The sequence below is a fragment of the Brassica rapa genome, chromosome A09 (genome assembly GCF_000309985.2).
Source record: "Brassica rapa cultivar Chiifu-401-42 chromosome A09, CAAS_Brap_v3.01, whole genome shotgun sequence".
Lineage (NCBI taxonomy): Eukaryota > Viridiplantae > Streptophyta > Magnoliopsida > Brassicales > Brassicaceae > Brassica > Brassica rapa.
Genome location: NC_024803.2, coordinates 40752712 through 40819348, shown reverse-complemented (window position 1 = coordinate 40819348; position 66637 = coordinate 40752712). Strand labels below are relative to the sequence as shown.

General features: G+C 36.0%; 11 protein-coding genes, 1 long non-coding RNA gene and 1 other non-coding gene across 18 annotated transcripts; 9 read left to right on the top strand and 4 right to left on the bottom strand.

Moving 5' to 3' along the window:
- Positions 1-2907: 2907 nt before the first annotated feature.
- TRNAD-GUC lies at positions 2908-2979 on the top strand. Its single transcript has one exon. It is a non-coding gene; the product is annotated as a tRNA-Asp (tRNA).
- A 1714-nt stretch (positions 2980-4693) lies between these two features.
- LOC103842701 lies at positions 4694-8031 on the top strand. Its single transcript, XM_009119365.2, has 9 exons — positions 4694-4978; positions 5367-5540; positions 5609-5996; positions 6079-6353; positions 6417-6485; positions 6561-6617; positions 6696-6748; positions 6831-6906; positions 6993-8031. The coding sequence occupies exons 1-9, from the start codon at positions 4938-4940 to the stop codon at positions 7933-7935; spliced, it is 2076 nt and encodes a 691-aa protein (XP_009117613.1). The 5' UTR covers positions 4694-4937; the 3' UTR covers positions 7936-8031.
- Positions 8032-8071: 40 nt separating this feature from the next.
- On the bottom strand, positions 8072-11972 carry LOC103842699. Its single transcript, XM_009119364.3, has 14 exons — positions 11590-11972; positions 11162-11252; positions 10996-11080; positions 10655-10739; positions 10468-10537; positions 10147-10216; positions 9959-10004; positions 9604-9856; positions 9322-9527; positions 9167-9241; positions 8998-9067; positions 8780-8860; positions 8561-8640; positions 8072-8403 (listed from the first exon to the last, which is right to left on the bottom strand). The coding sequence occupies exons 1-14, from the start codon at positions 11703-11705 to the stop codon at positions 8325-8327; spliced, it is 1407 nt and encodes a 468-aa protein (XP_009117612.1). The 5' UTR covers positions 11706-11972; the 3' UTR covers positions 8072-8324.
- Positions 11973-13745: 1773 nt separating this feature from the next.
- On the top strand, positions 13746-17206 carry LOC103842698 (2-isopropylmalate synthase 1, chloroplastic). The gene is made up of 12 exons (XM_009119363.3): positions 13746-14569; positions 14676-14889; positions 14954-15034; positions 15150-15242; positions 15305-15391; positions 15698-15798; positions 16003-16036; positions 16131-16205; positions 16301-16384; positions 16465-16599; positions 16680-16825; positions 16905-17206. The coding sequence occupies exons 1-12, from the start codon at positions 13869-13871 to the stop codon at positions 17035-17037; spliced, it is 1884 nt and encodes a 627-aa protein (XP_009117611.1). The 5' UTR covers positions 13746-13868; the 3' UTR covers positions 17038-17206.
- A 136-nt stretch (positions 17207-17342) lies between these two features.
- Positions 17343-20255, top strand: LOC103842697 (tetraspanin-11-like). Its single transcript, XM_033281052.1, has 3 exons — positions 17343-18325; positions 18396-18701; positions 19521-20255. Exons 1-3 carry the CDS (start codon positions 17819-17821, stop codon positions 20001-20003), a joined length of 1296 nt encoding a protein of 431 aa, XP_033136943.1. The 5' UTR covers positions 17343-17818; the 3' UTR covers positions 20004-20255.
- On the bottom strand, positions 20044-21446 carry LOC103842696 (60S ribosomal protein L6-1). The gene is made up of 4 exons (XM_009119362.3): positions 21118-21446; positions 20676-20782; positions 20411-20592; positions 20044-20315 (listed from the first exon to the last, which is right to left on the bottom strand). The coding sequence occupies exons 1-4, from the start codon at positions 21375-21377 to the stop codon at positions 20160-20162; spliced, it is 705 nt and encodes a 234-aa protein (XP_009117610.1). The 5' UTR covers positions 21378-21446; the 3' UTR covers positions 20044-20159.
- A 1908-nt stretch (positions 21447-23354) lies between these two features.
- On the top strand, positions 23355-26404 carry LOC103842695 (zinc finger BED domain-containing protein DAYSLEEPER). Of its 2 annotated transcripts, XM_009119361.2 has the most exons (4): positions 23356-23741; positions 23844-23928; positions 24032-24274; positions 24357-26404. In XM_009119361.2, the coding sequence occupies exons 2-4, from the start codon at positions 23889-23891 to the stop codon at positions 26162-26164; spliced, it is 2091 nt and encodes a 696-aa protein (XP_009117609.1). In that variant the 5' UTR covers positions 23356-23741; positions 23844-23888; the 3' UTR covers positions 26165-26404. The 2 variants fall into 2 exon arrangements, with proteins under 2 accessions (XP_033136617.1, XP_009117609.1); XM_033280726.1 differs by having other exon boundaries at positions 23355-23926; positions 24029-24274.
- Positions 26405-26632: 228 nt separating this feature from the next.
- LOC103842694 (transcription factor MYB51) lies at positions 26633-29698 on the top strand. Its single transcript, XM_009119359.3, has 3 exons — positions 26633-28336; positions 28452-28581; positions 28756-29698. The coding sequence occupies exons 1-3, from the start codon at positions 28201-28203 to the stop codon at positions 29450-29452; spliced, it is 963 nt and encodes a 320-aa protein (XP_009117607.1). The 5' UTR covers positions 26633-28200; the 3' UTR covers positions 29453-29698.
- Positions 29699-38500: 8802 nt separating this feature from the next.
- On the top strand, positions 38501-47550 carry LOC103842692 (protein LONGIFOLIA 1). 3 transcript variants are annotated; one of them, XM_033280724.1, is made up of 5 exons: positions 38501-42710; positions 42813-42871; positions 43036-44085; positions 44210-44618; positions 45026-47550. In XM_033280724.1, the coding sequence occupies exons 4-5, from the start codon at positions 44483-44485 to the stop codon at positions 47395-47397; spliced, it is 2508 nt and encodes an 835-aa protein (XP_033136615.1). In that variant the 5' UTR covers positions 38501-42710; positions 42813-42871; positions 43036-44085; positions 44210-44482; the 3' UTR covers positions 47398-47550. The 3 variants fall into 3 exon arrangements, with proteins under 3 accessions (XP_033136615.1, XP_018510538.1, XP_009117603.1); XM_018655022.2 differs by having other exon boundaries at positions 38501-43869; positions 43998-44085; XM_009119355.3 differs by having other exon boundaries at positions 38501-44085.
- A 591-nt stretch (positions 47551-48141) lies between these two features.
- Positions 48142-52036, top strand: LOC103842693 (LON peptidase N-terminal domain and RING finger protein 1). 2 transcript variants are annotated; one of them, XM_009119357.3, is made up of 18 exons: positions 48142-48403; positions 48485-48589; positions 48842-48924; positions 49055-49139; positions 49234-49320; positions 49417-49478; positions 49576-49769; positions 49856-49916; positions 50006-50183; positions 50496-50534; positions 50631-50692; positions 50802-50838; positions 50921-50970; positions 51079-51145; positions 51239-51317; positions 51415-51494; positions 51585-51653; positions 51744-52036. In XM_009119357.3, the coding sequence occupies exons 1-18, from the start codon at positions 48386-48388 to the stop codon at positions 51801-51803; spliced, it is 1416 nt and encodes a 471-aa protein (XP_009117605.1). In that variant the 5' UTR covers positions 48142-48385; the 3' UTR covers positions 51804-52036. The 2 variants fall into 2 exon arrangements, with proteins under 2 accessions (XP_009117605.1, XP_009117604.1); XM_009119356.3 differs by having other exon boundaries at positions 48340-48408.
- LOC117128416 lies at positions 48172-49036 on the bottom strand. The gene is made up of 2 exons (XR_004451713.1): positions 48776-49036; positions 48172-48642 (listed from the first exon to the last, which is right to left on the bottom strand). It is a non-coding gene; the product is annotated as an uncharacterized LOC117128416 (long non-coding RNA).
- A 5577-nt stretch (positions 52037-57613) lies between the features above and the next one.
- LOC103842690 lies at positions 57614-59193 on the bottom strand. The gene is made up of 3 exons (XM_009119354.3): positions 58849-59193; positions 58653-58775; positions 57614-58146 (listed from the first exon to the last, which is right to left on the bottom strand). The coding sequence occupies exons 1-3, from the start codon at positions 59144-59146 to the stop codon at positions 58004-58006; spliced, it is 564 nt and encodes a 187-aa protein (XP_009117602.1). The 5' UTR covers positions 59147-59193; the 3' UTR covers positions 57614-58003.
- A 124-nt stretch (positions 59194-59317) lies between these two features.
- Positions 59318-64836, top strand: LOC103842689 (dnaJ homolog subfamily C member 16). Of its 2 annotated transcripts, XM_009119352.3 has the most exons (20): positions 59318-59567; positions 59670-59739; positions 60100-60142; positions 60216-60293; positions 60401-60485; positions 60580-60662; positions 60753-60810; positions 61154-61264; positions 61644-61701; positions 61836-61932; positions 62397-62432; positions 62611-62747; positions 62886-62956; positions 63042-63095; positions 63228-63370; positions 63464-63604; positions 63729-63968; positions 64044-64103; positions 64182-64439; positions 64523-64836. In XM_009119352.3, the coding sequence occupies exons 1-20, from the start codon at positions 59426-59428 to the stop codon at positions 64664-64666; spliced, it is 2109 nt and encodes a 702-aa protein (XP_009117600.1). In that variant the 5' UTR covers positions 59318-59425; the 3' UTR covers positions 64667-64836. The 2 variants fall into 2 exon arrangements, with proteins under 2 accessions (XP_009117600.1, XP_033136616.1); XM_033280725.1 differs by having other exon boundaries at positions 59349-59739.
- Positions 64837-66637: the final 1801 nt, after the last annotated feature.

Sequence of the window (66637 nt, the reverse complement as noted above, 5' to 3'; positions counted from 1 at the left end):
CAGTTCATCAAGTCCCGTTAACAGTATGAGGTTCTTATGCATCATGATTCACTCATCTATCATCCTAGCAGTTATCCTGTTCTATCATCCTAACTCTCAAACAGGGTCTAAACAACCTAACTCCAACATAAAGGAGTATACAGAATCATGAGAGAAAGTTGGGTTCGAGACACTCCACCTTAGCCTAGATCTGGATCTGGATCTGGAAACAAGGATGAGGAGATCTGAACAGATCTGGAACAACTAAACAAGAGAGAGACGAGATCTGGTCACCACCACCACGGCTGCAACCACCACCACCACCACCACACGGCACCAGCGAGGAGGAGGGAGAGAGGAGAGAGATCACGGAGAGAGAGAGAGAGAGAGAGAGGCGTGAAAGAAGAAGAGAAAAAAGGAAAAGAGAAGCTTGACGGCTAGGGTTTCCTAGTCTCTCTAAATCTCTGCAGAGCTTCGCTCAAGTTTCAGAAATGAGAGTAAAGTGAGAGGAGGCAGCTTCATTTATAGGAAAAAGAGGGAACCCTAGGTCATTTACCCTAATGGGCTGCAGTCTTAACGGGCTCTCCTTAAGAAATTTTTGGGCCAGGAACCGGGCCGTTACAACTCGGACCTGTTAATCGGAATTCGTCCCCGAATTCCAAGCCCTAGACTTCCGAACTTAACATCCGATAACAAAAGGAACTCACACAATCACACATCATACAAGGGAGGCACACAAGGCGAGAACAACTTTGCTCGGAAATCTTTTAAAAACCAATGAATGAATTAAGCTCAAAAAGAAATTTTGCAAGTACAATGGATCTGATCAAAATCATAATAACGTATAGATATAGTGGGTGGTTTTGAAATCATTTTCAGGAGTGTTAGAAGATACAAAACTTTTACAAACTCTTTTCTTTTAATGAAAACAAGTTTTTTTTTGAAAACGTCGGAAATGCTGATCCCTTAGGACAGAACTAAGGGATCTTAACCCGCTCTGATACCAATTGTAACAGCCCGATCCCCCGGCGTCCGACCGGGGTTATCGAAGGGGCGTTACGGACACTGTCTACTCATTTAGACAACCCTACGTGTCCTGTTACTGGTCCCGAGAGACAAGCGCATAACCTTCTTTGAAATACCGTCACACCCACATCCATATACTTCTACTTACAGTCCTGCGCACAGGAAAAAAATGGAAATGGAGGGGTGAGCAACAAGTTACTCAGTGAAGTAGTTCTAGACCAGCCTGCCCGCATGACACTCTATACTACTCTATGCGGGAACTAGGACTGACTAGCCACTACAATCAGTTAAAGCATTTTATCATTTCCTAACATCATCTATAATTTTCCACCTTCACTTCCATTCATTTCTAACCACCTAATGATCAATCAATACAATGATCTCACTCATTGCCACACACGTCAAACCCTAGACTTTAACCGACTCGTCTTCCCATTCCAACTCAATCCTATGACACCTTTAACTCCCTGTTACCCGACCATGATCTAAAAACCCTACAATGCACATCCTTTCATCTTTTCATCATTTTCATCTTTTCATCCTTTTCATCTTTTCATCAGTGGGTAGCCCCAACTAGACTACTACCCCATATTCATGTGGATTGGCCACATCTCCTATGGGTAGCTTAGCGTGGACTACTACCCCACCTACTTTCCTTAGACTCTCTATATGATCCCACCCATGCTTAACCTTAACGTTATTCTTCTATACTTTCACTTATCCTTTCACATCCTTATCATTTACACTTATTCCTTCCCATTTTTCATTTACTTTCCCTTTTCACTTAGACTTGTACTTGGACTCAATCACTAGACGCCACCCGTTATCGGTGTCACACACAATACACATTGCACTCAAGTTTCACTTATCATATCAATAGCAATTAGTAGTCATCTATCATCTTAGCATTCATTCTTTCTAGCACCCTAGCTTTATTCACAAACCATACATGGGACTAAACATCCAAACATACAAGCATCACTCATCAACCACAACATAGATCAGTTCATCAAGTCCCGTTAACAGTATGAGGTTCTTATGCATCATGATTCACTCATCTATCATCCTAGCAGTTATCCTGTTCTATCATCCTAACTCTCAAACAGGGTCTAAACAACCTAACTCCAACATAAAGGAGTATACAGAATCATGAGAGAAAGTTGGGTTCGAGACACTCCACCTTAGCCTAGATCTGGATCTGGAAACAAGGATGAGGAGATCTGAACAGATCTGGAACAACTAAACAAGAGAGAGACGAGATCTGGTCACCACCACCACGGCTGCAACCACCACCACCACCACCACACGGCACCAGCGAGGAGGAGGGAGAGAGGAGAGAGATCACGGAGAGAGAGAGAGAGAGAGAGAGGCGTGAGAGAAGAAGAGAAAAAAGGAAAAGAGAAGCTTGACGGCTAGGGTTTCCTAGTCTCTCTAAATCTCTGCAGAGCTTCGCTCAAGTTTCAGAAATGAGAGAAAAGTGAGAGGAGGCAGCTTCATTTATAGGAAAAAGAGGGAACCCTAGGTCATTTACCCTAATGGGCTGCAGTCTTAACGGGCTCTTCTTAAGAAATTTTTGGGCCAGGAACCGGGCCGTTACAACTCGGACCTTGGGCGAGAGCTGACTAGCTGAATGGAGCAAGAGTGGAACCAAGAAGATTAAGACAGCGATAAAGAGACTTTAATATGCCATTTCTTTGTATATTGTATTGTCAATTACTTAGAAAGTAAGTTTCAAAGTGTAACCTTTTTTTTATTTCAGTAAATTTTGATTCGCTTCGCTACTGATGGAGTTGGTTGCGAGGCTGGAGAATCTCGTGAGTGCGTACGTTGAGCTCTGTCTCCCATTTCAAAGCGTAAACTTTTTTATTTCAGTATATTTTGATTGAATCTTTAATCAACTGAGTCGTTGTAGTATAGTGGTAAGTATTCACGCCTGTCACGCGGGTGACCCGGGTTCGATCCCCGGCAACGGCGTTTTATTTTGTTTTCCCTCTTTTTCGTTTTAATCCCTTCAAGAGAACAAATCCAATCCAATTGGAGATATAAACCTAAATCTCCAGGAAGAAGATGAAAGCTGCAGTTTTCCGTCAAAATTTTGTATATGAAGATTTAGTCAATTATTTTTGCAATATTTTAATAAACAAAAATGGGAACATGCATTCAGGTAAACTGTATAAAGCTTTAGTTTTTTCTCATAAATTATTGTTTGATGTCATCTCTAATATGTTTTTTTATGTCTGAAGGAGTTGTTTGATGATTGATCCTAAGGAGCAGCCCATGCTGCTAGCTGAGCCTCCTTTAAACACTCAACAGCATAGAGAGAAGTCTGATTTATCTGCTTATAGATATTTACTTTTGTCTTATGTTAGTTCATCTTTGAGTGTGTTACTGATGTTCTCAAATTGTATGCTTGACAGGGCGGCAGAGCTAATGTTTGAAAAATACAAAGTTCCAGGCATTGTTCATGGCTAAGAATCCTGTATATTCCCTTTTCTTTTGTTTTCTACCTGCTCTTGTGAAAGCAGCATGACTTTGGCGTTTTTTCGTGTTAGGTGCTCACTTCTTTTGCTACTACTGGGCATGCTACCTCGTTGGTCGTTGACTGGTAAGAATCTTTCTACTTTCAAAATTATTGAACTTATCTCTAATACGTGGAAGCTACTAATGTTCTACTTCTGTTATGTATGCTCTGAAAGGGCACTGATGCATGAGGGTTATGTGCTTCAAAATGTATATGAACAGGTCATGGAGAGCATCAACAAATGTGATGTGGATATCCGGAGAGAGTTATATAGTAGCATGCAGTGGTGGTAACATAACAATCAATTTCAACTCTTAAATCTTTAGTTTAAATTGGTAAAACTATGTATCAACAATTCCTTTAGTTTTCTTGGATGTGGATGATGTTCAAACTTTTTTTGGCTTTATGCCAGCTTGCCGGTGGCACATCATCAATGCAACAGTTGAAAGAACGTCTCGAGAAGGACTTGATAAAGGTATTGTGCCATTTGTCTCTTTATTCTCTCATTTGTAAACTTTCCTCGGTTGTTGTTAAGATGACAAAAATCTGTTCATCATCTGCTATTCTTTCGTTTCAGGAGTCTCCGCACTCGGCTAGAGTTGATAGTGTTGGCGAGCAATAGGAGGGATCAATAGGCTCATTCCAACAGATAGGCTGATTGTTTAGTTTCTCTGCTGAATTCATGAAGGTACGAGGAACATCAAGAGAAAGTGCCCTTGAAAGCAGGCTTCAAGAATCAAGATCCTGTGGAATCTGAGAGGACAAAACTTGAAAACTAGCTAAATGTGTTGATTTCTTTGTTCAGCATGTTGTTCTTGATACCTCCTTAGTCCTTACCTTAATTGCGAGTTAGACATGAACCAACATTTTAAGATAATCAAAACCGTTCTAACTTATCAGGATTCAGCTGAATCTAACCAGCTTTGTCGTGTTACCATAGAGCTAACTAATACTAGTATACTTAAAAGAGAGATAAAATAATGTTATTAATATTCGAAAGGTCACGACATTATTAAAAGCTATTGTCAGAAAGAAAGAAAGGACAAATGGGAGTAGCTTATCCGCCACTACAGACTTACGTGTCATGTCTCCGAATCCGCATGCAAAATCCAACAGATGACACATTAATGAATCATCCAACACTAGATGTCCACGTGTCACTCTTTGTCACTCTCTGTCACGTCTCTCTCGAATAAATAACGTTGACCGACCTTCTTCTTGTGGACACGGCAAGAATCGCCGACGTGCCACTGATTCATTTATCCGATTTTAATCCACTCACACTAGAAAAGATTGCGGCTTTTCGATTCGTGGGGTCACCCCATTCTGCGTTTTTTTTTCTGATTGATTCATACCAACAAGAGAAAACACCTGTTTTGTCTGAAATTTCGAGTTCTTTTTGGGTTTAATCATGCAGAGGATTGTCGACAATGCTCTTGCTGTCACAAAAGAGTGAGCTCCTCTCTCTCTCTTATCTCTCTGTTCGATTCTTGCTGCATTTTTCATTGCATGTTTAGTGATTTTTGTGATCTCTGAGTTGATTTAGTAGTTAGTACTCATCTCTGATTCAGAAAAGATTTCGAATTTATAGTTTCCTTGTGTGTAAATCTTGTGGGCTAAATGTGATTATGACTATGTTGAATGTGGTTATGTTGTTGAGCTAGTCTGTATCCTCCAGCTTTTGATAATTGGGAATAATGACAGTTTGATAACAGCTTTAGATTTATTCCAATTGACTCAGTCCTATTACTTGTACAGTAATTGTCTTTTTTGTATTGGTGGTTAGTCCATTTTAGCCAACTATGAACTCCGGCTAATGTGTTGGGTCTTCTTAGTGCAGGTCAGTGAAAACTTTGACTTATGAGTCTTTGAACAACATTGCAAGATCCATAAACGGAGTCTCTGCACTTCTCTTGACTCTTCTTCCTGGCAAAGCCAGTGTTCTCGAAGGTCTTCATGGTTGGGAACTAAGGCCTACCTTACGTGCACCTCGTTTCCCACGCTGGATGCACAAGTATAACTAACTTCCTCTTTCAATAACACTAGTAATGTAATAATGCTTACTCTACTATCATTTTGCAGTGGAGTCTCTTCTTTCAACCACTTCATCCACGAGCTCTCTGTGGATTCCGACGCTTCTAGCTCATCTGGAGAAGATAGTGATGATGCTATGTCCACTCCTCCTCCATCACCGTTATCTCAAACCTCACTACGCTCTTGGGCTAGTGTTCCAGCGAATTACGAAAGCCATTGGACAGAATGGATAACGCTCATACTCTGGTGGGTTTTGCTACCCACCCGGATCTTTCTATGGGTGCCGTTACATCTCTTACGCCTCTTTAGCAGACGAGACTCAAGACTGTCTCCTATGAGCCGACATTCTTCTAGGCCTTACTTTAGCAAAGCTATCCCAGGGAAAGAGCACCATGTCCCTAACAGAACTACTGATAGAAGACGCGGAGTCATTGAGGTTTGTGTTGCATGAAACATACTGTACTAATTCACTGTTCTTGCACACACTCATATGTTTTTTTTTTTTTTTTTTTTTGCAGGATCTTCAGCTTGGTATTGAGATCTTTATAGACGCTATATTTGATTTCTTTCACAAGGCGGCACATCTTCTTCTTTCTCCATCAGAAGCTTTTGGAATAGTTTTGTCATGGTTCTCTTCCTCCAATCACAGTCACAGCCCTGAAGGAAACTATGACTATGTTCTGGATGATGAAACTCTAGGAGACAATGATTCATCATCCCCTACCGAAAGAACCATGACGAGCTTGTACAATACTGATACTCGGACTTGTCAAGATGTTATAACAGAGCTTGGGTATGTGCTCCATTGTTACTCATAACAATATCTTCCATTTGATTAAACTTCTAATCTTGATAGGTATCCATATGAAGCTATTCGTGTTGTTACATCTGATGGATATGGTCTTCTCTTGGAAAGGATACCAAGGTATATAGTCTTAGCATGGTTTAGTAAGTTCCTTTAAGATGTAATCAATAACACTCCCTCTTATGGCTTTTCCAGACGAGATGCTAGGAAAGCTGTTTTCTTGCAGCATGGTGTTTTGGATTCTTCAATGGGGTGAGTGAGTTTCACATTCAATCTCTTTGATGACTTATTTTGTTGCTTCTCTATCTCATATGTTCCTTCTATCTTCAGATGGGTATCAAATGGAGTTGTTGGTTCTCCTGCTTTTGCTGCTTATGATCAAGGTCTGCGCCAAAACATACTTACTTCTCAAGTCTCTTTGTGATAACTGTGTAGTAAAGATTTAACTCTGTTTCTTCTTGTCAGGCTACGATGTTTACCTAGGGAACTTCCGCGGTTTAGTTTCAAGAGATCATGTGAACAAAAACATTTCCTCAAAAGAGTGAGTTGTCTATAGAAACAAACTGATTCTTCATGGATTTGATTTCTTGTATAGTTATATACTGATGGATCCTGAACAAAATGCAGTTTCTGGAGCTACTCCATCAATGAGCATGCAAGAGAGGACATCCCCGCGATGATAGAGAAGATTCACGAAATCAAGACTTCGGAACTGAAACTCTACGAGCCTAACACAGAAGAGGTAGCGAACGAGGAGCAGCCTTACAAGCTCTGCGTTCTCTCACACAGTCTAGGCGGTGCTGCTGTTCTGATGTATGTAATCACGAGTAGAATCGAAGAGAAACCTCACAGACTCTCTAGACTGATCCTGCTTTCACCAGCCGGGTTTCACGAAGACTCCAACCTTTGTTTTACGTTAATAGAGCACACGTTCCTTCTCTTGGGACCGCTACTATCCAAGATTGTTCCTGCTTTCTACATCCCCACTAGATTCTTCCGGATGCTTCTCAACAAGTTAGCTAGAGACTTCCACAACTATCCTGCCGTTGGTGGACTGGTCCAGACGTTGATGAGTTATGTAGTTGGTGGAGATAGCTCGAACTGGCTTGGAGTCATGGGTTTGCCTCACTACAACATGAACGATATGCCGGCTGTTTCCTTCCGTGTGGCTCTGCATCTTGCTCAGATTAAACGTAGCAGTAAGTTCAGAATGTTTGATTACGGTAGCGTGAAAGCTAATATGGAGGTTTATGGTTCTCCTGAGCCGCTGGATCTTGGAGAGTTCTATGGTTTGATTGATGTCCCTGTGGATTTAGTAGCTGGGAAGAAAGATAAAGTGATTAGACCTTCAATGGTTAGGAAACATTACAGGGTGATGAGAGAAACAGGTGTTGTTGATGCTTCTTACAATGAGTTTGAGTATGCTCATTTGGATTTTACCTTCTCTCACCGTGAAGAGCTTTTGGCTTATGTGATGTCGAGGTTGCTGTTGGTGGAGCCGACACAGACTCAGCCGGTTCATAAGAAGGGGATGAAGCTGAAGAAGAAAATGGAAACAGCTAGGCTTTGATAAAGTTACATGTGGCTTGTTTGTATTTTGTTCTTGAGACTGTGGCTTAGAACAGTGTATATATGGTTATGTATTCTATTTAAGTCAAGTACTGAAGTCATCTACACAAAATGGAATACACAAAATGGAATACAAAAAGGGAGAAGCATATTATTATACAAACTTTGTATGAGGTTTGTTGTTACAAATGTAAGGATAAGGTTTCTACAAAAGGCCATATGTATACAACTATATTTTTATACTTAATGCTGATCCGACAAATAAAAAGATTCAGCAAAAAACACACATCAAAAGTTTAGGAAAAACTGTATATGGTGAAAAAGGAATATGATCGTTTGGGGCATCAACCTCAAAACCTACTGTCCAACATGGGTCAAAGTCAGACACAGTCATACGTCGTATACAGGTAGTCGTTCTTCAATTGCTATACGACATATTGGGCACTTTGTACACTTGTCAGAACAGATTCTGCAGCAACAAGAATGGCACATGAACATGACAACTAAATCGGCTATCAGATCTAATAATAGAGATAACCTCACAGGCTCCTAGTTTCTTTATAAAAAGTATATCAGTTGAGTGATAAATTCAAACTTGATTATGTATGATATGGATTAGGTTATACCTGCAGAGAACACGGTGTCTGCATGGAAGCAATACCAAACTGATTTCTTTCTCAAAGCAGACCCTACACAGCACTTTCTCCTGGTGCAAAGACACATTTTGGAATAGGATTAAGCCAAAGACAAGAAAAAACCAATAGAGAAAATAATGAAAAGGTTCAATAAACCACCACGGCTAATAATAGATACATAGGAGAGCAAAGAGGAAACAGAAATTTTACATTTTGCAGTCTTTCATATTCTTGTTGGCTGAATTTTGTGATCTCGGTTTGTTCACCAAGAGCAGCTTGAAGTCTCCATACCTAGAGGGCATCAAATTAGACCAAACACTTAGCAATATTGCAACTACAAGGCACAAGACCCGACAAGAAAGAAAAGCTGAAGATAAAATCAGCATTGAGTTGGAAAACAAAAATGCAAGAAAAGGAAGCGAAGTAACCTCTTCAGCGAGATCTTCCTTTGGCATTTTCTTGACTATCTCAGGCGGATGACCACTGAAGGTATTGTAACTGCACAAGCATATTATCACCAATCTTCATCAGAGGCTCAACAGCAGTTTTGGTTAGACCATATAGAAGATTGGATTGGATTATATTAAGCTAACTAACCCAGATTCTCCATCCATGTACAGTCGAGCTTGTTCCTCTCGGCTTCCTTCATCAATCGACCACCAACCTAATAGCCTAAACAAGTAAAGCAAATTCTGTTAGTATACAATCTTGTAAATCTAATCCTATGGGAAAAACAGAAACGTGTTTGTAACCTGGAACCATGGTGCAAGAACCCCAAGCAATCATGGGCTCTTGATGAAAATCTAAAATACAACCCAGGACCAGCTTCCCCGCGTAGCAAGACGACGATCTTCTCTGTTAGTTTAGATGCAGCAAAGAGAACACCGAGGCCTTGCAATAGGAATAGTGGAGAAAACAGGATTGGAATAGATATATCCTTTGCTCTTTCAGGTGTCCCCTACAAAGTCCCAAACCATCAGCTCTCTTTTAGCAATGTCAAAATGGTAAGATAGAGAGACATGATGTGGTATTACCTCTAGATGCATGCAAAGGACGACTTGAAATACAATGACGGGAATTTTTAACATGTGACCGCCGATATCTTGTAGACCACAACACATTCCATCTTGGAGCCTATCCTCTTCTGGAGTAACTACGAAGCCACTGTTCCAGTCAAGATATCTAACAGCGGTAGAAGATGACCCTGTTTCTCGGGCCCGTGAGTTTCTGTGGATAACTGGGTTGGACCATTTTGTACTAACAAGGAAAGCAAAGCACTCGGCGATTCTACAGGCAAGACATTTTCACATATATCACTTTCATGCTCACTTCCACCAACCACAAAAAAAAAAGACTGAGTACTTCTTAAACAAGAAGGACAAAGCATACCCAATATTTATAAATAAATCCCACCAGCTGAGTGCATCTACATCGCCTGAGTATTAAAAAATAAAACAAGGAGGGCCGATAAGAAGGAAGGGAACGCAATAACATTATCTATGAAGATAAGACTTCAGAAGGCAGAGAAATCAAGTAAGAAAACTATGTAGGCAAGCATTCAAGAGATACAACATTACCAGTAAGCTTCAGGAGGATAAAGATTGTAGCAGCCAACGTGAACACCATCGAAATAGCAACCCAGAAATGCTGCAGGCAACAAGGAACAATCATCTAAAATGTTCATTTTAAGTTCAGACCATCAACAGAAGAGAAAACAGATCCCAATCCTAAGTTCATGAATTGATAATTTCAATCCTAAGTTGTGTTATTTGAAAATTAGAGACCGTTTGTCATTCATGTGTAACAGATAGATGTTGCCTAAATGCTTAAGCAAATTGCAAAATCAAAGAATAACAAGCCTAAAGCAGATAATTAACGTGACACACACGTGGACTTACAGGAAGTGCCTCCCATATTGCATCATCATTTATGCTGTCTTCGTCTCCTGGCATCAATGCTCGACACATCCTGAAATAAATCTTGCTGTAATTAGGAGCTCCAAGCTTATATGGTTAAGTTTGGTATGTGTTCAAAAGACAAATAAAAGGAATGAAGTAGAGTAGTAAACATTTAATGTTTCAATACCTCAAATTGTCAATCAGTATGGTTACTTCAAATGCCAATAACGGTAGGGATGCAATCTTCAAACTCACAGCTGGTGGCCAGCTACCTGCCATTTGAAATAGAATAGGTCACAATCCAATGATTGTGAGAAAATGAAAAACAGTTCTTTCATACAAGTTCAAACTACTTCTGTGATGTCCTCCAAACTTAACCATACACATTCTCCAAAATCAAACCGTAGCAAGACAAAACTTTGAGAATCAGAGCCATCATTTTTATAATAATATCAATATGTTGCCATGCCAAGAAACTAGATTACTAGGGGCTTTAAATTCTCTCTCTGAAGGTAAGAGGTTATTTACCATAAGAACTCTCGAGGTATATACAGAGGAGCAGTTCGAACGCTACAAGTAACGGTGTTGCGACAACAGCATGACATGGAGCCCACTGTAGAAACAAAAAAGTAATCATAAACATATCGCTTGCTAAAAGAGGTAAGCATATAAAAAGAAAAAGAAAGGAGCATACATGACGGTTACGAGGAGCAACAGGAGCAGGAAGGGAGAACCTTCCTCTCGCAACAACTGCATGAAAAGCCCACAGCGGCAAAAACACCGTCCTACATAAACAGAAATATAACTTCTCAAGTTAAGGGGAAAAGGAACTGACTTTCAATCCTCTCAAAGAAACTACGTCTGTGAACAAACCAAAAAAAAAAACTGAAACTTTATATTCGAGAGAGGGTACAATCTCTAGCTTCTTCGAAATTCAACGGGTAAACAACTCAAAAGGGTCTCCAGAATTTCAATCGCGTAAGCGATTGTTGCCCATCCAAAATGAAAATCGAAATCGAACACATGTTTAAATTGATTCATGCACCAAATTTCAGACAATTTAGAGATTCGAGAGCGTGTTGGATAAGAAGATTAGAGAGACAGAGAGGGGTAGAGACGAACCACCATGAGGAGGAGACGGTGTGATCGAGCTTAAGAACAAGCAATAGCGTGAAAGAGAAGAGTAAAGTGTGAGCCGCCAAGGCTTGTATCGACTTGAGCACTCTCCTCCAACTCATCTATTAATCCTTTGTATCTCTCTTTTGTCTCTCTATCGAACAAGAACAAACTCTGTCTTTGTATTCATCTCTCTCTCTGTCTGAAACAACAGAAATAATCTCAAAGCTCTCTCCTTTCGAGAAATGTTGCAGCAAATGTTATTAATAATGGACCCCTCTCTCTCTCTGATTCTTCTTCTTCCTTTTCGTCTCTCTCTCTGTTCCTCGTTGTTTTTTCTTTTATTTTTATTTGCAAATTAAAATCTTTTTTTCCCCTTCGGATTCCTTTTACTTTCTCTCTCTATATTTATATTTGTTTAAGCTTTGCTTGCACGCCATATTTGAAACGCAAACGCGCTTAGCGTCATTTTCCTTAAACTAAACACTATTAAATTTGATTAGACCGCTCGGATAAATAGGACAACAAGTGCTTATTGTCATGTTAGGTAACCTCATTTTCGTATTTAATGGATTTTTTTTGACAAATCTCATGTAAACTATTTTTTAGGAAAAATCTAATGTAAACCAAACTATAAAAATTGTGGATTTCTGACCACATGTAATCAATTTAACCTTTCTTTTATAAATTGTGAGATTTCATTTTTATTTTTAAAGAAACGTAAATATATAACTAAAAATAAAATCCGGTAGTATTTAAAGGTTTTAATTGGACACGATCTCTCACGCTCCTCTTTCAATTTTATTTCTTTGGCAAATAAACATAACATACCACTCATTGACCAATGAGAAAAACAAAAAAACATACCAAACACTTGGCTTATTTAAAACTAAGTATTTTAAATACTTTATACTTAATTAGCAAGTCGTGACTTATCACAATCTATATGTTTACGATCATGACTTTCATGAAACAAAAATATTTAATACAGATATTAAACTTCAAGCCATCTTAATTTTCTACATGTGTGGGTAAATAAATTTCACTGAACCTCACGTCACTTTGTAGAAGAAAATCTCGACAAAACATTTAAACCTTAGGACCATAACCAATGATTTGAAAGTCGAGAATAAAGTAATACAGCCAACCACCTTCATAACTGGAAATTAACAATAGATAACGGCATAGCGTTGACAGTCCTTGAAAAGGACTACTATTAAAATGGTTGCAATAATACCCACCCAAAATTTTATAAAAAAGAAATAACACTGGCCTTTCAGCGGACACTCACCGTGAATACTTTTATTTTGTTGTTCTCTGGTTAATGATCTATTTATAATTCCAAATTTCATTTATCATTATATAAAATAATAATTAAGTCTTATTATTTTCTTTATCAATATGTTGAGACAGTTAAAAAAAAAAAATATGTTGAGACTTTATTTACATCAGAAATAAAAGTTTGCTGTTTTTGGGCTTTAACTGGATAAATATCTTCTCATCCAAAAAAGTTATCGAATACAATGACAAAAATATACATACCCAACCCAAGTAGTAACAAAATAAGAAAACAAAAAAGCCCAAATTATTTTGGCAGAGCTAAAGCCTAATCCGAAAATTGCCTTGGGCTTATTGCTCTGATTTTATACTTATCATTATTCAAGTTCAACTGTGTTAGGCAAAAGATTAGGAAAACATATGCATCTGGGACCATATGCGGGCCCAAGTTCCAACTATTATAGTCTAGATTTGTGCAGATGGTTTTGTAGCTAAGTAGGGTACAACACCTCATGTATCATCATCATTCCAAGATAAACTTTTTTTGAGGATATATCAGTAATATTCCGGATCTAAAGATGAAATACTTGATAAGTCAATGTCCGCTTCACAATATTGACCAACAATGTGACATGTTAAGTTCATTTAAAAAATGTTTTAACAACTTTCCATCTCCATGTCTTCTTGTTCAATGCTTATTGGTGAATCTCATGGTTCTACGTCCTTTCTAAACTGTTCAATCGACTCATCGTCCTTATCGTTGCCGGTCGACTTTTTCTATTGTATCCTATAACGACGCCGTTTAAAGTATAACACAGTTGTCGTACTCATTTTTTTAAGTGGAGAATATTCAAGTGGGACCAAAAAAAAAGATTTGTTTTTGTCAAATAAAGAGAAGAGTGACACGAACGAACAGATAGAGCTTAACCAAGTAGCTGCCGCCGCCACGTTCAAACCTTCATCTCTCTCTCTCTTTAGGTTTACCATTCTTCTCACAATCGTCTCCAATGGCGTCTTCCCTTCTCAGAAACCCTTCACTCTCATCATCAACAACAACACCTTCTCTCCCCACCTTCTCCACAACAATCACCACACCACTCTCCTTCCGTTTCCCACCATCCCACCACCGCCGCCGCTCCTCCTCCGCCTCCCTCCGCCTCTCCTGCTCCATCTCAGATCCACCGCCCCCTCTCCCTCCCCACCCCCTCCGCCGCCGCCGCCCGGACTACATCCCCAACCGCATTTCCGACCCCAACTACGTCCGCATCTTCGACACCACGCTCCGCGACGGCGAGCAGTCCCCCGGCGCCACCCTCACCTCCAAGGAGAAGCTCGACATCGCGCGGCAGCTCGCGAAGCTCGGCGTCGACATCATCGAGGCCGGGTTCCCCGCCGCGTCCAAAGACGACTTCGAGGCGGTCAAGACCATTTCCGAAACCGTCGGAAACGCCGTCGACGAGAACGGTTACGTCCCCGTCATCTGCGGTCTCTCGAGGTGCAACGAGAGAGATATCCAGACGGCTTGGGAGGCTGTGAGATACGCCAAAAGGCCTAGGATCCATACGTTCATCGCCACGAGTGATATTCACTTGGAGTATAAGCTCAAGAAGAGTAAACAAGAAGTCATCGAGATCGCGAGGAGCATGGTTAGGTTCGCTAGGAGCTTGGGGTGTGATGACGTGGAGTTTAGTCCTGAAGATGCAGGAAGGTGGGGGGTTTAATTATCTTTTATTTATTTTAATTAGTTCTAATCTTGATTACCAAGCTTTCACTTTCTCTGTAACTGTTTATATTTATTTTAATTTGTTTAACAGGTCGGAGAGAGAGTTTTTGTATGAGATTCTTGGAGAAGTGATAAAAGCTGGAGCGACGACACTTAATATTCCTGATACTGTTGGTATCACTTTGCCTAGTGAGTTTGGTCAGTTGATTGCTGATATAAAGGCTAATACCCCTGGGATTGAGAACGTTGTCATCTCGACTCATTGTCAGAATGATCTTGGACTCTCTACCGCCAACACTTTATCTGTATGTCTTCTTTTTCTTATCTTTATGGTTGTGTGTAGATATGTAAACCTGTTTTTGGATTCAGGGAGCACATGCAGGTGCTAGGCAGGTTGAAGTGACGATTAATGGAATTGGTGAAAGAGCTGGAAACGCGTCACTGGAAGAGGTCAGAGTTTCTTTAATTTGATTAAAAAAAGAGCATTTAGAGTTTCAGTTTATGTTCTGCTTGTGCTGCAATTGGATGCTTAATCTAGACCTGCTGTTTTTTCGTGTAAGTGTAGGTTGTGATGGCAATAAAATGCCGAGGAGATCACGTGTTAGGAGGTCTGTATACTGGAATAGATACTCGCCACATTGTTATGACAAGCAAGATGGTAACACTTCTGAACTTCGTTTTTTACATTTGTGAAAACATGTATTAATTTTGATTTATCAGGTGGAAGATTACACTGGAATGCAAACGCAGCCCCATAAGGCTATTGTAGGAGCGAATGCCTTTGCTCATGAAAGTGGTATTCATCAGGTAAGTTGAAATAAATTCTTTGACGAGAGTAATTACTCTTTTTGAGAAACATCAAAGGCTGCTCTCTTTGCAAAGTATAGTTTTTCTTGTAGCCTTGTATACTTTTACTCAGGGTGCTTTTGTTTCCCATCCCTCGACATCAATTGCCTGATTCTATATAATTTAAGCCAGGATTGATATAGAATTTAAGTTCTATACTCTTTTGACTTCATGATATATATGACTCTTTCAGTCTGCTGCATACTGTACTATTTTCTTCATGATTTCGCTACAGTTGTGTATAATGATTGTTCATGCTTCTCGTAGGATGGAATGCTGAAACACAAGGGTACCTATGAAATTATATGCCCGGAAGAAATTGGACTTGAGCGATCGAATGATGCTGGCATTGTCTTAGGGAAACTTAGGTATGAATTTTTTTTCCCGTTTCGCTTGTAAAGCAGTGTGCAACCAGCCTGTAATTGGTGTTTATACTCTACAGTTAAGATCATTCGCCTCTGGCGTTGAATATTATAGGCATTTTTTGGCAATTTACTAGTTTCATATGTGTGTTTGAAACCTTGAAGTCTAACTTCTGGTTTCTACTTTTGCTTGGATATAATCTTGTGCAGTGGGCGCCATGCGTTGAAAGACCGTTTGACTGAGGTACACATCATTCTCACCCATACACATGCTCTCTCTGTTGCTATCTTTGTGGGAGGGAGACATTAATGTCCTCTCACTTTTTCTACTTTTCCAGCTTGGTTATGTATTGGATGATGAACAGCTAAGCACCATTTTCTGGCGCTTCAAATCCGTGGCTGAGCAGAAAAAGGTAATTGGCCCTGGTTATTGTATTATTTTTATTCAAATGTTCAGCTTGTGTTTTCAAGGTCCAGCTGATCGTTTTATGTTCGCTTGTTGATCCAGAGAGTTACTGATGCGGATATAATAGCGTTGGTATCTGATGAGGTGTTCCAGCCAGAAGCTGTGTGGAAACTCCTGGACATTCAGGTGAAACTGGGATCAAGATGGTTTTTATTTACCCCTGTAGTTTTGTTCATTGTCTCATTTTACATGGAAGTGGAATGCAGATAACTTGTGGAACTCTGGGGCTTTCAACAGCAACAGTGAAACTTGCAGATGCTGATGGCAAAGAGCATTGCGCTTGTTCAATGGGAACTGGCCCTGTTGATTCAGCTTATAAGGCAGTTGACCTTATCGTCAAGGTACTTTTCACACACTCTCTCATACATATAACTTCTCCTGTGGATACTCAAATATTTAAAACTTTGTTACCTCTTTGTAGGAGCCGACAACTCTGCTTGAGTATTCGATGAATGCAGTAACAGAAGGCATTGATGCCATAGCAACTACACGAGTTCTTGTCCGTGGAAGCAACACTTACACATCTACAAATGCAATAACTGGCGAAGAAGTATTAAGAACCTTCAGGTAAAGAGAATCTTTTTTTCCCCTTGTTCATTAAAAAAAAAAATCTTTATAACATGGAAGGAGTTTATGTCTTTGGCAGTGGAACCGGAGCGGGAATGGACATTGTGGTGTCAAGCGTCAAGGCTTATGTAGGAGCTCTTAACAAAATGCTCGATTTCAAAGAGAAGTCTCCGAAAAAAGTTCCTTCTCGAAACATCAAAGTCACTGCCTGAATGAAAATCTTTGTGTGAGACCAAAGTTAGTTTTCTTTCAAGGTATATAGTGCTTGGTAATAACTGGAGTTCCAAGTTTGCATGTCGTTTATTTCAAAGATTCTTGTCAAAAGAGTTTGTCTTCTACGAATCTATGTTCAGATTAATCATGCTCTTGACTTTAGCAAAAGGAATAACTAGTAAGACATATTTGATTAATAATGGATATATAACTTGAAGAAACATAATTTGGGATCTGACATGTTTGCTCAAAAAACAGTTTCACACCAAAATTAGAAATCATATCAGATCCTCTGATTTTATACACCGGCTTTTATAACATTTTTATTTTTACTTGTCCTTAACAAAACGACTTGAGAGAAAATCAAAGGACATTTGAGTCGATAAATCCTTATAAACTTCATATTTTAAAACTTTTGAGTGACCTTTGAATGGGGTATGATGTGGCAATTAGACAAAGTCAAAATCTGATTTAACTACTCTATCTAAACTAAAGGATCTTCTGAACCCCACATGTTCTCTAACTATAGTGGCATAAACAAGTAATTAGACACTAAGCAAGTGATTAATAATATCCACTAATATCCCCCCACTACCTAAGAAATAACCGTTCCCTTTTGTCCCAATAACCACGACGCCACACTCACTAAAACGTTACAAAACAAAACCCATCAAACCTCCTCTCTTTGTCTCTCTCTCTCTCTCTCTCTCTCTCTCTCTCTATTTAATATCCGATTTGCTTATTTGATATCAGAGTGAAAAAAGAAAAAGGGATCACGAAATGTTTCGAGTAAGCAACTTCGTTGTGGGTCTAGCCAACTCGTTAATAATGTTAGTGGGCGTGTCAGCCATTGGTTATTCGATATACATGTTCGTTCACCAAGACGTGACCAATTGTGAAACAGCGATTCGGGCACCACTTCTCACAACCGGTGTCGTCCTATTCGTGGTGTCGTTACTAGGAGTGATCGGTTCTTGCTTCAAGGAGAATCTCGCCATGGTCTTGTACTTGATCATACTCATTGCAGGCATTGTTGCCTTAATCGGTTTCTCGGTATTTCTCTTCTTTGTCACGAACAAAGGAGCCGGTCGTGTGGTCTCTGGTCGAGGGTATAGAGAGTACCAGACGGTTGATTTCTCGACATGGCTTAACAGTTTCGTCGGTGGGAAGAGATGGGTTGGTATAAGATCCTGTCTGGCTGAAGCTAGCGTTTGTGATGATTTGAGTGGTGGTCCTGTTAGTCAGATCGCCGATGAGTTTTATCACAAGACCTTGTCTCCACTCCAGGTATAAAATTAACGTACATGTTATGTAACCGTTTATTACATAAATCTAATTTTTATGTTGTGTTACGTAGTCTGGTTGTTGTAAGCCACCGTCAGATTGCAACTTCGAGTTCAAAAACGCGACGTTTTGGATACCACCAGCGAAAAACGAAACGGTTATTGCGGCCAATAACGGTGACTGCGGTGCATGGAGTAACGTGCAAACGGAGTTATGTTTTAACTGCAACGCATGCAAAGCTGGAGTGTTGGCGAATATTAGAGAGAAGTGGAGGAACCTTTTGATATTCAACGTTTGTCTCATAATCCTACTCATCACCGTCTATTCTTGCGGTTGTTGTGCTCGTCGTAACAATCGTACGGCTAGGAAAAGTGGTTTTGCATGATCATCCACTACATTTTCATTTTATTTGTAGCTTTTTTTAGTGTTATTTTTTGTTTGTTGGTTTGTTTTAGTTAATTATCTTTTGCTTTCTTAGGACAATGTCATGTTTGTTTCCTACCAATCATCATGAAATTATCACTTTTCACTTTTATTTCGTATATTAATCCTTTGTTTTATAAGTATCCCAACACTTACTACTAAGAGTTTTTTTTCTTTTTTGACCAGTAACTACTAGAGTTTCTCTCCCTATATTTTTCCATTTGTGGCTTTTTCTTAGTTTTTTTTATTTCATTTTAGTTAATTATCTTTTGGTTTCTTAGGACAATGTCATGTTTGTTTCCAACCATTCATCATGAATATATCACATTTCACTTTATTTAAGTATCCAAACATTTATTACTAGGATTTTCCTCCCTCTATATTTTCATTTGTGGCTATTTCTTAGTTTTTTATGTTGTTTGTTGGTTCGTTTTATTTAATTATCTTTTCATTTCTTAGGACAAGGTCATGTGTTGTTCAGGAAAAAAGAGACAAGGTCATGTTTGTTTCCAACTATTCATCATGATTTTTATCATATTTCACTTTTATTCGTATATAATTACTTTATTATATAAGTATCCAAACTTTTATGAGACTAGAAGCTTTTTCCTATTTTTAACCGTAACAATTAACAAACCCCACAAAGAAAACATGAGAGATTACAACATACAAACAAGAAAAAAATCTGAATTTCAACTCTAAAATTCACCATTAAAAAATCTCTTCTCGTTATTCAATGCTTAATCTCTCATCTTTGAGGTTTGTGTTTCCATAGAAAAGAAAAACAATGGAGGATCAGCTAAGACAATTAAAAGACATATTCGATCGGTTCGACATGGACGCAGATGGAAGCTTAACCATCTTAGAACTCGCGGCCCTGCTCCGGTCCCTCGGTCTCAAACCATCAGGGGACCAAATCCATGTTTTGTTAGCAAACATGGACGCAAACGGCAACGGTTTTGTCGAGTTTGATGAGCTCGTAGGCAATCTTCCCGACCTTAACGAAGAGATCGGTAACAATACCGAACATTTACTCGACATTTTCAACTCGTTCGATAGAGATGGTAATGGATTCATCAGCGCGGCGGAGTTGGCTGGAGCCATGGCCAAGATGGGGCAACCGTTGACGTATAAGGAACTAACGGAGATGATCAAAGAAGCTGATACAAACGGTGATGGTGTCATAAGCTTCGGTGAATTTGCTTCTATTATGGCTAAATCTGCTGTTGATTATTTTGGTTTAAAAATAAATTCATGATTATTCATTCCATTTATGAATTTTTTTAAATTTCATTTTCTTAGAATTGATGATTGATATATAAAAGAGAAATAACGTTTTCATAAGATTCAAAGATGACAAAATCTCAGGGGGCAAACAAGATATTCTTGAAACAAAAAAACGATATGATGAAATCTAGAAAACAAGCTCATGGGGTTTCATTCCTTGAGACAATGAGAACCTGGCGCCGAGGTAAGTCTTGAGCTCTGGCACTGACTCAATGGCTTTGATCAGAGCTGCGTCAACGGTCTTCTGGTCTTCTTTCTTCTCCTGTGGGATCTCTTTCTTCACCTGCAGATACCAATCATTGATTTTAAAGTTACAGCAAGTTAAGCTAACCAAACTCATAAAGATGAAAGTGTTTGATAAGCTGTGATGTTATATACCTCTTTCTCTGCTTCAAAGAACTCGCCTTCTCCTTTCTTGTTCTTCTTCTCAGCAACCTTCCCGAAGTACTTGTCATCGAACTTCTCAACGCTGACTCCGGAAATGTCAACCTTTGTGGATGTTCCAATCACGTAGGACTGGTTAACACGTCTCAGTGGAACACCATTGATCTTGAACGGTCCTGGAAACAGAACATATGGATAAAGTTTACAAAACATAACATAACCGTAACACTACAAGCACAAGAGATTAACAAGAACTCACCAGTGACCAAGAGCAGACCAGAAGCAAGTTGCTTGAGGAAGACAACTCTCTTTCCCTTGAATCTACCAGCGAGAATGATCAACACAGTTCCTGGAGTAATGCTTGATCTGCAATAACAAACAGAATAAAGTATCAAACTTTGCAATCACAATCACACTTACATTTCAACAAATAACTGACTCAAACCATATCACACATTCCCGACAAATCTATTCTAAACTCGCATCCTGTCGGAACAAACCAAGCAGATGCATTTAGCTTGAAATTAATAAAAAAAAACACCAATTGAAGAAGATGGACTACATTTCAACACAACACTGGTTACAACTGATTCAAACCATATCTCATATTTCCCGACAAATCTATTCTAAACTCGTAAAGCTGTCGGAACCAACAAAGCTTGAAATTAACTAAAACAACAATCGAAGAAGATGGGATTTACTTGAGCTTGGTAGGCTTAGGCTTGCGTCTGTTGGCGAGGGGCTTCTTAACGTCTTCAGCCGGATAAAACTTGGCGGGCTTCTCAACGGGAGCATCGACCTTGGACTTAGCGTCGTGACGAGGGAAAACGCCGCCGTTTTTGGCCTTGATTGCCCACAAGCCTCTCTTGTGGTACATTTGGGAACGAGAGTATTTGCCAACGCCCCTGATGAGATCGGGGTTTCGGCTAACTTTAGGGGTCCTTTGCTTCGCCGCCGGCATCTTGTATGTTTCTTCTTCTTTCTCTCTTGTTACAAACTCTCAGTGGCGGAAGTAGACCCTTGCTTGGAGTTAGCTGCTCTTTAAATATGAGGACGATAAAAGCAGCAAGGTAAACCTAATGGACCTGATATGTGTTGAGAAATGTGATGGGCCTTTTATGGCCCATATAAGTTAAGTGGAAAACGTATCTTTAACAATCATAAGTCCGAGGTGACGTACACTCGTATTTAGTTCGTGTTATATTAAATGTAAATATTGTTAATTTATTATTTGACTGTTACCGCATTTGGTAGTTAACCAGTCATAAGTTATCCGTAAATGCATTAATTTTTAATCGCAGTACCAGTCGTACAAATCTCTTAAAACCGCTAGAAACCACAACCGTCTGCATTCACAAACTCCCGCAACCGTAACCGCTGCGTTTGAACCAGTCAGACTCTTAGTTTGTGTTATGTTTTTACCTCCCATAATCACCGAGGTACATGAGTATTACATGTAGCAACCACTCCATTTTCTATTTCAGAATAAAATTTAAAATTTTCTTCAATTTTAGTTTTTTTTAAAAAAATTCTTCAATTTTTCATCTTATAACATAATTAAAAGTGATTATTTCCATTATTTTTGTATACTTTTTTAATATTTTTATTTTAGAAAATAAAATAAAATTAGAACTTCGTCTATCTTATATATTAAAACAGAAGTCACAACCTTGATTCATGTGTGATTTTTTTAGAAATGAACCTAATGGACCTATTCATAGAAATTCAGACTATATTTTAATTCAGACTAATAATAAATATAATTTTAAAAATATTTTAATCATAGTATCTTTTGATATCTTTTCATTTTAAATATAAATATATTTATTTTAAAATTCTAACAAATCTGTTTAAGAAGATTTTTGCAAGATCTTCATTTTTGAAATTATATTTAAATATTTTCACTAATTTCGAAATTAGTTTAAAATATTATTATACATTAATATATTCAGTTATATAAAATGAAAAATAAAAAAATCTATAATATTTTAGTTATTATATAATCATAATCAATCATATTAAATTAAAATTGTTATGTTGAGATAAATATAATAAAATTGTATTAAATTTATATATTTATATAATTTATTTTCGTAATTATAAAATATTTATGTTCAAAAATAAAATCTAATATGTTGGTAAGATGGGTTAACATTATCAAACTATATAATACATGTATAAAAATTAACATGTATTTTTTTAAAAGTTAATAATATAAAATCTTTGTAACTCCTTTAATCATAATATATTTTAATTTTAAATATAATATATATGTATATATTATATTTTAAAAATTCTAATAAATCTGTGTAATATTTAAACAATAACTTAATGTATTTTAAGTTATCGTTTAGAAATGAAAATAAATAAATTATATCCTATTTTATCTACTTTTATAGTCATGATCCTGTTAAAATATAATTATTATACTAAAATAAATATGATAAAATTATATTCAATTGATAAATTTATAAATTTTATTTTCATAAATATAAAACTATTTATTTAAAATATAATATGATGATAGAACGACTTAAAATTAACAAACTATATAATACATATCTAAAAATTAACATATCTTACACTTTTATATATACAATAATAAATTACCTAAAATGAATAAGCATAAAAATATTGGTAAAAAGAAATCCAGTTTTAAAATACGGGTCATAATTTAGCATAAATTAAATACAAAATATTTTTTAAATATATTTTCTCATGAATATATTAATTTGCTTAATAACTAAATGCAAATACAATAAGATAAATATATAATAAGAAGCGGCAAATACATAAGGTTTAAACAATTAATTACTTATAACATGTAAATTATAAAATTATTGTATTTGAAATAGTTATATAAATATTTAAGTACATGATTAACTTTAAAAATATATACCACTTATGTTTTAAAACAATAATTTATGTATAGAAAAGTGAAAACAAACACCCGTGCGGTTGCACGGATCAAAATCTAGTTCAATTTTAAAGTGAACTAATAAAATAAAAATTAAAAAATAAACCAGACAAAAAAGAAAAAAAAGAAGGGAAAACCAGAAGAAAGCCGAAAGAAAACCAGACCGAGCCAATCAACGGAGTCATTTTAGCTGAGCCTGACGAACGAGAGAGCCAGCCTCTTCTCTCCTCCTCCCCTCCGTCGTATTCGTCGACGAGATCCGCCGCCGGAAGGGATCTATCTCTAATAATAGCTGGGCTTCATACAAGTAGTTCTCCCTAAAGCTCATACAGCTTCTCTCTCCCCCCTTGAATCGGCTCAGATCTGTGGCGCAGAGATCCAGCGCCGATCCTCTCTTCCTCTTCTGCCGTTAGTTACTGTTTTCCCTCCAAAAATAAAATTAACCATTTCTCTCTTGCAACGGCTCTTTCTTCGGCTGCTCACATGTTGCTCATCCTTTGCAATCCCTAGAATCTCAAACTGGAGCTTGAAAGGGGCAAAGGAGCTTGGAATCAGATGGAGTGGAACGTTAACAACGCTTTCAAAACCTACAAAGGTAATTTGCATTTTTGTGAGAAAAGTTTTGAACTTGATCATGTTTTGTCGAGAGAGAGAGAGACTACTTATTGATCAGTTCGTTTTGTTTTTGATGATTGAAGAAATGGAACCAAAAGCAATGATGGATATGTCACTCCTTCCACACTCTTCTGATCCCACTGACATCGCCTTAGGCTCTTCTTCTGACAACAACAACAACAATGCCGTTCCCAATACTACTGCTCCTCCTAAACGCAAGAAGACTATGACTTCTGTCTTCCTTAAATACTTCGAGACCTCACCTGACACCAAGACTCGCAAATGCAAACTCTGTGGTCAAAGCTACTCCATTGCAACCGCCACAGGTATCGTTACATCGTAACAACAACGGTTTAATGTGTTAAAGTCTTCCTTCAAGGAGGTCTTGATGTGTTTCCTTCTTTTAAGGTAATCTTGGAAGGCATCTGAACAATCGACATCCAGGATATGATAAGGCAACAGATGTTGCAACCACCTCAGTACCACAGAAACCCCAAGTCGCTGTCAAGCCCTCACTGTCCCAGTCCAAAGCACCGCAGATCGATTACGATCATCTCAACTGGTTGGTTCTCAAGTGGCTCTCTCTCTCATCGCTCCCTCCCTCTACCGTAGACGAAACATGGCTGGGAAACTCCTTCAAGTTTCTTAACCCATCCGTCCAGCTATGGCCTGCTGAAAAGTATAAAGCTGTGCTCAAGGAGGTTTTCAGAAGCATGCAGGGAGATGTCAAGACAACACTGGAGCATGTCCAGTCCAGAGTTTCGCTCACCTTGAGTTTCTGGAGTTCGTACGAGAATATTTTTTATATGAGCGTGACGGGAAATTGGATTGATGAGAACTGGTCCTCTCATAGATTGCTTCTCGATATTTGCAGGATTCCTTATCCCTCTGGAGGTTCTGAGATCTATGCATCTCTTTTAAAAGTCTTTAAGATGTATAGCATTGAAGATAGAGTTCTGTGTTGTACACATGACAACAGTGAGAACGCTATCCACGCTTGTCATAGTCTGAAGGAGTACTTAGATGGTCAGAAGGTCTTGCCTTTCTGCTACATTCCCTGCGCTGCTCAGACTTTGAATGATATTATTGACGAGGGGTTAGCAACTATAAAGCCTATAATCTCAAAGATCAGAGAGTTCACACAAGAGTTAAACGCCTCCATGGAGCTGTCAGATGATTTCGTTCAGCTGACAACAACTTATCAGGAAGGAAACTGGAAGCTTCCCATAGATGCTTCTTCTCGTTGGAGTGGTAACTACCAAATGGTCAACATCTTGTGCAAGGCTGGCAAGTCCTTGGACTCGGTGATAAGGAAAAACGAGGAAAGTCTAGAGAACAGAATGGTGTTGAGCTCTGCAGAGAAGAACGCTGTGAGCATTGTCCACAGTTACTTGGATTTGGATTCGTTTCGCAAAACGACTGACGATATGTGCACAAACAAGGATCTCACCGTCGGTCTAGCTCTCCTCTTCATGGATAACATCTCTGAGATGATCACAACTTGCCAAAAGTCTTGCCACAACCCTGACTGGCTAAGAACTTGCGCTGAGAACATGTCGCAGAAGGCGAGAAGCTACAACACACAAGTCTGCAACGTGCTCACTTACATTACAGCCGTTCTTGACCCGCGCATCAAAACGGAGTACATCCCAGAGACGCTGAACCTAGAGAGCTATATAGATGAAGCAAGAGGGCATTTTATTCGGAACTATGCTTCTCCTCATCATTTCACGTCTTCTCTAGCCAGCGGGTACCGTCCACATCAGGAGATAGACGAAGGAGGAGGAGGGAACATCTCATTTGCAGAGGAGATCGCTAGAAGGAAGAGAAGAGGAAGCATGAGTAACAACAATGCTGTTGATGAACTGACTCAGTACTTATCAGAGTCTATTGTCCCGATGCAGACCGATGTGTTGGACTGGTGGAAGGGGAACAGCGGAAGGTACCCGCGGCTTTCTAACATGGCTCGAGACTTCCTTGCTGTTCAGGCGACTTCAGCTGCGCCGGAAGAGATATTTTGCGTTAAAGGAGAGGAGATTGATAAGCAAAGGTATTGCATGCCACATGATAGCACACAGTCTGTGCTTTGTATCAGGTCATGGATTGAAGCTGGGATGAAACTTAAGTTCAAGTCAACTGAGATTGACTATGAGCGGTTAATGGAGTTAGCTGCCACCGTGGCTGCTGATAACTCTGACAAGATTCAACATAAATGAGATTATTCTTAGTGTTTGTAATAAAAAGATAAATTGTGATTTAGTTGTCTTCTTTTAGCATGATTATCTGTATGTATGTAGTTTTGCTTAGTGTTGGAGGATTTGTAGAGACCATTTATGTATCAGTTCTTAGGACGATTCATCATTGTTAAGAGTTGGTTTAGTGTAACCAATCTGGTTAATATTTTAAGTATGTTCACTTGTGCTAATGTAAAGGTTCGGTCGATTAAGTGGAACCAATTTATACCGTTAAATTGCGATAAACCGGACCAAATCATTTACAAATGCTAATGGATAAAGTAGTCTTGGTTCTTAACTTTATAAAACTCCGGTCATCTGAATTCGCTGGAAGACAAAAACACACAATGTTGACTAGTTTGTGGTTTTTGTCTAAATAAAAGAGTGGAACTAATTGAGTAATTGTAGGAAGTCTAAAAGATATTATCTATAATTAGTTCCTTAAAGTTTGTCTTGGTATATGATCGTCCAAGTTCAGTGTTTGAGTGACCAAGTTGTTGCTAAGTTTTTTTTAAAAAAAATTGTGCTTAATTTATTTAATTCAAATACGACTACTATCACTCACTACCTTCCTCGAATTTTCATTCATGTGTTTCGTTTGCGTATTGTTTCTTATAAATTTGTCGTCTAACGATTCTTAAAATATTTTGAATTTAACAAAATAAAAATGTGGAGATTTCAGTCCTATTTAGAAAAGTCTCGCACTCCATCTTTTACAGTTGAATACATTCTGACAAAGACACGTACATATTTTGTTCTTTGGTTGTTTGTAATACATTTTATAAATTATCTGTTCTGAAGTTTACTGGATATTCAATTGCTACAAATTTTGTATTTGTTGGTTCCATTTAAATGTAGTTATCAGTAACAAAAAGAACAAAAAAATGAAATTTAAATTAATTTATATACGGAAATTATTGTTCTTTTTGTTCCCAGTGACCCAATTCGCAGAATTTTCTTAACTTAAGATTATTTTTTTATTACTCTTCATATAGGATATAAAGTTATATTGTTTATTTTCTTGGACCGGCTTATTTAGTCAAGACAAATGTCTCCAAATATCTATAAGAAAATTCAACGGAACTATAATATAATTGGTGTTCCAAATGTTTCGGCGCTGTATAATATAATTCTTGAATAAAATTTTGATATTAGCATGCAAAACATATTAACTAAGCAACACAAATTTCAGTTAAAAAAATAATTGGGTAACTAGTTTTTTTAAGCCATTACTTAAGTTAATGTTACATTCATGTCTTTCTTTTACTTTATATACTAATTCACTATATATACTCTAATGGCGGTCTTATGCATGGAATAAATATTATAAAGAAGCTGTCTGAGTGTGTTACCAAAAAAAAACTGTCCGAGTACTATTATTTGTTGTGCACCAAAAGATTAAAAAAAAAAGATAATAGAAAAATGAAATTGAATTATCTTATAGAAAAGATTAGACGTCCATCTCGAAAAATTCCACTAAAAAAGTTAGCAGTTTTTAAATGAAACATCATGCGTAATGAATCAAAATGAGCCATGTGTCAATCACATACAAAAATGACGTCGCTGTAGGCAGCCACACGTACTGCAAGCACCGCATAAATAAAGATGGTGCCTCTTCCTCAAACTTCCTCACTTTGCAAGTGAAACAAACAACTCTTATAAATAATATTAAAGGTTCTCTCTCTCTCTATTTCTCTTGTGGTAAGAAACAAAACAAGTAGAGATCTCTTTCTGTCTATCTATCTTTGTGTTCTTCTTGTTCTATGATAAAACGATCTCGAGTATCCCAAAGAGCAAGATGTCTATAAGAAAAATCTACCGATGTCTAAATTCTTTAATCAAAAGATCATGTGCTCAGTCTCTATGATCATATATATAAGTCCCATTTCACACTTTTTTCAACTCTCAGGTTTTCAATATTTTATCATTGTTCTCTACACAACCCCTTTGTTTTCGATCGAATCACTAGCTCAAAAAAGCTGAGATTCTTTGAACAATCAAGAAATCAAGAATCAAGAATGGTGCGGACACCATGTTGCAGAGCTGAGTTAGGGTTAAAGAAAGGAGCATGGACTCCCGAGGAAGATCAGAAGCTTACCTCCTACGTTAACCGTCACGGTGAAGGTGGCTGGCGAACTCTCCCCGAAAAAGCTGGTATTTATTTTTATTTTTTATCCCACCATTTTTGAATATTCAATGTTTGGACTTTTTTGGTCATATTATTGATCAATAATTTTATTTTAATAAAATAATTCTTTAAATGGAATAGGACTCAAGAGATGTGGCAAAAGCTGCAGATTGAGATGGGCCAATTATCTAAGACCTGACATCAAAAGAGGAGAGTTCACTGAAGACGAGGAACTTTCAATCATCTCTCTTCACGCTCTTCACGGCAACAAGTAAGTCTCTTGTCCATTTTCCTTATAGTATATCTTATCTATCAAAATAACATATTTAACTTCCAGCAAACCAAAAACTGAACTATATAAAAATGTATAGGGTTTGAAAATTCAAATGTTATATATTATGTGATCATGACTAATATATTTGTATAATGTTATGTTTTTAATCAGATGGGCTGCAATAGCTCGTGGATTACCAGGAAGAACCGATAACGAAATCAAGAACTACTGGAACACTCATATCAAAAAACGTTTGATCAAGAAAGGTGTTGATCCGGTTACTCACAAGAACATATCAGAAAATTTGCAGGATATTCTGGAGAAACGAAACATTAATCAGACAATTATAACGAGTGATGATGATCTTGATCATAACAAGAAGATGGAGAAGTCGGCTAGGTTCTTGAACAGAGTAGCTAATAGGTTCGGAAAGAGAATCAACCAGAGTGTTTTGTCTGAAATTATCGGTAGTGGTGGCCCACATGCTACTATTACTAATAACACTACTACTATTACTACAAGTGTCACCGTTGACTCCAAATCTGATAAGTCAACGAGCTCTTCCTTCACACCAACCTCGAATCTTCTCATGACCGCTAACGGTAACGCTACGTCGTCTCCGTCCACATTTTCTGAGTCATCCATTAACGATCGATTAATGTACTGGGATAAGGAAGATGATATCGGATTCTCAACATTTCTGAATGATGAAGATTTCATGGTGTTGGAAGAGTCTTGTGTTGAGAACACTGAGTTCATGAAAGAGCTTACGAGGTTTCTTGGGGAGGATGAGACGGACAACGTAGAAATGATGCCCGTCTATGAGCATCAAGACAGTTTTGAAGATATTGATAACTATTTTGCATGAGTGAATCTTCTGATAAACCCAACATGATCATTTCAATATGATCCTGTGATAGATGATGATGATGATAAGTGATGTTGAACCATGCATGGAGCTTGTGTTGTCATATGTACGTGTCTTTTTGGTGTGTTTTTCCTTCTTTTTTTTGTTTTGTTTTACTCTTCTGTAAGTTTGGCCTCAAGTGTGTTTCGTTTATGTAGTGGTTAAATATAGTGATGTTAATAATATTACATTATTTTACCGAGTGTATTATATGAGTATTCGTAATTAGTTGCGAACATGCAGAACAAGTACCAATAAAATATAGAATATCTAATTGTAACAATCCGAACATGAGATATATTCTAAGTTATTATAATAAAAATACTATTATTTTACTTCTTGTGTGTTAAAACAATTTAAATAATCTAGCGACCATTCTTTGAACGTTCCAAGACTAAAGATAAGAAGAAATAATGCATTATCATTATTCATTACATTCTTTCTGAAAGCACCATGCAGAAACAAAAAGTAAAAGCTGAGATTTGATTCAATAATATTATCTTAAAAAACAAGTTGACTGATTTCCTTTTCCAAGATAGTGTTTTCTCTATATACAAACTATTACAAAATGAGACTAGAAATTAAAACACTAATAGCATCTTCCCGAACAGTTTTTGTTACAAGAACTACAGCAAATTCTTTTATTATAATTATATGGGGATGATTGGGTAAGTTACAAAAAAAACTAGAGCAAATTCTGATTTAAATATCCATATTTATTTTTGGTTAGAACAAATAGAATTAATATGTCTATAAACAAGCTAGATGGAAATGTTAGCTTTTGGCTTTGCTGCTTTGAGCCCAATGTTAGTTTTATAATTAGTTTCAGCTGCAATAAAAGTTATTATGACTTAGGAGTGCTAATTTGTGATTGGAAACATTACATATTGATCTTGAAACCCTACATCTTTCATTGTTTTTGATTCTTTTTTCTCATCAACCTGCCAAACAAAAAAGGTGTTTTGATAATTTTGACCCACTTTCCACTATTCTTAATTCCTAAGTCCAGTGGAAACTATTAGGATTTAGGATGAACTTAACAAACGATAATTTGTCAAAAAAGTATATTATAAATATCTAGGAACTTTTTAATATTTCTATACGTAGAATTATCTAACGTTTATTTCATTATTGATCATAAGCACAAATCTTCTATAAAACGGATTTATTTGAAAAAAATAGTTATCAGCTATTTCATAAATCATAATGTGTAGATCTGGATAGAGCTAAACTAAACCCAACTTAGAATATGTTTTTTTTTTCGTTTTCTTTTCCGTTTCTAAGCCTTATAACGCGTGTTGTCTCATTTTCTGATTTGCACGCAGGGCCGTGACCACAACCTGATCAAGCATTTGAAGCCAATGTATTTATAAATATTTTAGTGACTAATTTGACAATAATCATTGTTAGTTCAGTGGTTTAGTATGTTTATCCAGTGGTCACGGTCATGTGTGCGAAGAACCATAATATTATTTTTGGGGCCAAAACTTTTTCCTCGTTTCTAATTTTTAAAAAGTCAGGCACGGCCCTGCTTGCATGTCCGATTATTTCTAAACATATACCACATTTAACATTTTATTGGAATTATTTCAAGTAATAATTCGCATATTCGTTTGTTTCTTGACGTAGACTCATTCCTCTTAAAATAACCAAAAAACTTTTGGACGCAGATTACTGGAACGCTACACAAACAATTAATTAATATATGAAAAAAATAATACTACTTTTCTCGTCCAAAATCTAATCGTAACGAGGTTTGCTTCCGCGAATGAACGATATTAGTAAATATATTCATCAAGTTGTATTTTATGATCATGTACACTACGTAATCAACCGGCCCATCTAATTTTCTTATTTCTTCTTTAATTCTCAACTTTTATCTGATAATTGGATTTTAATTAGAAAATGCAAGTATATATGTGGTGGACTGGTGGGTCGTCACAAGTCATTACCGGTTGTGGATGTTGCCTGTTGGCACTCTATGTTAGTGACACATTCTTGCGTCCGACTCTTGACATTTCAAAGGACTGATCATATGTAACAGTGATAATGCCACCAAACAAGTTATAATTAGTATGCAAGTTAGTCTATTTACCAAACCATAGAAACTTTCAAGGTTGGCTCCTTTCACTTGATATTATTTATTCCTTTGTTCAAACTTCAAAGCATAAAAAAAACTTCAAAGCATATAGAGGTTAAAAACAATAATTAAATAAAGAATGCTAGAGATATTGAAATATGCTCCCAAGAGATGCTCGTGATGTATACATTATATATGTTAATTGAATGGCAAACTGTCTTTAACGTTTTCTCGTCCTTGGTTTGGGAATCGCTTGCAGTTTCTAGTTTTTTTTTTCCTTCTGTTTTTCTTTGATTTCTATGTATTTAATGTAGTAGTCACTTTCCAGGAGGAGTTAGCGTTTGCTTCCCCTATTAAGATTAGGGTTTCCTTCTCTCAACCTTTTTTGTTTCCTTCTCTCATCATGAACGGTATAATTTTATTGTATTACATATGTACATCAGTATTCATTACAAGTTAAAGTTTGTTTGTATTTTATCACTTATATCTTTCTTTTTTCTCAACTTATGATTTATAGTAGCTTTTTTTCTCCAAAAAAGGTATGATTTATATAAGAAAAACATCCAGTTTAACAATTACTGCTTTTAATAATGTTTTTTTTATAAAGGGCATTGCTTTTAATAATGATTGCTGTTTTTATGACGTTACACCAATTAAGAATTTGAAACAGTTGATATGGTATATATTTTTCATGTCTAAGAAATACTATTTTTAATGAATTAAAATATATGTCAAAGATGATTAAGAAATCTCGCAATGCAATTGCTGTTTTATCTGCTAAGTACCAAATTTTATATTTATCTCCTAAACAAAGATTGGCTTAAAAAATGTGTTTACAAAAAAAAATTCTAAACAAAGCATTTCCATGTTTAAACTTTTAAAAAGCTAATAAAGTTTTTAATATGTAACAAATTTTTATTGGACGGATTAAATTCCATGCAGACGCTTTAGTATGCACACACTGATAGTGTCGTTGCTGGTAGATTCACTTCGCACCTTTAAAATGATTCATCTCCCCTGCATGAGGTGAAAATATCATCATATATAAGACAATCCACGTACGTAATAAACATTATAAAAAGATAGCAAATGTTTTTTTTTTTGCTAAATTTTGATGCAAGATAGCAAATGACAATAGGATATTCAGGTACGTATTATGCAGCATATTGTCGGACATCTAACGTCCGAATGATTTTCTACAAACCTGAGTGGCTGATACTTAAATCACGTACTCACTCTATTTTCGTTTTATAATTGTGCACATAGATAAAAAATCATTAATTTTTTATATTTTTTAAATAAAAATATTATTAATTGTTTACCTAACCACAAATCAATCAATAATAAAATTAAAAATATATTATCATTGGTCATATAACATTAAATGTTAATAAATTTTACATAAAAAAACTAAAAACGTTATATAATTTGAAACATAAAAAAAAATCTAAAACGACTTACAATTAAAAAACAGAAGGAATATGTTATATCTTCTTTCAAATTTCCAATAATCTATGATTTCGACGATAAAGAGAGCACAATCTATACTATTAAAAGGGAAGCAGTCTTTAAAAATCTACTTATAAAAGGTTGTTGGACCCTTTATTTTTTTTTTTGGTCTTCTTATATATTATATGTTATCCCTATTTAATATCACTTTGTTATCAGCAAAATAAATATTATTAATTGGGCTTTGGGCATTTAACTTAAAAAGATAATTTAACTGATACAACTCATCCAATTAACTTTTGTTATAGAAAAAAAAAATTAACCAAATTAACTTTAGATCCATTTTTTTTACAAAATCCCAAATTATGAAGACCATTTTATACATAAATACATATAAATGTAACATTATTTAAATTGTATGGATTTCTAATAATAAAATATCTCTCACAAACTGATTTTTTTTTAAAAAAAATTGATAATAGTTTGATAGAAAATTAAAAAAGGAAAAATAATAATACTTGCTTCACTATTTTGGTAGATTGATAATTAATATATTTATAAATAAACTTAACAATATTTGTTAAAAAAAATTTCTTATACAAGTCAAATGTATATTGATATATCAAAAATTTATAAAACAAAAAACAAATTATATTTTTTTCAGTGGGTTAATAACGGTCTTTTTGATTTTCAGATACTTTTACTATATTCATTTTATTATATTCTATTCCATTATATATGAGTTAATAGATCTTACGGTTCGACCACAAGTCTGATTCAGATATGAAAACTCAATGAAAACATTGTACCGGTCTGAAATAATAATAATAGAACAGCTTTTAAATATTTTAGATATCTAATAATAAATATAAATTCATTTAATATTTGAGTTTACGGTCACCAAAAAAATATCCGCGCTTAAGAAGCGCGGATCAAAATCTAGTATAAAGTTAAATTACGATAATTCTATTTCAGATTGCATTGAAAAGTCGTCGCTGTTAGAATATGCGATCTGATGAAAAGGTGCAGTCGCCATCCAATTGGTGGCTTCGTCTGAACAAAGTGTTTCTATTTCTCCAACTTTTTTCACTTGCTAGTTGCTACACATAAATTAAATATCCATTTAAAGTACAACATTTCTGGTGATGATTAAAATTTTAAAGCTGTGGGCGTTCGATGCACCACAAAAACAAAAAAAATAAAAATGTAGCATCAATGGGTATAAAGTGTGAAAAGAAACGTTACTTTAATTTGTTTTGACAACTCACTAAGCTAAACTACCTATTAGCAAATGACATGCATACATGTTATTTACTGATTTAACATCAATTACAATAATTGGTTTTCAATTTATTTTTATGTCGATGTTAGTTTATTATAACTAATATAAATGATTGACAGATTAATCAGAGTTATAAATATCGTTTAGAAAAATGCCAAAAAAAAAAAGATAAGATAGAAAAAACTTAGTGATTAAAAAGTAGATAATATTAGAGTTATCACTTATCAGTCCTTTATGGTTAAAATAATAAAACAAAAGATTGAATATCCTAAAAATAATTGAATTTTCTTTAAGCCATTATTTCGAATGGATCGTGGATTGAAACGGTGATATTTTAGTAGGTAAATTAACATTTCAAAAGGGTTAGTAGCAATAAGAATAATATAGAGTGGATTGATTGGAAAAAATTGAAAAGAGTTTTAAATATTGCAAAAATCTAAGAAAATAAATTAATATATATATATATATAGTATTCTTAAAATCTTGTTTTATGAGTTAAATTGTTAAGAATACAATTTCTAATAACACTATAACTTTGATAGATTTATAGAATCATTAAAATTAAAAAATTTCGAATTATGAAAATCTATAAAATAATAATAATAATAACACTAACAATCATTATAAATGTAACTCCACTAATATATAGGAGACTTCTTGCTTCTTCTTTTTTTTTGGGAAAGGGTTGTCTGAGCGACATCTACAGTAGTGGAACGGATAATGGATAATGGAAATGAAATCATGTTGCTCACTTCTCACTAAAATATCAGTTCTTTTTCCACATAGGCCATTTTGAGAAACCCAAAGTACTTGTCGTTACTGCACCATCTCAGATTCTACATCCCCGAGATCTACCCGCAGCTAGAAAAGATCGTTTTCCTAGACGACGATGTTGTTGTTCAGAAAGATTCGACTCAACTCTTCTCCTTGGATCTCCACGGAAACATCAATGGAGCGGTGGAGCCGTGTCTTGAAGCCTTTCACCGTTACTACAAGTACCTAAACTTCTCGAACCCGCTCATCAGCTCAAAGTTAGACCCGCAAGCATGTGGATGGGCTTTTGGAATGAACGTTTTGTAAGAATATTTTATATTCTTATATGACCTATGTGTATATTGGTTTAATATAAAGTTCAAGTTCGTATTAATGTTTTATATTCTAATATAAAAGATGATACCATGATGGATCGGTTTCGATAAAAGTATTAGAATATGGGTGTATTGATAACCCTCCTTCCTTGTCTTGTTAGTTATAAATGATTCTTCTATAATGGTTATATACAATCATTTATGTATATGTGTTATAGTTGTGCTTGGATGTATATTAATCACATATAAAGTATAGTTTGTACTTGAAAGAGTACAAAATGAAAAGATGTGATAATTAAAAGGCACAATACACACACATATATATACTCGCTTGTGGTGGTTATCAAAATGTGACAAGTGACTTTTTCTTATATGAGAGAAGAGTTACGATTGTGTCGCTATAACAGTTACGTAAGAAACGTATAAGCCACCGTAAGGGAACAAAACGTGATAAGAAGAGGTTTTGGATTCCTTTGTCCATCAAAGGGAATCATAAAGGATTAGAGGCCAAAGGGAGGAGAAAATCAATTGGTGCATTGCTTTCAATTTATCTTCATTAAGCATGGATTAAAGGTTAGTGTTTCTTTCTTCTTCTCTAAGAAGCATACCAGGGTTGAATTAAAACTAAATCTAGATTATGGTCTCGGAATAGATTTCATAATTGAAATCATAAAAGTTAATCTTACATTTGGTATCAGAGCCATCTTAGATTTAATTAATTCACTCATTAGGCATTTGAAAATGTTAAGAACATTCTCGGTTTAGTTCTCATGTGCTTGTGAACATATACGGGTTCATCCGTTTTAAAGAGTGTTCATGAGATTAGTATCATCCATCGTAATTAAGCGTACTGCACTTAAACGTATGGTATTTGTTAAAGTGTGCGTTGATGATCATGCATATGAATATGGCATCGTAAACGAACGTAACGATACGACACACTAAATCAATCTATGAACGATTGTTTTATTATTTTAATTACGGAATCTTACGATGCCATAAAGGGTTTTATATGTCAGCCACTAAGTTAAACGGGTTGTTGTTGATCAAGTTACGAAATGAACGTAGTCATTTACGTAATGGATTTTGCAATAAATCCATTAAAATCACGATGTTTCATGTGTGCATAATGGTCGTTTGTTTAAAAGGTTCGACATGAAACCTGGGTTTTACGGTAACAAACGTAAAGGCACATGCATGAAAGTTTCCTTATGACGGTTATTACCATAATATTGTGAAAAGTCACTATTACGGGTTGTGATGGTAAGACTTTCACCTAATTAGAAAGGAAATATTGGCTCGTTTAATTGATTAATGCATGTTGTTGCATGAATGTGTGCTTGCATGATTAGAAAAGAATTAGTAACTGGCATGATAACTTAATTGATATGTACAAGCATGCGTGGATTAATAAAAGATTATTGTTAGTAAATCCGTAAATGTGAAGCGCTTGTTACATTTAAGTGATTGAAATTTAATTGTGTTTATCTAAGGAACAAGTGTTCCTTACAGTTTTAGTGACACAAATGAGGTATATAATATTTTATTAATTTAAAATATTGTATATATAAAGTTGTAATTTTTTTTTTTTTTAAATGCTTCCGCTGCATTTTATTAATAGGTAACTTGTGTTATGAAATATTAACACAGTATATAAAATTATGTTATGAAATATAGCATAATATTAGGATAAATTTACCTATTAATATTTTGATGTTTGTATAGTTTATAACATGTTAGTCACCAAAGTGATCATGTTATTTACTTACAAACATTAAAATTAATAGTAGTATAATTGATCATGATAAAAGAGACGCTAAATGACATTAAAGTTTTAGTGATCAATTATTTTATTTTCTATATTCTTGGAGATTACCCAAAGGTGGATCATTGAATATAGTTAATAATATGAAAAGAACTAGTCATTTTTTTACTATAGTTGGTAGTATATATACCCAAAGGTAATATACCATTTGACTTGAGTTTTAAATGATTAGTTATTAAAGTGTATTTTAGCGTCATTGAAAGTGTTTGTGTTTAAGTATTGCCCAAAGGTTACTTATATACATACTTAAAAGTTTATATTAAGTCTAGAATCTGAAATAAAGTTTCAAAGCAGTAAGGGGTAAGCATGTATAAAAGCTTGCAGCTTCATCAAATGTGTTTGCATTTGCTAACTCTATCGTTAAGTTCAATGAACTCAATTATGGTGAATGGTCCGAAAAGATCTGGTTTACACTAGGTGTAATAGAATGTGAATTCACCATAGTAAATGAAGAGTCCTCAGCCATTACGATAGATATCTCCGAATGTAGAAAGTCTCATAAATGAGCTAACTATGAAAATGGTTAACTGGTCCCAACTAATCTGTGATCATGTGACTCACATGTCTAATACGATTGTAAAGTTAAAGACCTTGGAAATGGAGGTGCACAAGCAGCTTCTGGTCCAATTTATCATGAGCTCTATACCTCTTGAGATTAGTCAGTTTCTCAGGTGAATTACAACACCAGTAAAGATAATGAAACATTAAAGAAATAAAAGCTATGTTTATTCAAGAGGAGAGTAGATCAAGGAAGATGAAAGATCAAGTTGTTAACCTCATAGGTCTTGGAAGTGTCAGTAGCAGCAAAAGAATCCCAAGTAGAAAGAACAAAAGGAATACTAGTCTTTCCTGAAAGGACTTAAAAGTCAAATCCGAAATGAAATGAAGTGTTTCTTTTGCAATAAAATGAGACTTTTCAAGTAGGATTGTCTTAAAAGGAAGGCTTGCTTTGATAAGAAAGTAAACATTAAAGTCTTGTTTGCTATGAAAGGAGTCTTATTAAAATTTCTAGTAATACTTGGTGGTTGAAATTAGAGGCACTAATCATAGCACATATAATGAAATTTCAGTTTCTTGTGGCATCAAAGACTAGGTCACATATCCAAAGAAAGAATGAGGTTGGTGAAGAGTGAAATTCCTCCTCAATTGGAATTTAGTGACCTATATGTATGTATAGACTGCATTAAAGGAAAACAGACTAAACATACTGTAACGAAACCAGCCACAAGAAGCACTCAGTTTCTTAGGTTAATACACACCAAATATGTGGCTCTTTCGATGCTCCTTCATGAAGTGGTGAAAAGGACATCATCATCTTTATTGATGATTACTCACAGTATGTATATACTTATCTACTGCATGAAAGGTCTAATTTTGTGGATGTCCTAAAGGTGTTCACTGATAAGATGGAAAGGCGGCTAGATAGAAAAGTAAAAGTAGTGAGATCTGATAGAGGAGGTGAGCTCTATGGAAAGTTACTTCAAAGTAGAGGCATTTGTGCACAATACAGTATGTCCAATACTCTTTAGCATAATGGTGTAGTAGAGAGGCATAATCGTACTATAATAGAGATGGTTAGAAGCATGTTAAATAATTGCTCTTTACTTCTTTAGTTATGGGTATATATATGCATTAAGAACTGCAACATATGTGCTGAACCAGGTTCCTAGTTAGGAAGTTCCTAAGATCCCTTACGAACTATGAATGGAAAGAAACCTAGTTTGAACCATCTACGTGTATGGGGTTGCTCATCAGAAATAAGGCTATATAATCCACATCAAAAGAAACTTGATCCTAGGGCTGTCAATGGATTATTTTTTATTGGCTATCCTAAAAGAATCAAAGGGGTATAAATTTTTATTGTTTTAACCATAATACGAGAATAGTTAAATCGGGTAATCTTAGGTTCATTGAGAATGGTGAAACTAGTGGGAGTTGTGAACTGGGAAAGGGTGGACATTAATGAAATTCGGGTGGAAAGTTCTTTCACCTGAAGTTGCACCTGAGGTAGTTGTTTCTTCACAATCGAACAACATGCAGATGCACTGATCTCACTAGCTAAAATATATAATCAATGAACTTGTCACAATTCAATTAGAGGATAGTGAACCACAAGTACCTTTAAAGCGATCTGAAAGGGAAAGAAGATCTGCCATATCAAATGATTATGTGGTTGCTATAGAAAGTGAATGTGGCTTAAACATTGATGAAGACCCGATCTCATTCAAAAAGCCATGGAAAGTGACAATTCTGGAAAAGGTTGGTGCCGCAACGAGATAAGATCTAAGGGTGATAGCAAAGTTTGGTACTTAGTAGAGTTTCCGAATGGTTTCAAAACCGTTGATTGTAAATGGGTCTTTAAGACTAAACATAACTCGAAAGGTAATATTGAAAGATATAAGGCTCGCCTTGTTACTAAAGGTTTCACCCAGAAAAGATGGCATTAACTATAAAGAGACCTTCTCTACAGTTTAAAAGAAGGATTCTCTTAGAATTGTTTTGGCTTAAGTGGCTCATTATGATCTTGAGTTTCACTAGATAGATGTTTGACCGCCTTTCTGAATGTAGAGCTTGAGGAAGTAGTATATATGACCAACATAAAATCTTCATGGCCGCATGAAAATAAAATATGGTGTGTAAGCTGAGAAAGTCAATATATGGACTAAAACAAGCTTCCGACAATGGTATTTGAAGTTTAATGATATCATCATGTCGTATGGTTTTGTAGAGCTTATCATAGATCAATGTATCTACATTAAGATCAATGGGAGCTTATTATTGATTTTAGTCTTATATGTTGATGTAATTATGCTTGCTGAAAATAACAAAGGCATGTTACATGATGTAAAGTAGTATCTCTCTAAGAACTTTGAAATGAAAGATCACAAGGATTGTTGAGTTTGTCTCAGAAAGATCATATCAGTAAGATCTTAGAGATTTTTATAAAATAGAACAATGTTGCGTAGGGATAGCTCCAATTCAGAAGGGAGATAAGTTTTGTAAAATGTAATGTCTTAAAAATGAATTGGAGCGTAAAGAAATATAAATAATTCCTGATACATTAGTGGTTGGGATTTTGAATATATTGGAAACATAGTCAACTTGATATCAATTTTGATATTGGAAAGTTGGACCAATAAAGTAATCCCAGAATGAACCACTGGAACGCTGCAAAGAAAGGTCCTCTGGTACTTGCAAGGCACCAACGAGAACATGCTCACATAAAAGAGATCCAATCAATTAAAGGTCATAGGATTTTCAGATTCAAATAAAGCCGCATGAGTTGATGAAATCAACGTTTAGGTATAGTTTCTATTATTTGTGGGAACAATTTAAAGGAAAGTGGAAAGTAGTCTGTCATTGCTACTTTCACTATTAAGGTTGATTTGTGGTATGTTTTGAAGCCACAATTCATGTATGGAGCCTGCGGAAATTTATCTCAGGGCTTTGGATTGTCGACACTAACGCCAAACCGCTGAGAGATTATGGTGATAAATTCGCAGCTGTCTTCTTTTGAAAGGATGACAAGTATTGGAAGGGTGCTAAGCACATTAAGTTAGAGTACTTGTCTATTAAAGAAGAAGTTTAGAAACAGAGAGTGTCATTTGAGCACATAAGAAAGGATATAAAGATAGCGGATCCGCAAACTAAAGCTTTACCACCCAAGGCGTTCAATGGCCATTTAGAGCGTATGGGTATCATAGATAAAGCCTTGCTATTATATTTATGGAATGCTCATTAAGTATTTGACACCTAGGAATTCAATTAAAGTTAAGTTTCTAATTTATTAAATATGTTATCATTAAAGTACGTGTATATATTTAAGGTTCATAGATAACATATAGAAAAGTTTTTTGAGAATAAAGGTTCTTCTCATGTAAGGATTATATAAAAATAGAATTGGTTTGTGATACATGGAAGGGACTATGCCGGTTAAATGACATACAACCGCCATGATTCAATCAGTTCTAATTTTAGTAAAGACCAGATGAACTTGATGTAAAATTGCACATTAAAGTTATTGAACTCTTAAGGCAAGACAAAGGTCAAGTGGGAGAATGTAAGAATATTTTATATTCTTATATGACCTATGTGTATATTGGTTTAATATAAAGTTCAAGTTCGTATTAATGTTTTATATTCTAATATAAAAGACGATACCATGATGGATCGGTTTCGATAAAAGTATTAGAATATGGATGTATTGATAACCCTCCTTCCTTGCCTTGTTAGTTATAAATGATTCTTCTATAATGGTTATATACAATCATTTATGTATATGTGTTATAGTTGTGCTTGGATGTATATTAATCACATATAAAGTATAGTTTGTACTTGAAAGAGTACAAAATGAAAAGATGTGATAATTAAAAGGCACAATACACACACATATATATACTCGCTTGTGGTGGTTATCAAAATGTGACAAGTGACTTTTTCTTATATGAGAGAAGAGTTACGATTGTGTCGCTATAACAGTTACGTAAGAAACGTATAAGCCACCGTAAGGGAACAAAACGTGATAAGAAGAGGTTTTGGATTCCTTTGTCCATCAAAGGGAATCATAAAGGATTAGAGGCCAAAGGGAGGAGAAAATCAATTGGTGCATTGCTTTCAATTTATCTTCATTAAGCATGGATTAAAGGTTAGTGTTTCTTTCTTCTTCTCTAAGAAGCATACCAGGGTTGAATTAAAACTAAATCTAGATTATGGTCTCGGAATAGATTTCATAATTGAAATCATAAAAGTTAATCTTACACGTTTTTGATCTAATCGCTTGGAGGAAAGCGAATGTGACTGCTCGGTACCATTGCAGGCAAGAGCAGAACATAGAACGGACGCTTTGGAAACTAGGGACTCTCCCTCCGGGTCTATTAGCTTTCTATGGTCTCACTGAGCCGCTAGATAGAAGATGGCATGTCTTAGGTTTAGGTTATGATGTGAACATTGATAACCGTTTGATTGAAACCGCGGCTGTGATTCACTATATGGGAACATGAAGCCTTGGCTAAAGCTGGGTATTGGTAGGTATAAACCTTTCTGGTTAAGATATTTGAACTCGAGCCATGCTTATTTACAAGATTGTGTCACAGCTTAGAGGCAAAAGATTCTTGATTTTCTTGTACACTTTGAAGATTCTTTTTGTAGATCTCAGAAAGCTTGTCAGATTCAGATAGTATCTGATGACTGTTTTCTTCTCTTACAATCACACATTAGAGGGTCCATAATGTACTTATGTTTGAATAGATTATACATTGATACATTTTTGGCGAAATTTCTTATATTTTTATATTTTCAAGCTTTAGACTTGCAGTGTTACAGCATATCTATTTATAATGAATATTTTTGTTTTTCTAAATAATCATTGTCACACATTGTCATGGGAAACCATTTGAGAAATCTACTGTTCTGTTTCGTAAGTGGTCTCTATAACATCTATGAGGAGTCACACTTTGCTTGTTGACGATTCACCCGACAAGGCCTTCTGTAATCCTGTAAGTACTGAACACTTGCAATCAAGCATCTGTATTTAACATCTGAGATCTGACATTCTTTAAACATCAACATTGGGTGATATTGTTCTTACTCTCTATTAGCCACTCTGGAATCTTTTCTTTTTTATACCAGTATACAGACAGTGAAGATTTTTCATTGGGTGAGTCTTTTCTCTTCTTATACACTTTGCACATTTAAGTTTTTGCAACATCAAGAAGAGAGAGTTAATGGAGAATCATAATGTTCCTTTTACATTATCTCTTTCAATATCTGATGTGGATTCTAAACATTAATTCACAGTGATGTTTCATATCTTGAGAACAGGAACTGATGGCGAGCTAAGGAAGTACATGGAAAGGATAGTGAATGTGGAAAACGTTTAGAAATTTGTAGAAGAAAATCCAATTGGTCAGTCTGCAATAACCGAGACACGAACATAAATAAGTGTTCAGTGTTCATGCACACATAGGTTAATTTAGTTCTGGAGAAAACTTTACTAGTCAAATGTTATCTTGAGAAATGTACTTCACCTCACCAAATTAACTAACTCTGAATATTCCTATTGATCTCTTTTGTTTGAACAAAGACCAGACTCTCTTAAATTAAGTGTAGCTTTATATTGGTTTGTTAAGGCGCTAACTTGCAACCTTGGAAATGAAGCAATGGTACAATGGTTATGCGTTTTGGGAAGATAACGTAGAAGAAAAGTCAAACTCTTCCTAGTTGAAGACCCTAACTAACTACTAAAGCATGCTTTTCCGTTTACAACTAGTTTCATTGTTTATTAGCATGTGAATCTGTTATATAACTTTAAATTTTAAATTAAATGTCTACCTAAACCGATTTGGTTATTAAAATTTTTAACAATTTTCTTCTAATAATCCACGGAGAGAAAATAAAATGGTGAGGAACAAAGAAGATAATATTGTGGATATTTTTAAGTTGGTAACGAGAAGACAGGAGTCACATGCAGAGGGAGACATATGAAAAACAGAGTTTTAACAAACCACATCCACCTGCCACCACCCCCATATCCTCTCTCTAATCTTCTCACGTCATTTCTATTTCTCTTACTCATCAGAAAACACACAAGACAATGTTTTTGTTTTGTACTCTGAGCAGAAACAGAGAGTAGAAAACAGAGGAACATTTGGCAGAGTATTTCTCTTGTTCCCTCTGCTTGGCTTTATCTGTTTCTCAGTATCTGAAAGTGTTTCTGTCTTTTTTTTCTTCTTGGGTTTGTGAGATTTATCAGTGACATTTCCCTGAATTATTTTCTTCTGAAGGATTCCTACACAAAGGACTCTCTTTTGTTCTGTAATAAACAGAGCTTTTTTTTTGTTGGTGTCGTCGACGAGATAACTCACGAAAAGGGTTCGTCTCTTTTCTCGTCTTTGTGAATCTATTTGCTGTCAAGCAAAATTTTGAACTTCTGCCACAAGTAGAAACAAAAATGCTAATTTTCTTCTTCTCACTTATTTTTTTTTGTCGTTGATAGGGAGGGAATATATAAGCAGCTGTAATTAGCTGGAGGGCAATGGTGTTCTCACATTGAGCTTTGCCTAAGGCCAATTTTATTGGAATCTAAATTTGATAAAAAGCTTAACTCTTTTGGAACTATATGAAATTATGTAAGGTGGGTCATTCTCGTTATGGTTCCATGGTGGTTGCTTGTTGATGGAGATATAACGAAACCTTGAAGTTATTCCAAGACAAAGAAGTGTTATACTGTATAGTTCCAGAGCCAAGAAGATAAAAAGAGTTGCTATTCATGGCTGCGAGGCTTTTGCATACATTGGCAGATGAAAACTCTGATCTACAGAAGAAAATTGGATGTATGAATGGGATTTTTCAACTCTTTGATCGTCACCATGTTCTCACAAACCGGCGAAAAAGTCTTACTTTAGGTAATCATAATAACACTATATGATATAAATAAATACTTGTGACTTAGATCGTGTCTCTTAGTGGTTGACTTGTACATGGCCATATGTTCTTAGCTATATGATGTCTTTTTCCATGTTCTTTCTTCTCTTCTTTAAGTTCTGTTTCTTCTTTATGAACTAAAAGGTCTTGTCTCATTCTTCTGTGAGGACTAAAAGGTTTGCCATATCTTCAGACAAAGTTGCTCTAGTTTGTGAAATGCATGTTTGTTTTGTTAGATTTTGTGTGGCTTTTGCTTAGTAGATTTTGACTTCTCTGAACCTTAGATTCTTCAAGTTTCTTAAAATCTGTAATGCTTATGGTTTATAAACAAAGAGAATATGATATGATCCTAAAACTCTTTTGATCTCATGTGTTGTTGTTGTTGCAGGTAATGCACATGTCAATAATATCAACTTTGAGAGAGACTCTGCATTACAGGTTCAAGACACCAACATTATCAACAGCGGAAATGCTCAACTAACAAGGGTATCAACAGAATCTTCTAGAGTTTCCTTCTCATCATCATGTTCATCATCTTCCCCATTGTCTTCTGACCTCAACAAAGAAACTCAACCTGAGATTTCACCGTACGACCGAGTCATTTTCCAAGAATCTCCAGCGATGAGCCAAGGAAGCGGGTTGGGACTTGACCTTAGAGATGTTGTTAGAGACTCCATGTACAGAGAAGCAAGAGGAATTTCTGAAGTATCCAGACACAACAAGAGAAGAGATGATTCTCCAAGACCACCCTATGGTCTGAAACAATCCACTCCTGTTGATTTCAATGAATCCTGCAAAGCTCTAGCCAAACTCAACACTTCTCAGTATTATTACAACGAGGTTGACTTGAAAGATGCTTCTCGTTACTATGTTGATTCTCACAAGAAGAAGTCTAAATCCAAGAAGAAGGTGAAAGAGTCTCCTAAGCTTTCTTTGGACAGTAGAGACCACCTTGATCTCAAGTCAGGCAATAACAATAAGCTTGTGGAGAGTTTCAGTAGAAGCTCTAGCGTGAACAAACGGCCTCCTAGTGTTGTTGCAAAGCTAATGGGGTTGGAGACATTACCTGGTTCTCCACTGAGAAGAGACCATAAGAGTGATCCGTTCTCAAGGTCATTGAGGGAGAATAGCATGAACCGGACTATCCGGTTATCTCCTAGCTCACCAAGGAAGGACCTGGCTTCTTCTTCTACTACTTCATCACCAAGATGGAGAAGCTCTGAGTTTGTAATGAAACCTTTATCAAGTTTGAGGTTTCCCATTGAACCAGCTCCATGGAAGAAGCAAGCCTGCAGGCCTGTGAAAGCTCTGTTGAAAGATCTCGAGTTTAAGCATTCGGTTAAGGATCTCAGAGCTATTAATAAGATAGTAGAGGCAATGCAGACAAAAAGTGTCAAGCAGCAAGAATGCTCAACAAACTCAAGAGGCTTGCAAAGCCAGGTGATGCCATCATCCACTATGAGAGGAGGACCAATTGTGATAATGAAACCTGCTAGACTTGTTGAGAGATCTTGTGTTCCTTCATCATCTCTGATTCCCATTCACAGTCTTAATAGAGAAGAAGAGTCTGTGAATGTTAAAAGAAACTCAACTAGTAAGAAGGCTGCAAAAGATAACAGAAACGTCACTACAAGGAGTGCAGGAGCTGCTAGTCCAAGACTGAGTCATATGAAGAAGCATGAGAATGAGAAGCGTTCTCGCCCACCACCTATACCATCTGATTCAAGCAAATCAAGAAGACAAACAAACAAAGAACCTGCTACTTCTCCTGGTGGTAGGCGTAGTAGACAAGGTGGTAGAAAGAGTCAAACTGTAATAGAGACAGCAAAAACAGTAGTCTCTAACTTAATGAAGAACGCTAGTGGAGATGGATCATCGGAGCATCCAAGTCCAGTTTCTGTTCTCAACGCATCAATCTACAGAGACATCAAACCATCTCAAGCTAGTGAAGGCACCAAGAGTACTGATCATGTAACAGGTGGTGAAGAAGACGAGTGGAATCCAGCTTACAGCTTCTCAAAGACAACAACCACCTTGTCCCCAGAGGTAAACCGGAAGAAGCTTCAGAACGTGGAGCATTTGGTTCAGAAGCTGAAAAGATTAAACTCTAGCCACGACGAAGCAAGCCAAGACTACATTGCATCGCTATGCGAGAACAGTGGTGCTGACACTGATCACAGATACATTTCAGAGATTCTGTTAGCCTCTGGTCTTCTCCTGAGAGACTTAGCCTCAGAGTCAACCACGTTTCAACTCCACTCTTCAGGCCATCCTATTAACCCTGAGCTGTTTCTCGTTCTTGAGCAAACTAAAGGAAGCAGTGGTGGCAGCAATGAGAAGAAGCTCAACCGCAAGCTTGTGTTCGACGCTGTTAATGAGATGCTTGTGAAGAAGTTAGCTATTGTTGATGCAGAGCCATGGATGAAGCGAGGTAAAGGGATGAAGAGGAGGGTGTTGAGTGCGCAACAGCTCTTGAAAGAGCTGTGTTCAGAGATAGAAACAGTGCAAAAGGAAGCCAAGAGGAGATCAGATAACTTGTTCTTGTTGGGGGAACAAGAAGAGGACTTCTTGAAATGTATGTTGGATGAAGATATGGAGATGCGGTCTGGGAAATGGACGGAGTTTGATGATGTAGTCCCGGGTATAGTGCTTCACTTGGAGAGGCTTCTCTTCAAGGACCTGGTGAGTGAGGTCGTGCATGGTGAGATTGATCGGCTGCAACCTACTCCAAGCAGACGAGTAGTTATTACTGATTCATAAGCTTGTCTTTTTTGTATCCTCTGTACTTTAAAGCCAGTAAATAAATAATATATAAGTCAAAAGTCATGTAAACATTCTACTTATTTTTGTTCTATGTTCTTTCTCTTCAATGTTTGGTGAAAAATAAATAAAAGTGCTCGTATATCAGCTAGATATGAATAATTTGTTACCTATCAGTATAGAGAGGCTTTTAATCCAACGAGTTTATGAGTGGTTCAAAGTTGAAGACAAACCAGTCTGCTTGTGCTGCAACAGCTTCATAGCATATGAATAAAATCGGCGGCACCAGGGTTGACGTGCCTACCAAGTGAATTAGTTTAGTTAGTACTCATTAGAGACTTATTTGTTATCTTGTAGATTCTAAATGAATTATAAAGTTTACTTCGAGATCAGTTGCTCCATCTCCAATCATGGCCATAGTTTTGTAAAAGAACCAAATCTCATTGGTACATTGTCTTGTCTTCAACAAGAGATGAGAAAAAGGTTTGATGAACCATTCGCAATTGTTGCAAAGATTGAGAAGGCTTTGAGAGAGTGAAAATTGCATAATTTTGCGTGGTTAATTTGCATAATTACATAATTTTCTTGGTTAATTGATGTAAAAAATAATTGCTTATTATTCATTGAATAAAAATGGGCTTGTCAGAGAATTCTAAGACCCAATAAGCAGGAAGAAGATCAAAGACAAACAAAAGGATTCACTTTTTTTTTTTCTTTTTTAACACTTGGAAAAAAAAATTGACCTTTACCTTTAGCAAAGAGAAGAGAGATAGATTGAAAAAAAAAAGACGAAGAAGCGCTTGGAGAGAGTATAAACACGTCGAGAGAGGATTCAACTGTCCACGACTATACTCTCTCTGTGTTGCTTCTTCCCTCTTCAATCTCTCTCTTTGTTTTCATAATCTATCGCCCCCACCCAGTTTTCTTGCGTTGATTGCTCGGATGTCGAACGAAGAATCTCTTCCTGCATTCACTCTGTTCGGTCTTGATGAAGTTGAAAACTATGGTCTGGTGAGTGATCATGATTGGTTCTCTTCTGATTGAGGCTTTGTGTTCATGCATTAATGTTTTGTTCTTGATTGTCCAGGTCAGTGAAGCTGACAATTCGTTGCCTTTGGACATCCACAATCAAGTTTTTCAACTTGTAGAGAAGGGAAACGAAGCTTTCAAAGAATCTCATCGCTTTGAAGAGGTTAACTAATTTTCTTCTTCTTGCCTGAACTGATTTGGTAGTCTCTTACTGAGCTTCTTGAAGTAGTTGGCTTTTGGAATTGTTTCTTGGTGAAGATGATAATAGCAATTTGTATTTCTGGATTTGAACTTGTGACAACTGCTTATCAAACCTTTTTCACCAATCATGCAAGTTTAAAGCTTTGACGCTGAAACCCAAATTAAACTCTCAAATATGTTCTTGCCAGTAACATATCTTTTTTTTTTGTTCCAGGCGATTAGCAATTATTCAAAAGCCAATTCTGTTAAGCCTCTTGACCCTGTTGTTCTAACCAATAGAAGTGCTGCTTATATTAGGTAACGTTTGCCATCTTTCTTACCTTCAAATGGAGGAGTTGTCATGTTGTTTGATGACATATTTTTATTGGATTGTGTGTATTGACATATTCTTATCGCTCTCCATCTTTCAACCTTTTGTTTTTCTTAGATTTGGACAATATCTGAAGCAGAGATCTGCATCCATTTCTGAGTATAGACCTCTGAATGGTTTCGATATGTCGATGCTTGGGGAAGTATGTATTATTATTCTACTTGCTTAACCTGTTACTAGCAGTTGTAACAGTCATCGCCTCTAGCTCACCTTGGAAAACTTGATATTTTCTACAGCTTGCTCTTAAGGATGCTGATAAGGTGATGAATATTCACAGCAGTTCAGTGAAGTCATATATAACAAAGGCTTGTGCTCTCATGTTGGTATGTGCTGCTGAGTTATTCTTTTATCTCTATATTCATTCAAAGATGTTTTGAGTCTGCTTCGTGACACATGTGTCGATTGTTTTCATCTTGCAGCTAGAAAGATATGAGGCAGCACGTGAGACTATCCTCTCAGGTCTACAGATTGACCCCTTTAGGTACGGTAGTCTATGTGTATCATTTCTGATTCTGTCTTGATTTTCTAATAGATTGCATCGTTTTTAAAGTTTGGAGTTTCTTTCTGATCGCATGAAGCGATCCTCTCCGATCCAATCTTCAAGAATTGGAGAAGGTTATGATGCCTACTTCGACTAGAAAATCTCATGGAAAGGCTGAGCGGTCTGATGACTTTGATTGCACTGTTTGCCTGAAACTGCTGTATGATCCTGCTACAACTCCCTGCGGACATACATTCTGCCGATCATGCCTCTTTCAGTCCATGGATCGTGGTGGGTTTATATGGTTTTTTGTTGGTTACTCGTGAAAGTTTCTTCTTTTGTTCCTTATTGTTTATTGATGCTTTTGTGGAATATAGGCAACAAATGTCCACTATGTCGAACTGTCATTTTTATGACTCCAAGAACATGCGCTGTCAGGTAAAAGATATGCACTCCTATCTATTCTCCTTGAAGCTCCATTTATCGTGCTTTAAAGTTCTTGTACTGAAGTAATTATGTGTTGGCAGTGTGACACTGAATAACATCATACAGAAGAACTTTCCAGAGGAGTATGCTGAAAGGAAATCAGAGCAAGACACTCTGGTCCACTTAGGCAATGAAAGTATGCCTCTTTTTGTCATGGATGTCATCATCCCCTGTCAGAAGTTGTCTCTTCACATTTTTGAACCAAGATACCGACTAATGGTGAGTTTTTTTTTTCATTTCTTTTACGGTACATTTAGAACTTAAGTAGCCTACTCTTCGTTTCTGGCTCGCTTTCAAAACCCTTATTAATGATCTTGAATGTAAAAGTTGGTAAAGTCTTCATAAATATAGATGAACACAGTTTAGTAAAAAAATCCAAGAAAGTCAAATGTAGACAAGATAATGGGGTTTCTACATAAGTAGAGAATCTAGCTTACAGTAGTATTGCTGTTTGAATTCGGGAACTTATTTCTCAATCTCTCATAATCTCCTTGATCGTGTACTTTGATTAACATGTGATGACTGGAACAGGTGAGAAGAATAATGGAGGGAAACCATCGGATGGGAATGGTGGGTGACGTGTCATTTTTTCTTGTTGCTTCTTCTTCACTCTACATTCATAAAACGTTTCTGAGTAGTAAGGTTTGCCCATTCCAATGTTCATAGGTAGCTCTTGATTCTGCGACAGGTTCACCAGTGGATGTTGCTTGCGAAGTCGAAATCACAGAGTCTGTTGCTTCTTTCTTTCTGATGATTCTTAATGTCCTTTAGTTGATGGCTTTATCTTGGGATTGATTACTCACACAGAGTCTGATAATGTTTTGAAAAATTACACAGGTGTGATCCACTCCCAGATGGACGTTTTGTCCTGGAGGTGAGTATTATTACTTATCTTGTGGCATTGTTTCATGTGTAAGTTGTCAAATGATGAACTTAGTATCTACTTTTTTCTTCAGCTGGAAAGCCATAGAAGGTGTCGCATTGTAAAAGCTTGGGATCAAGATGGGTAAGTTTTGTCATAGTGTTCAGTTCTGTTTGTTTCATTACATGTATCATCAATTTTAGTCATATTCAAACACAAATGCTTGTTTTAATATCTGTTTTGTTTTTTCAGGTATCGTGTTGCAGAGGTTGAATGGGTGACAGACATACCACCACAAAGCGACCAAGAGAAAGCAGATGTATGATTACCGAACATATCAACTGTACTATTTGCTACAATGAGTTTATATCCTTTCTCTTGTTTCCTCACTTTTCTTTGTGACTTGTTACAGCTGCGGGAACTGACGACTAGTGCAGCATCATTTTCTCGGGCATGGCTAGAGAAAGCAAAGGAAGCAGCTAGACATGGAGGTAAGCAAACTATTTTATTTGTAGTTGTGCCACTTTGTGTACTCTTTAAGTCTTATACATGATCGAGTCATTCCCTTCATTTTTTTGTTTTACGCAGATAGAAGAAGACTTGAAACACTTCTAATTGTTGAATCTATGATACCTACACCTCAAGATCCAGAACGCTTCAGTTTCTGGGTAATTTACAAAACATTCTCTAAAGTTGGACATAACTCTTGCCATGTATACTTGTGTTAACTCAATGGCTTTGTTTTTTTGGGGTGTCAGCTTGCGACATTGACAGATAGGAGACCTTCAGAAAGGTTGGAACTACTTCGGCTTCAAGATACTGGAGAGGTACTTGAATATCTGATTAGTCTATAGATTGCTCGATATGGAATTTTTTTGGTTCATCTCTTTTGATTGTTCAAACTTCTTTTGTTGCAGAGAATAAGGCGTGGGTTGATTTATCTTCGATCAGTAGAACGAGGATGCAAGATGCAATGAACCTGCATCATATACTCGATCACAACTAAGAGATTAAACTTGGATCTGTTTATAAGAAATACATAAAATGTTTATGAGAGAGATCTTGTAGATTTTGCTTGTGATTGTACTGAAAACCAAAAATACCATATTGTTCATGATGATGCAACTGCAAAATGCAAAGAAGATTCTTACAAATACAACAATACCATATGGTTAATTTGTTAGATTGTGAAATAAACGAGACTTGTACAGATCCCAAAAGATAAACTCAATGTCAAATCCTGATGACAGTGTCATAATCCAACATGGCATCACATAACAACACCATCTTCGTGAGGCATCATTAAAGTACCATAAACACCACACCTCACCATCATTAAATTATATATAATTTTGTATATTATTATCTACATCATACATAAGTAATAAAATTACTAACCGCTAATTGTTTTTTTTTTTATTATCAATAAAATATGCAAGGAAAAGTTACATATTTGTGATAACTATTATTGTTAAGTATGATTTGTTTGGTTATCATTGTAAGATAGTTCTTGATTTAGTTTTTTCAAATTGAATTAAATAAATTAAAAATAATCAATTAATCAAATTAAAATAATTAATTAGAGAGTTCTCCTATAAGTAACATATTAGAAAACATGTGACTTGTCAATTAATATTTAGAATGATCGGATGGTGATAATTGCAACAAGTGTATATTTCAAGTGCGCAAGATAGAAACAGTGCAAAAGGAAGCCAAGAGGAGATCAGATAACTTGTTCTTGTTGGGGGAAAAGAAGAGGACTTCTTGAAATGTATGTTGGATGAAGATATGGAGATGCGGTCTGGGAAATGGACAGAGTTTGATGATGTAGTCCCGGGTATAGTGCTTCACTTGGAGAGGCTTCTCTTCAAGGACCTGGTGAGTGAGGCCGTGCATGGTGAGATTGATCGGCTGCAACCTACTTCAAGCAGACGAGTAGGTAATGATGATTCATAAACTCGTTTTTGTATCCTTTGTACTTTAAAGGCAGTATATAAATAATATAAGTCAATAGTCATGAAAACATTCTCAGTATGTTTGTTTTCTTATGTTTCTCTCTTCAGTGATAAATAAAGATTCAGTGCTCGTATATCAGCTAGATATGAATAATGAGTTACTAATCACTATAGAGAGGGTTTTAATCCATAGAATTTATGAGTGGTTCAAACTTGAAGCTAAGCCAGTCTGCTTGTGCTGCAACAAATTTAGTAGTAAAGTTTATAACCGCTAATTGTATTTTTTATCATTATCTATAAAATATGCAAGGAAAAGTTACATATCTGTGATAATTATTATAGTTAAGTATGATTGGTTTGGTTATCGTTGTAAGTTAGTTCTTGATTTTTTTAAATTGAATTAAATAAATAAAAAATCATCAATCAAATTAAAATACTTAATTTGAGAGTTTTCTATGAGTAACTAGACAAAATGTAACTTGTCAATTAATATATAGAAGGATCGGATGGTGATAATTGCAACAAGTGTATATTTCAATATCATGTCCATGTGTAGATGTAGACGTAATAAATTTATTAAGGCAAATAATAATATAATTAAAAGCTAACTAAAAATATATATAAAATAGTAACCCAAACTTAAGGGAGGGGATGTATTGAATATGAACTTTTAAGTGATTTAATTTTTATTGAGTTCTTAGATGATTGTACCTGAATTGGAGAAATTGTGATTTTGTTAAATCATTTTAGAATCTCATCTAAAACTATGAGATTTGGATTTTTTTTTTTTTATAACTAAAAAACTCCTCAAACACTATAGAAATAAATCACTCTAAAATTTCTAACTTAAATTTATTCAATAATAGTGCATTTAAGAGTGTTTTATGAAATAACAAGTTCAATACTACTAGATTTCAAAGAGTTTTTTTAATAAAAAATCATGTTTTAAGAACAGTAGATTTATCATTTTAATAAAAATCACTTCAAACTCCCAATTGAATACACCTCCCTAAATGTTAGGATTGATATTTACAAAAGGGTTATTATTATTTTAGAATAAATTAATGTAGATTAATGAGAGCCATTGTTTGTAAGAGAAATTGAATATGATATTTAGAAAAATATATTATTTGAAAATATTGACATACCTGCATACTCAAAAGATACAAAAAACTGCCAACTAACATGATCAGTAAGCTTGTAGTTCTAAACGTAACAATACATGATCGGAAGTAATGAAATTTATTCATTTTAACTGTTATTTCAATCTGACTACTGAAATAAATTAATACAAACATAATAAATTTAAAATAAAACAAATAATTATGTACGGGAAATAAGAGAAATTAATTGTAAAAGGAAATAAGAGAAATTAATTGTAAAAAATAAGAGAAATTAATTGTAAAAAATAAAGCATATTTTTAGCAAAAAAAAGGAAAAATAAATAAGGAATACAAGATACATTACACTTCTTAAACCTGCAACGTATCTGGCCAACTACAGTGTTATGTACGGGAAATTCTATTCAATCGTTGTAGCAATTTGAGCTCTCGTGCTTTACTTGCATCACAAGAGAAAGAGGGAGGAATATAGGAAATCAGATGGTTCCAACAAGGCCACGTGAGCACGAATTCCAAAGAAAGATCAAAATGTTTGAATCAATCGAAAAATTGTAAAAGTATTGATACCTGGATCACGAATTCCAAATGAAGAGACTTCGGTCGACCGTGAAGAAGCTTATACGTACAAAGAGGAAAGAGATGAAGCGTTGAAGATTAACAGATAACTTAATATCTCTATAGGTCCTAATGATACAACATCAGAAGAACTTATATCAAGTAGAGATCCTATAACTAAAAAGAATCATTATTAGTAAGTCTAAAAAGAAAAGACTATATAATATGGACAGTTTACCAACCTATCATTATTTGCTAGATGTACTTTCTCCAACAAAAACCTCTAGTAAATTTTCTTTTTTACCCTCACGTTCCAAGTTTCTAATTTTGGTTCTAACTAAAGCAGCAACCCAATAAGTTTTTTTATATCTTTTACTCATCTCATCTTCTAAAGCACAATAAGTATCGTGTAAGTGAAGTGAGGTCAGAGTAAAATGCAGAAATAAACAAGACACAAGTTTTTCTCTTTTCGAATTCACTAGAACAAGAAAGTCTTACACCAATCTTTTTTATTACAAGAATCCTTTAGGATTACCCCAATCCTAAGCTAAAACTCACCCTAGAGTCTAGATTTTTGTTTATCAGAATCACCCTGATCTCGAGCTAAACTCCCCCTAAATCTAGACTTCAATCTTCCAACATTCTGGAAGTACTTCACTAACTACGTCAGCACCTAACACAGAGCAGTGACACCAAAGACTTGATCACACAAGCACCAAACAATGATCTCTCAACATTTCTTCTTTTTGCAGAGACGACTTTCTTAGCAGATGCACGTCTCCCTTGAATAGATAACCAGAACTTGCTCCCCAAGTTCTTCCAAAGACAACTTAAGCAACTTTTATTTTTCTATTAAGGAATAACTCTCTTGTCTTTTCCTCTTCAAGTAATATCATTTACACTTAATGTAAATCTTCCAATAAACATATTGTTTCTTCTCCAAACTTAACAAGTCCACGGACATCACATTACACGGACTTCAACCAAACCCATCTTCATGACACACGCATGTACTACCTCCTGTAGTACTTCACAAACTGATACAGAATATACATCTTCATATTGTTCACCTTTTTGTTTTTCAAAATTATAAAAAAGTCAATTCGATGTTATTCAAATCGCAATGCTCAGTGATAGGGTTAGTATTCTCTTACAACCTACTTGCAATGGAAGTAACCTTGGAGCAGGAGTAATGGGTGGTTCAACTTCTTGACTTTGGCATACATTGGTAAATGCTTAATTTTTCATAAAGTGTAGAGCTTTTCTTCTCATGTCTAGCTCAACCTTTTAATCTTTCATAAAGTGAAGACCTCATCTCTGCGTCCACAATTCTCATGTGTCCAATTCTCATATATCCATAATTTATGTCTTAACCACATGTGTTCATGAAATATATATCCATAACTCTTGTATCCACAATTGGAACAATGGCTGATTATCTATTAATTTTTGAGTTTTCCTATCCACATTTTTCTCTGTCCAGGCAAAAGATTTTATAAATGATCTAATAACTAAAATATATAAAAATGGATATCAAAATATAGAGAATAAAAGTTTACAATTATCATATCAAACTTATTTATTTATATATTTTCATTTCTTACAAACAAGGGGAAGCAAATAGTAAATCGTATCCATCTATAAACATAACCCATAATAAATGACCAATTTAAACTAACTCGAACTAAAGTACCTACTCTTGGTTTCTCTAAACTAGTTTCCACTCAAAGCCTTACTTTCCAAAGGGCAAAACTGTCCAGAAAAGCCATTCGAACCCGTGAGTGTCCTCGTCTAGCACATTGTACCTTTAGAGCATCTCCAAAGGGATTCTATTTTTTTCCTCTATAATTTACACTAAAATAGAAGAACTCTATTATAGAGTTGAATTTGCTCCAATGGTTCACTCTATAGTAGAGTTACTCTATAATAGAGTGAAATATAGAGTAATCTTATTTTTTTACTCCAAATATAGAGTGAAAAAACAAGAATACTCTATATTTCACTCTATTATAGAGTTACTCTATAATAGAGTGAACCATTGGAGCAAATCCAACTCTATAATAGAGTTACTCTATTTTAGAGTGAAATATAGAGAAAATTATAGTGTAGCACTGGAGATGGTCTTAGGTGCAAACAAACTCAAAAAAGTGACTCATTATGAAATGCAATCTTAAATCGAAGGTGTACATCAAAAAATGAGCTTGTAAGCGTCAAAGCTTTGTTTGGTACATGTGACTCATTATGAAATGCAAGCTCATTTTTTTGATGTGAACTAAAAAGAATGGAGTTCTCAGTTGAGTCTTTGTAAGCTTGCTTTCCTAGGCGGAATTTTCTGTCAACCAAAACATATACGAAGGATTCATACATGAATAAGACCATCAATCACATTGGTATAACGTGTCAAACTCGGATTTCGCTTTGGCTTGACGATTTTGTAAGATCGAATAGTTCTTCCGCTACGTCAGATTGAATCTTTGCTTAGGCGATTTTGGTGTGCTCTCTTGATCCTAATCGAAGCTGGGTATAGAGTCTACCGCTAAGAGTGACTCGCATGCACACTCAATCCCCTAATCTTTCTATTGATGGTTTTCATTTATTAGTGGTCTATGATTCAATTGAGGGAGGCAGCTAATCCCCTAATCTTTCTATTGATGGTTTTCACTATTGATCCCTATGAAAATGTTAATGAACTTAATGAAGTTTGTGTCCATGTGGATACTCTTAGATTTACATGTTTTTGAAAAAAATGAAAAATGCTAGTAGAACAAGATGTACCACATAAATATAAAACTGTTGTGATTAAAAATCAGTTATGAAGTTTAAGACAGATCTCTTATTTCATTTAGTACTTCATAAATATACATATATATATATATATATATCTAAAGGACGAAAGAGTAATGGAGAATAGACAAAAACGACAGATCATGTTTTCACAAGACCACAATTGACCATGTCAATTTCGTTCCTACAAAGTTTGATTTGCCACAAGTTGAGAAAGAGAGCAACATATCAACAAGAGAAAGAAAAAAACAAAACCAGCAAAGCCCCCCTCTATTGGAACCGTATTTCGTTTCTGCTCGACATAAGCTTGGTTTGTCTGAAATATAAATGATATGATTGGGTAGTTCGATCAGGTTTGATGAAGCACTGAACCAGAGCAACAATCCTTTTATTAAACAACATTTCACAAGGACAACAGAAAGAATGGAAATTATACACTCGTTGCAGAGCAAATGCAAACGCAAAGCTCAGCTTTTCCACTCTCAATCACACTGTGTGATTGTCTGTAGGTGGTCGACAGATACTAACAATCTTTGTTGACTTAAAGTCTTAAAGGTAGGTAGTAGTATAATCTGAATATTATTTCCAATTTTACAACAAAATACAAAGGAGAAAATGTGTATAATCATCATCACTACTCTCACAAACAGATGGTTACCAAATTGAGTAAAAGATTTTAGATGGAACTAAAATCTTTTCTGCAAAGTTTGAGCATATGAGGTGAATCAATGCTTTAGAAAGAGATGGTTGATTACTTTATTATTATGATGGTAACTCGCACGCGGCTTTACCATCTTTGGCCTTGTACTGACCAAGCAGCTCGGCTACAGTTTTGCAGCGACATTTTTTTCCAGGTCGTAACACGTCTCCGTAAACCGCCATTTCAATAACATCAAGCTCCTTGTCTGTATGTTTACATTAGAAGAAATCTTAAGAAAGTGATAAGCATATATACGCAGAGAATACACACTCTTGAATCCACTTGTAAGTGTAAGAACAGAAAGGATGCCAGCACATCTATAATCTTTTGCGTCTTTTTGGAAAAAACATCCATTTCCCAAGAGCATTTACACTTTGCTTCACTCATATAAAATGTAAACTAACAAGACCTAAAACAACTCACTGAAGTCACTTTTGCGCTTTAACAAGACTGCAAGTAGCTCAAGTGCAAATTCTTGATATATGATAAAACCAACAGAGAAAAGAGAAAGAAGATCAAAAGCAAAAGCAGCTCCCACATGTATACATAACCTCTAAGGAAACAAAACACTTTACGAGTAAAATACCATTTAGAGCAGAGTACTACACTCTTCATGATAAGAAGATACACATTCAAGCTTTAACAATGATGATATCTCCTACATAAACTCAATGTACACTGTTTAAACAACACATTGACATGTAAACATACCTGTGAACTGCAAGCCACATGAATATCCCTTAAGTGTCTCAGCATCCACATTCTCCTGAGCTGCTTTGAATCTGTTCACTCTAGTTTGAAGAATCTGACAATTCTCCGCCGTCGATTCTCCACCTTACAAACACATAATCAACAATCAAAGACTAAACCTTTAGACCCTAGAGAGAGAGGTTGGGAGAATCGAAACCTTTGGAGTAAGGAACAATGTGATCGTACTCGAAACATAGACATCCGCCGCAGTTTCCGAATCTCTTGCAGACGACGTTTCCGGCGGCGTCTTTACGCCACCTCTCGGGATGTCGACCGGGGACGACGTCAGCGTTTGACCAGCACTTGTTCTTCGCCTTTCCATCGAAGAATCGAGGCCTCTCAGGTCCGTTGGATTTCTCATTCACGCGAGACGGCGATGAAGGCGGCGGCGACGGAGGAGGAGGAGGAGAGGCCGTGGTGGCGTTAGAGAAAGAGGCGGAGGAAGAGATCCCCATCGGTTCCGCCGCGTCTTCTCTCGAAGGTTAAACTAAATTCGGTTTAAATTAAAACTTAAACCGAACCGGATCTTGTTTGAGGGTTTATTTGTTACAATTTTAAAAGTTTAAGGCGTTTATCGAATTAGAATAAAGTTTTGAGGGTTATTTTAATTTTTAAATACAGTATGATTGCTTTACTTATGGAGTCGATCCCTCTATTTAATTAATTCCCGGAAAATTATCCGAGCGAGATTTAACCACATCGAAAGAGATTCTCTCTGATCGGAGTTTGATCCGATGGCGAAAGAATCTCCGTCGTCTTCGTCGTCGATGCCCTCAGTGCTCAGAGCCTACGCGGCTCCTATTTTCATATTCGTCCTCGCTATGTTCTTCCAGCTTTTCCTTCTTCCTCGTTCCTTTCCTACTTCTCACTACGACGGTACCATCTCTCTCTCTCTACTCTATTGTCCAACGCACTATGTGTATTGCCTTACTGGTATATCGTCTGATTTGAGTTTCTTTTCCGTTTGTGGCTTTTTAGTTTTGGGTGTAAAGACGTACGGTTCAGAGGATGACGTGAGAGAGGCGTACGAGGCTATTGCTTCCAAGTGGTAACTTTCTCCATCCGGATTTTTTTTTTAGCTTAACTTTGAATTCGATGGCTACTCCAGGAAGTAGTATCTCTTGTAATCATCTCAGCTCAAGTATGCAATTGTTTTTTTTTCTTTCAAACCTGTATTATTGACTGTGGAAGTAGAACTATAATGAGACATGATTGCTAACTGCTGCCTTAATAGCTTCGTTCTAGCATTGATAAATGATAGAGAAAGAACTTCTCTTACAACTCACCCTACTGTTAGTTTATATTGGCTAGGCATGTGATGATTGTAATGTATTCCAGTTGAATTTCAGCACTAGGCTTAAAAACTTGTTGGCCTCTTTTTCTTTTTCTTTGAAATTGATCGTCACAGGAATTCAGATTCAGGAGATGCTCGTCCCGCTGATTTTATAAAGGTCGGTGGATATTTTGTGTGTCTAATTCTATCAGCCTTTTAGGTTTCTGCTAAGTGATGCTAATTATTTGCAGATACAATACGCCTATGAGCTTTTAACAAATCCAGTATGGAAAAGGGACTATGACCTGTATGGCATTGATGAATCACTGGTAACTTCTTATTTCTGTTTCTTTCATTCATGATGTACACAAAGAAAGATTTCTTCTGACTTTTTTTTTTTTTTGGGAAAATCAATTGCTTGATTTAATGGTTGCAGCATATTATAGAGGAGCTTGAAAAACAATATGCTGTGGAAGATTTTGCAAAAATAAAAACTCCCCTGCTGGAAGCGGTCTCTTATGGTCAGTTAACTGACAGACCTCTTTGACATTTCTTCTTGAATTCGTTTCATATAATTATTGTGATGCCAACTTGTTAGCTCTTAAATATTTTTAGAGCCTGAACATGAAGGTTTTATGGCAATTACGTCCCAAGACTTTGCGTCTAAGTTCCAAGATTCGAAGCCATGGCTCATTCAGGTAAAAGCTCATCTGGATTTGTGCTTCACGTTATTCTAAAGCTCGAAAGTCTTTACATTTTGGATTAACTGAAATGTTAAATACCTGTAGCTGTATTCTTCTGGTAGCAACAGCTCTGCTCAGTTCTCTATGGCCTGGAGAAGGATTGGTAGGATTTCTCTTTCTCTAGTATTTTTAAAGTGAAAGTGTCTTGCTAGATTTAGCTAAAGACACTTCAATTATATAGATTGAAGAGTTACAACAGTGCATATGAAAAGGGAAAGTTGAAGTATCTGCAAAAGACAGTGTTAGTTTTCAGAAAAAGGAATATGGTGTCTATGATGTACGAACCATGTGTAGCATTGATACGCCACCAGATATCAAAAGATATGTTTTAACAAGTAGGAGGGAACATTAGATTAATAGCTAACAATAGTGTTGACATGCTTTACTGTGAATGGAATGTTCTTACCAATCATCTTGTTAAGCTCAGCTCGCTTGTATAATTGCAGTTGACTTGTTGGATGGGGTTGCTAATCATGCGATGGTAGAGCTAGGTGATGTTCGACTTGTGACCTACCTTGCTGAGAAGAAAACAACAGGACAAGTACTTTTTAGAAACGGTACGTTATCACTTTACTCAGTCTGCCAAGAACCTAGACAAGAAAATGAGATGAGGGAACGTAAAAGAAGTAAAAATTAGACTGAAGTAAGTGAGAGGAGACCCACTGAAAAAAAAAAACGTAGATAGGACCTAGTTAATTTGGTTCTGTAATCGTGTGTTTGTACTTTGTATCATGACAGTATATTACATCCCATAGGTTTGGGCTATTTTGAACACTACTATAGAGTTACACTTATACATTCACACTCGTTCTGTTATGGCGATATTTGTATTACAAAAAGCTGTAATGATTGTATGCCTTGGATTCGTACTACATCTTTCACGAGTTACTCTAAGATGCATTCTTCTCCTGTTATAACCTTCTACTATGCATGCAGGCCTTCCTTCAATTGTCGCTTTCCCTCCCCAATGCAAAACTGCAGATTGTCTTATCAGGTAACTCAGTGGCTGAATCGTTTAGCTTAACAGGAAAGCTTTGTTGGTTGTAATATTTTCTTTGGACTAGCCATTTAAAGGATTTTCTTGCTTCATTTCCTCTTGGTGAGAATAATATTTTAAATCTCTGTTAGGTTTGAAGGAGAGCTGTCAACAGACGCAGTTACTGATTGGTTTGCAACCACGGTACTGGAGTTGCCTAGAGTATTCTATCACACAAAAGAAACACTGGTATATATAATATATCCTTTCCGTGCTATTGCTGAAGTTAGAAACTTGTCGCGCATAAAGTAATGTTTAGAGGACCCATATATCTGAATGTAATGTCTTACCTTCTTCAGAACCTTAAGTGGTAGTCCAACCAGATGTCTTTGCTATAACCTTCCATCAATATTAAAGTCAATGGTTTTGGGTAGAGGATCAAGATCAAAGACTAACCATATTAGAAACTTCCATGGGTGTACTTTGATCTGCAAAGCTGCAGGCCGTATAGTATCTAAGTCTTATAGATTTTTCCATGTCATGGTTCGCAAAATATGTGCCAGCACATATGACACTGTTTTGCTTACATGTTTTATTCAGGTTCATATGTTGGCACATATTGGATATTTAGACTATTTCCTTACTTTTTAGGTAATTAGAAATATGTTTTTTGGGTAATAAACAAATAATTAGAAATGTATATTTGCATACAGGTACCCAAGTTTCTCGCCAAAGTTCCACCTAATAAGGTTTGTTCAACTTTCTTAAAACGTTCTCTTTAGAATTTTTCCTTTATCAAGCGTTTTTCCATCCTATTTAACTTATAAATAACATGTTAAGCAGGCATGCAGATAGTTTTTTGCGTCACATCTAGAAACTAAACTAATTTCATTTTTTCGTCCTTTCTCTGATCTTCCCGTACCCTAGGTGAGAGTCATTTTATTTTCACAAACAGGGGAGCGAGCCACTCCTTCTGTACGCCAAGCTGCAAAAGATTATTGGAATTTTGCCTCTCTAACTTACGTGCTTTGGAGAGAAGAGGATGCATCTTTTTGGTGGAATGCGTACGTCATTGCACTTCTAATTCTGTTTATTCGGCGCTACTGTCTGTTGCTTCTGCGAATGATTTATCATCGATTTATCTGTTTTGGTTGTAAACCTTTGATACATCTGGTCATCTCATAATTTCTCTCTTATAACAGGTTGGAGGTGGAATCTGCACCTGCCATGGTGATTATGAAGGATCCGGGTTTAAAACCTGTTGTTTATCATGGTCTTTCACTATCTTGAACCGAGTGATTGGCTAACTAATGATGCTTGGTTTGGCAACTAATTGTATAATATATTCCATATTGCAGGATCTGGCAACCGTACATGGTTTTTGGACATTTTGGAGCAGAACAAGCAATTACGTAATCCCTCTCTACTTCTACTCGTTATATGTTTAGTAGAATTGGGGTCTGCTTGTGCTCATATCTTTCTTCTCAGTTGCAGTCTTATATATGAATGGTTCTAATTGGTTTTTGATACATTTGTCTTTAAAGAGCTTCCTCAACTAAGTAGCACAACATCAATGGAACTTGGTTGTGATGCACGTGGCTATTCTCGAGCTGGTTTTGAAACAGCGACGTGGTACTGTGCCGTCCTTGTTGGAAGACAGAGCACGGAGCTCAATAAGATGAGGGAAGTGAGTAAAATCTTTTTTGAAATTCGTCAATTTTTCCCTAAAATTCTCGTCTCCTTCCTGTTAGAAACGTGTTTTAATCTTACAAGCTTGTAGACCATGTGCAGGGTACAAGATGCTTTGTCAAACCATGACGAATCAGACGAGGCTTCCAAGGATCCTTCAGTAGCTCCAGCAGCTTCTGCGCACAAAAACAAGCGACTTACACTTGCGTGGCTCGATGGAGAAGTCCAGAGCGTAAGTAATCTTGCCAGAATCTGTTCTGTTTCCTGAATCCATCAGGATTTTTTAACATCTGGCGTCTAGATCTTTGGATCTGTTACTTGATACCATCTGACTCCCTCTGGATTTTTTTATTCAGAAATACTGTTTCTTCTATGTTCAATCGGAAACCAGCTATGACACGTGTGGAACTAGGAAGTCCCCAATTGATGTCCCTAGGATCTTGATCATCCGGTACCATAGAAATGCTACAGAAAGTGCTAACGTAGAGAAGAAATCAAGTAACTGGCCCAAAACTGTTTGGGAATCTGAAGCTGACGATGTAGATCCCGCTGCACAACTTGTCGTTAGTTATGACGGACCAGCTGAAACTCCCGAGGTACAATACTAGAGAAAACTCTTATTAGTTTCGGGTATTGACTTTTTGTTTACATTGCTTGTTAACCTTTTGTAGATCATAAAGTGGCTATCTAAAATGGTTGAAGATGGTGACAGCAAAAACCTACCATTCTATGTAAGTAACCACTGTTTTGTCATTCTTTACATGTTCTTTATAACATATCTCTTTTGATTCTTTCACTTTCACTTGCAGAGAGCGAAAACTCCAGAACTTGTTCCAGAAAGTGCTGAACCGATGAGGTCAGGAGTCCCGAAAAGCGTGAAAGCAACACAAGCACTCTTGCGCTTATGGAACAGAATCAAAGATTACCTAGCAGACCCAAGAATGGGACCTACATTGCTTCTAGGAGCTTTGTTATCTGCATGCAGTGTTTGGTGGACGAGAAGCCGAGCAATCCAACAACCCGTTCAGACAACTCAGCAATCATCGACGAATCAGTCAGACAATAACGTAATAAAATGATTAGATTTATATAAATGTATGCCTCGTTTTCGACATAAACCTAATAAAGAAAGATTGATGATTGTTTACAGACGGAGGAGGAGGAGAAGAAGAAAGAGAGAAAGAGAGAACAACGAAGGAGGAATGCAAAGGGTGAAGAGGCTCCTGCTTCGATCACTGATAACGAACCTAAAGATGCTGTCCAGATTCTATCTTCAGGTTCTGATTCTGACTAATAATATTATAAAGCCTTAGGAATCTTCTGTTACATTTTTTGTTTTTTTTAGTTAAAGAATATCCGAGATTGAAATTAAAGTTATTAAATTCAGATCCTGTTGAACAGTTATATATATTGGATAATTTTACATTATTTTGATAATTTGAATAACTTTAGTTAATTTTTTTATTTGAACAAGCTTAAATTTTTGATTCTTTGGACCAGCTTTAGAGATAATATGATGTGATCCTATGAAAACAAGAATAACTTGATGGATATATAAGGCTACATGCAACACTTGTTTCGTGGCACAATAACCAGTTATCAGAAACATTGGCAACGGAGTGGTCAATCGTCCAAAAGATAGTAGATCTTTTCTAGCATCTTGAAAGAACATTATTTTCACGCTTTAATAGCGTGCTCATACTTAAATTTTGAATTGATGCTCTCTTTCACGCATGATATTGAAAGTTTAAGAACGAGGCAACTAGTTCATAGTCACTTGGAAGACCAAAAAAGCGAAAATCAGCTAGTACATTCTGCAGATTACCATCTTCACTCTAGAGGTTTGTTTCTCGTCTAGTTGACCAAATTTCACTCTTAACGTCTAGAGAGATGAGAATTGTAGAATTTTCTAAAAACATATGAATATGATCTATTCTCATATTCAGTCTTGTAATATGAATAGTTTAAACTGTTTTCTGATTATTTGTCTTTGAAGAGCTTCCTCAACTAAAAAAGCACAACGTCAATGGAACTTGGTTGTGATGTAACCCCATATGGTTGAATATTACGACGGATTTGAAAAAGTGATAAGCACTGTGGATTTGAAATCTAACATCTCGGATATGCTTGTATGTGTGGCGACATAAATATTTAATTCCCATTGCGAACAACATCAAACAGATTGACCCAAAAAATTAGTCGGTTTGGGACTCAATCCGTCGGACACTTCCATTTTATCAAAAAAAAAAAAGAACTTGGTTGTGATGCATGAAGATATTTTCGAGTTTATTCTGATATAGCGACGTGGTACTGTGATGTCCTTGGAAGACAAATTGTGGAACTCAATAAGATAAGGAAGTGGGTACAGTCTTTTCCTTATCAAAATTCTTTCATTTGCTATATCTTAAGCTCTAGTCCAAAGTTGAAATGCTTTGTTTTTGTTTATGGTTTATTTGCGCCTATAATTTAGTAGCATATCAACCCGATTTATTTAACTGGTAATTATGGGAAATTTATTCTTATAGCTCCACAAAAATCTATTTGTGAGTCTTCATAATGTGAGAAAATTCTTAAAAATTAAAGAGAAAAAAACTTGGAGTTAATATTTATATGCTTACACTAAAAAATATAGGACAACACACTTCCCGTCGTTCCCGACGGAGAGTGGCAAAGACAGCCAAACAAACTGATAAAGAAATGCATGTCCCAGAAGAAAAGAAACACTAGCTAGAGAATGAAGATTGAAATCTTTTCACAATCAATTTCTTTTCATTTCTCGGCTATCTTTTACATTAGTTGGAAAACATTTTAAATTTAAGTTAAACAATGTGATGATCATGCAAATTTGTTTACTTTGTAGCACTAAATAAGCCGATACGACATATCGATTAAATCAGGTTAATACTTCTCTATATTGCCTCACTAATACATTTATCTAGACCTAACAGAGCATATATACATTGAATTTATTTAATGTAAAAAGGGATTTTCTTCAAGATAAACATTTCATCTCATTGCAGTAAATATTTCGACAAAGAGAGAAAAGAGAGAAAAGAGAGAAAAGACTTTCTCCGGCGTACGGCCGGCGCGTGAGCGTCCGTGCCGTCGCCGGAGCCCTTCGCATTCAGCAAGTTAGCTTCTCTCCGCCTTGTTTCCGAAGTGCCATCAACGGTCGCCTTGTCGAAGCTCTGATACCACAACTGACTTTGTCGGTGGTCGGCCTTGGAGTGAAGACGCGCCGTTTGGAGAGCCTCGGAGGAGACGG

Bases quoted from the DNA above. Each gene is read 5' to 3' on its own strand.
- LOC103842701 (XM_009119365.2), top strand. From the start codon at position 4,938: ATGCAGAGGATTGTCGACAATGCTCTTGCTGTCACAAAAGA. The intron at 6,354-6,416 runs GTATGTGCTCCA...TAATCTTGATAG, and splicing joins GATGTTATAACAGAGCTTGG to GTATCCATATGAAGCTATTC. The intron at 6,618-6,695 runs GTGAGTGAGTTT...TTCTATCTTCAG, and splicing joins GTTTTGGATTCTTCAATGGG to ATGGGTATCAAATGGAGTTG.
- LOC103842699 (XM_009119364.3), bottom strand. From the start codon at position 11,705: ATGAGTTGGAGGAGAGTGCTCAAGTCGATACAAGCCTTGGCGGCTCAC. The intron at 11,253-11,589 runs GTTCGTCTCTAC...CTGTTTATGTAG, and splicing joins ACCGTCTCCTCCTCATGGTG to GACGGTGTTTTTGCCGCTGT. The intron at 8,641-8,779 runs GTAAAATTTCTG...TCTTTGCACCAG, and splicing joins AATATGAAAGACTGCAAAAT to GAGAAAGTGCTGTGTAGGGT.
- LOC103842698 (XM_009119363.3), top strand. From the start codon at position 13,869: ATGGCGTCTTCCCTTCTCAGAAACCCTTCACTCTCATCATCAACAACA. The intron at 14,890-14,953 runs GTATGTCTTCTT...TTTTGGATTCAG, and splicing joins CTACCGCCAACACTTTATCT to GGAGCACATGCAGGTGCTAG. The intron at 16,206-16,300 runs GTAATTGGCCCT...TTGTTGATCCAG, and splicing joins CCGTGGCTGAGCAGAAAAAG to AGAGTTACTGATGCGGATAT.
- LOC103842697 (XM_033281052.1), top strand. From the start codon at position 17,819: ATGTTTCGAGTAAGCAACTTCGTTGTGGGTCTAGCCAACTCGTTAATA. The intron at 18,326-18,395 runs GTATAAAATTAA...TGTGTTACGTAG, and splicing joins AGACCTTGTCTCCACTCCAG to TCTGGTTGTTGTAAGCCACC. The intron at 18,702-19,520 runs GCATGATCATCC...GTGTTTCCATAG, and splicing joins CGGCTAGGAAAAGTGGTTTT to AAAAGAAAAACAATGGAGGA.
- LOC103842696 (XM_009119362.3), bottom strand. From the start codon at position 21,377: ATGCCGGCGGCGAAGCAAAGGACCCCTAAAGTTAGCCGAAACCCCGAT. The intron at 20,783-21,117 runs GTAAATCCCATC...TTGTTATTGCAG, and splicing joins CCTAAGCCTACCAAGCTCAA to ATCAAGCATTACTCCAGGAA. The intron at 20,316-20,410 runs GTATATAACATC...TGGTATCTGCAG, and splicing joins TCTTTGAAGCAGAGAAAGAG to GTGAAGAAAGAGATCCCACA.
- LOC103842695 (XM_009119361.2), top strand. From the start codon at position 23,889: ATGGAGTGGAACGTTAACAACGCTTTCAAAACCTACAAAG. The intron at 23,929-24,031 runs GTAATTTGCATT...TGATGATTGAAG, and splicing joins CGCTTTCAAAACCTACAAAG to AAATGGAACCAAAAGCAATG. The intron at 24,275-24,356 runs GTATCGTTACAT...CCTTCTTTTAAG, and splicing joins CTCCATTGCAACCGCCACAG to GTAATCTTGGAAGGCATCTG.
- LOC103842694 (XM_009119359.3), top strand. From the start codon at position 28,201: ATGGTGCGGACACCATGTTGCAGAGCTGAGTTAGGGTTAAAGAAAGGA. The intron at 28,337-28,451 runs GTATTTATTTTT...TAAATGGAATAG, and splicing joins AACTCTCCCCGAAAAAGCTG to GACTCAAGAGATGTGGCAAA. The intron at 28,582-28,755 runs GTAAGTCTCTTG...GTTTTTAATCAG, and splicing joins CACGCTCTTCACGGCAACAA to ATGGGCTGCAATAGCTCGTG.
- LOC103842692 (XM_033280724.1), top strand. From the start codon at position 44,483: ATGGCTGCGAGGCTTTTGCATACATTGGCAGATGAAAACTCTGATCTA. The intron at 44,619-45,025 runs GTAATCATAATA...TTGTTGTTGCAG, and splicing joins GCGAAAAAGTCTTACTTTAG to GTAATGCACATGTCAATAAT.
- LOC103842693 (XM_009119356.3), top strand. From the start codon at position 48,340: ATGTCGAACGAAGAATCTCTTCCTGCATTCACTCTGTTCGGTCTTGAT. The intron at 50,693-50,801 runs GTCTGTTGCTTC...AAAATTACACAG, and splicing joins TGCGAAGTCGAAATCACAGA to GTGTGATCCACTCCCAGATG. The intron at 50,971-51,078 runs GTAAGTTTTGTC...TTGTTTTTTCAG, and splicing joins AAAGCTTGGGATCAAGATGG to GTATCGTGTTGCAGAGGTTG.
- LOC103842690 (XM_009119354.3), bottom strand. From the start codon at position 59,146: ATGGGGATCTCTTCCTCCGCCTCTTTCTCTAACGCCACCACGGCCTCT. The intron at 58,776-58,848 runs GTTTCGATTCTC...TGTGTTTGTAAG, and splicing joins CATTGTTCCTTACTCCAAAG to GTGGAGAATCGACGGCGGAG. The intron at 58,147-58,652 runs GTATGTTTACAT...GTAAACATACAG, and splicing joins ATGTGGCTTGCAGTTCACAG to ACAAGGAGCTTGATGTTATT.
- LOC103842689 (XM_033280725.1), top strand. From the start codon at position 59,426: ATGGCGAAAGAATCTCCGTCGTCTTCGTCGTCGATGCCCTCAGTGCTC. The intron at 63,371-63,463 runs GTGAGTAAAATC...ACAAGCTTGTAG, and splicing joins AGCTCAATAAGATGAGGGAA to ACCATGTGCAGGGTACAAGA. The intron at 63,605-63,728 runs GTAAGTAATCTT...TTTTTTATTCAG, and splicing joins TCGATGGAGAAGTCCAGAGC to AAATACTGTTTCTTCTATGT.